Source organism: Giraffa tippelskirchi, chromosome 5 (genome assembly GCF_054371585.1).
Source record: "Giraffa tippelskirchi isolate mGirTip1 chromosome 5, T2T-mGirTip1v1.2.pri, whole genome shotgun sequence".
NCBI lineage: Eukaryota > Metazoa > Chordata > Mammalia > Artiodactyla > Giraffidae > Giraffa > Giraffa tippelskirchi.
Window position 1 is genome coordinate 180,148,481 of NC_137279.1, and position 71,922 is coordinate 180,220,402.

Genomic DNA, 71,922 nt, shown 5'->3' on the forward strand with positions numbered 1-71,922 from the left:
GAAATATCCCTGCAGGAAACATTTTTTTAAATTTAGGATGGGGGTCAGGCTGCAAAGCACTTTATCTTTTAATTTGTGATTTTTTAAAAAAATATTTTTTTTATTTGGCTGTGTTGGATTGTGGTATATGGACTCAGTAGTTGTGGCACACGGCCTTAGTTACCCTGAGGCATGAGGGATCTTAGTCCTTGACCTGGGATTGAACCCACGTCCCCTGCATTGGAAGGCAGTTTCTTAACCCCTGGACCACTGGGGAAACACCTAATTTGTGACTTTTTTTCCTTAATATTTATTTGGCTGTGCTGGGTCTCAGTTGGGCATGTGGCATCTAGTTCCCTGGCCAGGGAATGAAGCTGAGCCCTCTGCATTGGGAATGGAGTGTCCTAGCCACTGGCCCACCAGGGAAGTCCCCCTAATTTGTGATTTAAGATAAAATTTTTATGGCTGCACCATGTGGCTTGTAGGATCTTAGTTCCCTGATTAAACCTAGGGTCCTGACAGTGGAGGCATGGAGTCCCAAACACTGAACTGTCAGGGAATTTCCGGCACTTTGGATGGTACCAAAAATGTAGTGTTTGTCTTTGAACCAACTTTCTTCTCTTACTTTAGAAACAGATGCTTCAGGCCTTTCATGACACTTTCCTCCTCCTGTCCTAAATGTTGAAGCATCCTCTAGAATTCCAAAAAGTTCAAATTTTCTGGATGCTCCATTTTGAATGATCAGTCCACTCTAACGGCTTCTCCCTACCTTTCTTTCTTTAAAAAAAAAATTTTAATTGGGTCGTTGTCCAGATTTTCCCTGTACCTTTTTGCACTTCTCCTTTTCAGCCATGTTTCATGCCCATCCCACCCCACGTACTGTTCTCAGTTTCCTAAAGGTAAGGTGAGGCAACGTAGATGTTGCCCAGGCTATATCTGCCCTAGGATAGAGCATACACATACACAGGTGGTGACAGTTAGGTGGCAGACTGTGGACTTTCAGAAGGACAGTTCAGTTCAGTTCAGTTCAGTTCAGTCGCTCAGTCGTGTCTGACTCTTTGCGACCCCATGAATTGCAGCATGCCAGGCCTCTCTGTCCATCACCAACTCCCGGAGTCTACCCAAACCCATGTCCATCGAGTCAGTGATGCCATCCAACCATCTCATCCTCTGTCGTCCCCTTCTCCTCCTGCCCCCAATCCTACCCAGCATTAAGGTCTTTTCCAATGAGTCAACACCTCACATGAGGTGGCCAAAGTACTGAGTTTCAGCTTCAACATCAGACCTTCCAATGAACACCCAGGATTGATCTCCTTTAGGATGGACTGACTGGATCTCCTTGCAGGGCAGGCAGCAATTATTATCCTCCAAGTAATTTGTCTCCCTAGTATCTCATTCCTGCATTTTAGACAGGCTCTTCCAGACTGAACCTATCCCAGTATTTTAAGAAATACTTTTATTTATTTTTCAGACTGAACCTATCCCAGTATTTTAAGAAATACTTTTATTTATTTTTGGCTGTACTGAGTCTTTGTTGCTGTGCGGGCTTTTCTGTAATAAGGGTGAGCAGGGACGACTCCCTAGTTGCCGTTCTGGGGCTTCGCACTCTGGTGACTTCTCCTGTTGCAGAACACTGGCTCCGGGTGCATGGCCTTCAGCTGTTGTGGCATGTGGGCTCTAGGGCACAGGCTCAATAGTTGAGGTGCACAGGCTTAGTTGCTCCATAGCATGTATGATCTTCACATACCAGTGATCGAGCCTGTGTCTCCTGCATTGGCAGGTGGATTCTCTACCACTGAGCCACCAAGAAATCTGCATTTTTGCCTTTTAAACTAAATTTTTTCTTTTTTTTACTCCAAATAGTCTGTAAGCAGTGGAGTATATTGAAGATGGGCTTCTGAATCCTCCACCTCTAGATATACACATATATTTTAAGTGAGAGACTGCCTTTCCTCTTGAGCTGTCTTTCTGAAGAGGTTGAGCTGCTTCCCATCTGGCCTCATACAAAGCAGAGAGGGGTCAGGATTAATACCTGGGCCTGACTACAAATAGCTTTTCTGACTCCCTTTTGCCACCTTTTCTTTCTTTATTTTCCTGCAGTGCTCCCATTAGAGGATTTTGGTGGTGCTAGAATCTGCCTGCCAATGCAGGAGACGCAAGAGACACAGGTTCGATCCCTGGGTCCGGAAGATCACCTGAAGTAAGAAATGGCACCCCACTCCAGTATTCCATGGACAGAAGAGCCTGGGGGGCCACAGTTCGTGGGGGTCGCAAAGAGCTGGACATGACTGAGCACATTGTTTCTTAAAAATACTTATTAACTCTTGATCATAGACTTCAATTTCCCAATTTTTACTTGAACTTAATCTCTCCAATTAGGATTTAAAGTTACAGGTTATCTTTAAGGAACTATTCTTCGTATAGTTTTAGAGTTCCAAAGATCATTAGGGAGACCTAGGTCCAAAAAAATAGCCTAGAGAAATTTAAAAATATGTTCTCATTCTCCTTTGGTGAGGCTGGCAGAATTAGAATTACAATGAATGGAAATAGTATGATTTTTTTTTTTCCCCTCACTTCTCCCTTCTCCTCATTTGTTTAGGACTACAGGCTCCATTCTGATTTAGGAGTCAGAAGGAAATTCCTGCTCAGTATTTCAGTGATAATTCTCCCCATGGTCTATAGGATCCCTGTTCTCTTTGTTTCTATAGCAACAATCCTGTGTTGCTTGGTTAGAAGCAATTTTCTACTGCTGTGGTGAAGCCCCATTTTTTCATTCCTTGCTCCCCTGTTGCCCCGGTAACCAGCCTCTCCCTCTTCTGGTCTCTCAGTAGTAAATTCTACTTCCCCCTCCTTCTTCCCTTTCTCTCTCACAACAGTCACCTGGTCATGACTCAGGCAGTGCTTTACCATCTGTAAGTGGGCCTCCTCTGTCATGGTCAGATTGTCATCATGGTATTAGCCTCCCTTTTGCTTTATTTGCATCATTTCTCTGGCCTTCCTTCTTTCTGGTGGTTGTCAAGGTAACTGTACCCTCGGAAAATCTCCAGGCAAAGGCTCTACAGTTAACAACCATCATGTGAGAGTGTCTGCCAATATGTAGCCACACATCTCGATTTTAAAACCAGCCCCCGGCAGGTACCACAAATTGGAGAGAACAAGGCTTTTGATCAAAGCAGGCTGGAATGAGAAAAGGAGGTACAGGGGACCCTGGGACATGTGACTACAAGGTTGAAGCTGGGTTTGCAAGAATAGCCATTATGCCAGCAGTGATCCAAGTGATTGAGAAATGTATTTATTGGCAGTCATTCTAGACAGGTCTATCATATGCTGTAACCATCCAGGGGTGATTCCTCTGGCCCAAGGGTGACGTGACCTGAGAGCTAGGCAGAAGCAAGCAGTAATTTCAGGGAGAAAGCAATTAGAACTCTTGAACTTGCTAACAAGGTGTGAGTAGAATAGGTATTTAGGCACGTTCACACATTACTGGAAATTTCTCTACCCTTAGGCTGCTGCTCTTACCTCTTTAGTGAGGCAGATGGGGTGTTACTATTATAATAACACAAAGTGTTCAACAAATGGTGGTTATTATGTGCCAGGGCATTGTAGCAGGCACTTTTCAGACATTACTTCATTTTCTCCCTATGGCAACCCTGAGAGGTATTTAATGATGAGAAAACTAAGGCTAAGCTAATTGTGTGAAGTCACTCAGCTGATAAATGGCAGAGTTGGAATTCAAATCCATGTTCATCTGACCAGGTGCCCAGGATCCAGATTCCCGGACCAGGGATCCAACCCCTGCATCCTGAAGTGGAAGTGTGGAATCTTAACCCCTGAACCACCAGGGAATCCCCCCAAAGCCCTTTCTTAAAAGTTGTGGAGTCTCCAGAATTTTGGTCCTCTCTGGACCTTATTTTTCCCCATCCCTACTTCAATCTGAGGGTTGTTACTATATCCTTTCTGCCTTCCTTATTTTTCCTCTTTGTATATGGTAGGTTGTTTACTTGCTTATTTTTTTCTGTTTCACCCCATCTTTTGCATCCTTTCACCAAAGAGATGAAAAATTTTGTTTTGCCTTCTGAATGTGTCTGAGTTTGAGCTGTTGGATGAAAACATAACAGCAGCCGTCTTTTCCTGAGAACTGGGAAGATCTGATCCTAGAGAAGGTCACACCTCTGAGCTCACTGGCTGTAGCACTAGGTAGGCAAGCCATTCTCTCCATTAACAAATCATTGGGTGTCTTTTCGGTATCAGGTACTATACTGGATCCCTGGATCAGGAAGATCCCTTGGAGGATGGCATGACAACCCACTCCAGTATTCTTGCCTAGAGAATCCCATGGACAGAGAAGCCTGGCGGGCTGCAGTTCTTAGGGTTGCAAAGAGTCGGACACTTCTGAATCGACTTAGCACGCACACAGGCACCCACTGTACTGGAGATACAGTAATGTCCCAGGCAGAATCTGTTTCTTGTCTTTACAGAACCAACAGTCTGGAAAGAAAGTCAGACAATAGAGGTCAAAACATAATTTCATACTATAATTAGGGCTATGAAGAAAAAGAAGTGGGTGCAAGTTGAAAAAAGAATAATAGGTATAAATCTATTTTAGATACGACTGATACGTTGGACTCCGGGAGTTGGTGATGGACAGGGAGGCCTGGCGTGCTGCGGGTCATGGGGTCACAAAAAGCCGGACACGACTGAGCGACTGAACTGAACTGAACTGATATGTTCCCACTTAAGAGAGAAGGTAGTTGAGATTTTCACACTAGCTAGTTGATGGCAGTCCACAGCAGGCGCTTCTGAGCTTGGGGACCTTAGTCCCTTGTCTCCTTCCTTCTGCCCTTTCACGGCAGAGCCCGAAATCCGCGCAGGCGCACTGACGGTTGCCATGGGGACAGCTGATCCGGCGCAAGCGCAGACGTCTCCAAGATGGCGGCGGCGGCGGCTGCAAGAGCTGTGTCTGTGGGCCCTGGGCTCCGGGGCCTGCGGCGGACACTACCTCTCGTAGTGATTCTCGGGGCCACGGGCACCGGAAAATCCACCCTGGCGTTACAGCTCGGCCAGCGGCTCGGTGGCGAGATCGTCAGCGCTGACTCGATGCAGGTATGACAGTGCGGCTGTCGCCGGCCTGGGGAACCGGAGGCCGCGTGCGGGCCTCTGGCCGAGTACGTATCTTGTCCCTTGGTGGAAGTGGGTGAACTCCGAAGCTTGCGGGGCGGAGGGGGCAGAGGAAGGGCACCCATAATTAGTAGGCGCCCACCATACCCTAGACATGGTGCCAACATCTCATTTACTGCTGACAACTTTACTATCTGGTGTGGGTTCTATTATTTTCCTTTTACGGATGAGGGAGTTCCCCTCGGGAGGCGAATCGACCACCGCCGTGTCACAAAGCGAATATGTGGAGGCGATGGTATTTGAACCTACAAGGTTGACATATAGGCGTCCAATACCTCCCTTTTGACTGAAAATTATTCCAGGGCCTTTGCTGTTTAGAATTCCCAGCGAAACCAGGATAAATCATTTACCATCTATGATTGTCTGCGGGAATGGATCACCGTGGATAGTCTTGAGACCCGGATTCTCCTCCCTAATCTGCCATCGGCCACGTGACCTAAAGAAGGTCGTGATTTGTGCTTCGATTGAGGGTGGGTGACATTTGGGGCAAATCTCTGATGGAGGAATTACAAGTTAAGAGTTTTTACAGAGTAAATGAGATGCTTGCTGTGAAATGCCTGCTGCTGAACCTCAGCAAGGAGGGGCAGTCCTTCTCCCCACTGTACCCCATAAACTTCTGGGGCATGGTCTCCACCCTCATTAGTTCATTTGGGGTGACACGACCATCAGCACAGATCAGGTGATTGGGATAATTTAACAAATATTTGTTTGTAACCTCTACTTTGTGCTGACTTTGAGAGACAGTCTTGAGCTCAAATCCCAGCCTTGCCTTTTCTAAGATATGCAACCTCAGCTTGACCTCTCCATGTCTTTGTTTCTTTTGTAAAATAGGAAGAATAAAATTAGTAACACAATTTTATTGTGATGGTTAAACAGATTAAATATGTAAAACACTTAATATGAGGCAGGTAGTAAGTGCTAAAAATATGGTAGATGCTATTTTCTGCAAGGCCCTTTTGGAGAGACAAAACTGCAGTCCTTGTCCTTAAGGAGTTTTACTCCAGCTAAACATGAAACAGAGAAAGCTAATACATGTTTGAACTGAGATTTTCATGATGCTTTACAAGGTACAGGCGTGGGAGGTGGAGAGGAGAGCCTACAAATTTTAGATCTTGCATCCATGGGGAAGGTCTAGCAGGTGTGTGGAGAATGCAGCAGGTATGATCCATGTTAGGAATCTTACACTCAGAGGTTTTCTCTGCCTGGTGGAACCCTTTCCCCTCCATAAGTGTGTGTCTTTTACTCTCTTTGTTTAGGTCTTTGCTTAGATGTCACCTTATTGAAGCCTTCTCTGACCATCCTACTTAAAACAACACACTGTTGCTCCCTGTTCCCCCTCTTCCTCATATACCACACTTGTCAGGAAAGTGTTCTCAATAGAACATCTTAATTTTACATCTGTTTTTAAGTAAATCGGCAGGTCCTGGCAATAAGGGTTGGTGATTGCTCTGTAATAGCTGTTAGCCATTTTTCAGAAATGTTTTTTTACTCATATCTGTGTGCCACAAGGTTGAACTTGCTAGAGGTCTTGCTCAAGGTAAAATAGGCCACATCAGTTAGACACTTGGTGTCTTGTACAGTGCTGATGATATGGTAGATCTTTAACATATGATGAAATATTTGTTGGCCTGTCTTATCCAAATCACACATCTTGATCCATTTAGATTCTTCCTGTGGTTGTAAGTAACTAGAATATGAGAATTAAATTTCTTTCATCCTGGGGATGCCATGAGGATTAATTAATGCATGAAAAACATTTTGAAGATAACTGAGCTTTCTGAACTGGCTATGAAAGAGTTAGTCGCTCAGTCATGATTCTTTGTGACGCCATAAGCTGTAGCCCACCAGGCTCCTCTGTCCAGGAATTCTCCAGGCAGGAATGCTGGAGTGGGTAGCCATCCCCTTCTCCAGGGGATCTTCCTGACCCAGGGATTGAACCCAAGTCTCCTGCATTGCAGGCAGATTCTTTACGGTCTGAACCACCAGGGAAGGTTGTGTTTAATTTTGATTATACCTGGGATATTTATAACATTTCCTCTCATACTCGTTGGAAAACTTTGACCTTTGATTTTTACTTTTCGGTTCAATTAATGAAATAAAGTATCTCTGCCCCTTTCACTGTGGGTATACATAGTTCTTCATTTCTCCGATTGCATACCATGCCCCTGATAGGGTAGTGCTACTCTGCTTGCTTTTTAACCAATAGAAAGGGATAAGGGTTTTTAGTGACTTGAGGTTGACTCAGAAAATTTTTGGCAAACTTGTAAGCAAGTGATACTGTTTTTTTTAAAGTTAATTTATTTTTAGTTGTACTAGGTCTTCATTGCCTCCCGAGGCCTTCCTCTAGGTGCTTCGAGAAGGGGCTGCTCTTTGTTATTGTGCACTGGCGTCTCATTGCCGTGGTTTCTCCTATTGCAGAGCACAGGCTCTAGGCACGTAGGCTTCAGTAGTTGCAGCATGCAGTTTCAGTAGTTGTGGCTCGCAGTCCCCAGAGCACACAGGCTAGTTGTGGCGCTTGGACTTGGTAGCTGCGGCTCTGGGGCTTAGTTGCTCTGGGGCATGTGGAATCTTCCTGGACCAGGGATTGAACCCGTGTTCTCTGCATTGGCAGGTAGATTCTTATCCACTGTGCCACCAGGAAAGTCCCAATGAATGATATTCTTAATGTTGGAGTTAACCAGCTTGTTTTCTTCTTTAATTTTATTTTTTATTAACCAGCTTCTTGAAAGAACAGTTTCAGTTAAATCCACAAACAGAATCATAAGTTAAATTTGTCTAGCACTTTTTATAAAATGCTTCTATATATGCTTTTTTGTCCTCACAATAACCTTGTAAGGTAGATACAATTATCACTTCACAGGTAAAGACACACAGGTCTTACAGTAAGTAGCAGACCTGGAGTTGGACGTAGGTCTCTACTTTCCATGCTCAGTTCCTTATCTATACACAAAATTGTCATCCCTTTTAGATGAGGCAGGAGCTGTGGGAGTCAGTCATTAGAGAGTACTTCTTAACTTGTGTGAAACTCATCCTTCACAGGAGTATGTTACATTTTGGTCAAGATATAAAATGTATTTTAGATTCATATTGTGAATCGTAGTGTGAATTCATAATGATATCTCAAGTTGAGTGTTGAACTAAGTGGTGGCCACGTGATGCATTGCTTAGGGGGTTAAAACTTACTGCAGCTGAGATATAATTTAATATGAATAATTTGATGGTACCAAAGGCAGAGAATGTTTACTGTAACAGAGGAGAAATGAAGGACTTGTAGAGAGCCTAGAATGAGCAGTAAACTTACAGCCACACAGACTAAAGGGTGACCAAATGGAAAGTGCGGTAATTAGTTTTTGCAAGTTTCCAGATTGACCTTTCTAAACCAGCATTTGAATTTTAATAATCTTTGAAGTATACCAGTAACTCAGAAAGGATTGTAAAACACTGTCTTAAATCTCAAATTGTCTTGCACTTCATACTTCTTGTATCATCCTTTTGTCCTACCTTAATTGTAGGGTCATCCCAAGGTAATCCCAGCAGGGCAGTTCCCATCCAAGGAAAGTACTTGTTTTTGTAAACATTGAAGAAGTAAGTGCTCTAGGTATTGAGGTAGCTTCTTTGAGATAAAACCACGGGGTATTAAGGGTCGTGTGTCTAGGGTGATAAGATTGTTACAGAATGTGTTAGATAATGACTTGCTTTTATAGCCAGGTAACACCTGAGGTCCTGCCTTGCCTCTTGCCTCTTATTCTTGCATCAGTGGTTTGTTGAGTAGGAAGTCAGAACTAACTCTCTGAGGGATTACTTGCTTAGGGACTTCTGGGCTCAACTGTGGACTTTTCATGGTAGGTCTGACAAAAATGAAAAACAACCTTTGTGCTTAATTTTCTGAGTTTTCCAAACTCCAGTTTCACAAATTGTGGAAGCATACATATTCTCAGCTAGAAGTAAAAGTCTAAATTCAAAGAAGGACAGGTAATACAATCCCTGTTTTCCAGGATGGAGACACAGGTGCAGAAAGATTAAAGAGCAGAGCAGAGATCACACTGCAAGATGCTCGCACACCTGGGAACTGGATCTGGCTCTCTAACGCATGTGGTGTCTGATAGGTTGCGGGAAGATGATACTCAGGGTCTTCTTTTCAGTCTTTTTCTTGGCATGTAAATTTAAGGTACAATGCTTTGCCTTCAGTGACTGGCTGAAACATTGTACTGAGAAATTTGAAGGCACTTGCCAAAAGATGTACAATGGCTGCCTGGAAATACAGACTGCCAACTATATGCCAAGAGAAAATAAACAAAGTGTTCTATTTGGGTTTATAGAGGGGAAGTATCTCTAATGCCTTATTAGTTCTGCAAGTCCTGTGGAGAAGCAGTAGTCATACATAGGAGCACAGTTCCCTTGTGTTTGCGTAAACCTCCAAGAGGAGAAGCAGGTTATTTTTGGCAGTCTGACTAGTAAGCAGGCTATGTGTCATCTAATAAATGTGGAGTTCTGCGTTCTTTGTCTGCTTTGGGACATAATTTAGGAGCAGTGTTTTTTTGTTTTTTGTTTTTTTAAACCGAAGGACTGCTTGTCTGATAGTGCTCAAGGGAAATCTGGCTTGCATGGGGGAGGGATATGAAAGAAGAGATGGGATAGTGGGTTACAGTGGCTTACTATGACATGAAAGTGAAAGCTGCAAAAACCTGTTAACTGAGAGGAATGAGGGCTCTCCAGAGGCTACTTGCCACAACTGACAGAGGCAGTCTTTTAAAGGACTAAGCATGAGAGTGGACCAGAGGAAATACCCAAAATTTTGGCTCATCTAAAAAAATATATATTAATTTCCAGGTCCCTGGGTTCACCTTCATTGTGAGTGAATTTGGTTTTCCTTTGGCTACCGTATTAAGCGTGGGTGGGTTGTACACATATATTCAGTTGTTGTTTTTTTTTGCAGCTGTGGGAAGAACTTTAGAGTTAAATCTGCCATGTTATATAAGGAAAGAGAAGTGGCTCCTGGCTAAATGGGAAGACGTAAGAGAGCACATCCGGGTTGCAGTCTCAGATTTGTGAGGATGAGGTGCTGCCCTGATGCTTCTGTGCTGGGGGCAGGCTGCTGAAACAGCCCTGCTTCACGAAGGAGAATATATATGAGGGGTGTAAGTTATTTGGGGTACACAAGAATTCACCTGTGTGCTCTGTGTGTACTCTAGTATGGCTTAACCAAATTGGTTGTGGTTTCTTGTGTAGTTTGTTGGATCCTTTAGATAACTGGAATCAGACCAGGTTCCCTTTTTCAGTTTACCCAGAGCTTCTGAGCTGGAACTTCACCACTGCTCCTTCCTCATTATGGCAGCCAAAGTTCAAGCTCTTACCACTGTGCTGCAAATAATAATTATACTGAAAATGATAACAACAATAAAATATATGTCAGGTAGTGTTTTAAAAGTTTGTCGTATATTATCTCATTTAGTATGCTCACCGCAACCTTAGGTGATAGACACTATTATCTCACCCCTAAAAATTACTTCTTGAACCCTCATCTCTCTGCTATTCTGTGTTTTTTTTCTCCACCTCTTCCTATCTATTTATCCATTCATCTTCCATCCCATTCTTTTCCTCTGTACCACTGCATACATTTTATCAGGCAGAGAAGGAAAAAGAATATTCCTGATGAAAGAAAAGCATGAGCAAAGTAAAGGTAGGGTGAAAATGCATGGTATGTTTTCAAGGTATGACCAGCAACTATCATTGGCATAGACACTAGAAGGATAGGAGTAAGAGAAACTAAAAATACAGACCCTGAGGCCCTTGAGAGGCGTGCCATGAGGTTTGGGGTTTTCAATGTGGGAGTGATAGTAAATCTGTTTCAGAAGGTAACTCTGATGCCTGGGTGGAGAATGGGTTGGAGAGGGGTAAACAGTTTAGGATTCTATTACATTAGCCTGGGTAAGAGGGGCTGGAGTTGGGTTGTGGCTGGGGAAAAGGGGTAATCATTTTGATGTTTTGGAGACAGAACCAATAGGATTTTGGTTACTGAACTGGAAGCATTGTAAGGAAAAAAGATGGAGAACAAAGCCTTTTTGTGTTTGGAACAAAGAAAACATGCTTGTTTAAAAAAATCCCCAAAAAATCCAAATAATATATAAAAGTTCAAAGGAAATATCACCATAATCTTAGTGTCCAAAAATAACCATTTTGATATTTTGGTGCACATCCTTCTAGACCTTTTGTTTGTGTATTCGTACACGTATGTATATGTATTTTTTCCAGTTTACAAATTTTATAAAATACATGTAACAAAATTTATCATCTTAACCATTTTTAACTGTACAATTCTGTGGTGTTAAATGTATTCATGATGTTGTATAACCACTCTCCATTTCCATAACTCTTTTCATCTTGCAAAACTGAAACTCTAAACAAGGCCCTACTGTATAGCACAGAGAACTATATTCAATATCTGATTATGAACCATAAAGGAAAAGAATATAAAAAAAGAATGTGTGTATATGGATAACTGAATCCCTTTGCTATACATCATAAATTAACGCAACATTGTAAATCAACTATACTTCAATAAAAAACAATGATTAAAAAATAAAGAAAATTAGGTATTTCAAATAAAAAAAAAAATCTAAAACTCTGTACTCATTAAGTAGTAACTCCCCATTCCTCCTTCCTCCCAGCCTGGGCAACCACCATCCTGTATTCTGATTTTGACTACTCTTACATAACTTATATAAGCAGAATCATATGATATTTGTCTTTTGTGTGACTTGCTTATTTCACTTAGCCTAATGTCCTCAAGTTCATTCATGTGATACTTGTTAACATAAGTTGACTCTTACATTTCATGCTGCTCTGTATCTTGCTCATCCCCCCCTTAACAATGTGTTACAGTTATCTTTATGTGTTAATGTATATAACTTTGTATCAGTGGTCTCAATCTGGGACCCTCCCACCCCCACCCCAGGGGACACTTGACAATCTCTGGAGACATTTTCGGTTGTAACAAATGGAAAGGTGGGTTCCTGGCATCTAGTGGGCAGAGGCCAGGAATGCTGCAGAACATCCTACCATACGTAAAACAGCCCCTCCCAACAAGGATTTACCTGGCCCCAAATGTCAATATAGTGTACTGAGGTTGAGAAACCCTGTCCTACATTATTGTTAGCTTTTAAATTTTGAAGTAATTATAGATTTACACAGGGGTGTCAAAAATAGTCCATGTCTAACTCTGCGATCCCATGGACTGGAGCACGCCATGCTTCCCCGTCCTTCACCATCTCCCGGAGCTTGCTCAAACTCATGTCCATTGAGTCGGTGATGCCATCCAACTTTCTCCTCCTCTGTCATCCCCTTCTCCTCCTGCCTTCAGTCTTTCCCAGCATCAGGGTCTTTTCTAATGAGTCGGCTCTTCGCATCACATGGCCAAAATACTGGAGCTTCAGCTTCAGCATTAGTCCTTCCAATGAATGTTCAGGCTTGATTTCCTTTAGGATTGACTGGTTGGATCTCCTTGCTGTCCAAGGGACTCCCAAGAGTCTTCTTCAACACCACAGTTCAAAAGCATCAATTCTTCAGTGCTCAGCCTTCTTTATGGTCCAACTCTCACACCTATACATGACAATTGGAAAAACCATAGCTTTGACTATATGGACTTTTGTTGGCAAAGTAATGTCTCTGCTTTTTAATATGCCGTCTAGGTTGATCATAGCTTTTCTTCCAAGGAGCAAGCATCTTTAATTTCATGGCTGCAGTCACCATCTGCAGTGATTTTGGAGCCCAAGAAAATGAAGTCTATCACTTTCTGTTGTTGTCCCATCTATTTGCCATGAAGTGATGGGACTGGATGCCATGATCTTCGTTTTTTGAATGTTGGGTTTTAAGCCAGCTTTTTCACTTTCTTCTTTCACCTTCATCAACAGGCTCTTTAGTTCCTCTTTGTTTTCTGCCATAATCCGGTACTGAGTTATTTATTTTATTGTTCAGACTGTTTCAGCTTTGATTATTGGGTGCTCTTTCATGTTGATGCTTGCATCCTTTGGCATGTCCCGTATTTGTTTGTTTAGCACTTCCTTACTTTCTGGCACTGCAAGATGCTTTCATCTTAGGTTTGTCCTGTTTCAGTTGTAGAATCAGCCATTTTTCCAAGGAGCCTTGGTTCCTTTTACTGGTGAATGGTATTCAGATACAAAGTACTGGGTGCTAATTGTGCTTATTGCTACTAGGAAATCATTGCTTCTAGTCCCTTCAATGGGAAGAGCTAGGCAACATATGTATATACCCTGATTCATGCATACCCAAATATCTATGTTTATTTCTGTATCTATCTGTGTAGATGTTAAAATAAACTTGAGTTTATACTGATATCTCTGACTATTCCACCACAGGTTTTATTCTGATCTTTCCTTCTTGTTGTTTGTGACTTCTTCCTCAGACTAATAAACCTGGCTCTCCTTGTCTACAAATATTTTCTTTTTTTGTACAACCTATAAAATAGTTTAACTAGTTAATCCTGTGAGAAACAAATTTACCAACGAGAGTATAATGTTTGTGTATAAATCATTTTGCCATTTTAGCCATATAGTATCTAGCAATAACATTGTTTTACAAAGTTATTTAGGCCAACTCCCTTTCTCCCCCTTCAGTGAGATTATGTCATACATCTGTAATATAATTAGATTCATTTATTGCAGACTGCATTCTGTCCTGGTTCCTCAGTCATTCTGGTTATTATTATTTTTAAGTTTGCATACAGTAGAGTGCATTCATTTTTGTGTACAGTTCTTTGGGTTTTACAAATGGAGAGAGTCAGGTATCTGCCATCACATATCATACTGAACCACTTTCATCACTCTAAATATTGCCTTGTGTGTCCTCTTTGTAGTCACCTCCTCTGCCTACACTAATTTTTGGCAACCACTGATCTGTTTTCCATCCCTGTGTTTTGCCTTTTCCAGAAGGTCATATACGTGGAGTCATAGAGTATTCAGCCTTTGAGGTCTGACCTTTTTTTTTTTTTTTTGGCCACGCGGTAGCATGTGGGATCTCAGTTTCCCAACCAGGGGTCAGACCCAGGCCCTCTGCAGTGGAAGTGTGGAGTCTTAACCACTGGACCACCAGGGAAGCCCCACGGTCTGACTTTTTCACTTAGCAAAATACATTTAAAATTCTTCCATGTAGTTGCATGAGTCTGTTTCTCTTTATTGTTGAGTATTATTCCATTGTATATTATATGTCCTTTCATCTATGAAACACCATCTGAATTTCCAGTTTAAAGAAAGCTATTATAAATATAGCTAATGATTTAACTTTACAGGACTGGTTAACTAAGAAAATAGTTTCCTAAAATAGTTTAGGAAACTACTAAACTGTTTTCCAAAATGACTGTACCATTTTGCATTCCTACCAGCAGTGAATGAAAATTTTTGTTTCTTTGTATTATTTTGGCATTTGGTATTGTTGTTGCTTTTAATTTTAACAATTCCAAGAGGTGTGTACTGGAATCTCATTGTGGTTAATTTAAGTTCCCCTAACAGTTAATGATGTTGAACATCTTTTCATATGTTTATATGCTCTCTGTATATCTTTGGTGAAATGTCTATCTGATCTCTTTTTGGGAGGGGCTTTCTTATTGTTGAATTTTAGGAGGTTTTTAAAAAAGTATTTTGGGTACAAATCCTTTGTAATAGAATGTTCTTTGCAAATATTTTCTTCTAGTCTGTATCTTATTTTTTCATTCTCTTTAGTGTCTTTCACAGAACAAAGTTTTACATCTTCATTAAGTCCAATGTATCTACTTTTTCTTTTATGGATTATGTCTTTGGTGTCATATCTTAAAAACTCACTGCAGGGAGTTTGCAGCAGTCCAGTAGTTAGGACTCAGTGCTTTCACTGCCATGGCCCCAGGCTCAGTCCCTGGTCTGTGAACCAAGAGCCCATAAGCAGGGGACCCTACCAAAAAGAGAGAAAGCAAGAACAAAAAAACAAAACACTAACTCATTGTCAAATCCATAGACATGCTGATTTTTCTCCTATTCTTTAAAAAAGAAGTTTATATATACAACACACACACACATACATATACAAACACACGTGAGTTTTATAGCTTTTCATTTTACATTTAGACCTGTGATCTACTTTGAGTGAATTTTTATATGCGATATGTATGGATGTCCAGTTGAACCAGATCTGATATTGAAAGACTATTCTTTCTCCACTGAATTGCCTTTGCACCTTTGTCAAAGACCAGTTGACTATTTTTGTGAGTCTGCTTCTGGGGCCTCTGTTCTGTTCCATTGATCTGTATGTCTGTTCTTTTGCCAGTATCACTTTGTGTTTAGTTACTGTACCTTTATAATAGGTTGTGAGATTAGATAGTGTAATCTGTACAACTTTCTACATTATTGTTTTTGATCTCTGTGTAGTATTCCATTTCATAGATGTATCATAATTTACTTAACCGTGTTTCTTCTGGAGGACATTTAGTAAGTTTAATTTTGGGGGTTTTTGGGTTTTTTTTTGCTTAATAAATGGTCCGTCTAGTCAAGACTATGGTTTTTCCAGTGATCATGTATGAATGTGACAGTTGGACTATAAAGAAAGTTGAGCGCTGAAGAATTGATGCTTTTGAAGTGTGGTGTTGGAGAAGACTCTTGAGAGTCCCTTGGACTGCAAGGAGATCCAACCAGTCCATCCTAAAGGAGATCAGTCCTGGGTGTTCATTGGAAGGACTGATGTTGAAACTGAAATTCCAGTACTTTGGCCACCTGATGCAAAGGGTTGACTCATTGGAAAAGACCCTGATGCTGGGAAAGATTGAGGGCAGGAGAAGGGGATGACAGAGGATGAGATGGTTGGATGGCATCATCGACTTGATAGACATGGGTTTGGGTGGACTCAGGAAGCTGGTGATGGACGGGGAGGCCTGGCGTGCTGCGGTTCATGGGGTCGCAAAGAAGCGGACACGACTGAACAACTGAACTGAACTGAAATGATGCTGAGATGTTCATCTTTGCACACACCTCTCTTCCTATTTGTGTGATTCTCTCTTCAGGGTAAATTTCTGGAACGGGATTGCCAGATGAGAGGGCGCACGTGTTACTTTCTTCTTCCAGTTTTGTAAGAGCTTTATTAGAGGATATACTTAAATTTTTCTTATTGAGATTAAATTAATGTCATATTAACCATTTTAAAATGAAAAATTCAGGGACTTTCCTGGTGGTCCAGTGGTTAAGACACCACATTTCCACTGCAGAGGACACTGGTTTCATCCCTGGTTGGGGAACTAAGATCCTGCATGCCTTGAGGTGCAGCAAAAAAAAAAAAAAAAGAACAATTTATTGGCACTTAATACATTCGCAGTGTACCTCTATCTAGTTCTGAAACACTTCCATCACCCTGAAAGAAAACCCTATAACCATTAAGCCGTTACTTTTGAGTTTCCCTTTCCCTCCAGCACCTGGGAGCCACCAGTCTGCTTTTAGTTCCTATAGATTTTATCTCTTTTGGATATTTCATATAAATGGGATCATATAACACATGACCTTTTATGTCTGACTTCTTTCACTTTGATTGTAGCATGTATTGGTGCTTCGTTTCTTTTTATGGTTGAATAGATATTCCATTGTATGGATAGATCACAGTTTGTCCATCTATTGACGGACATTAGCACTTTCAGGCTATTGTGAATAGTGCTGTTGTGAACATAGGTTTACATGTTATTTGAATATCTGTTTTAAATTATTTTGGGAATATACCTAGGAGTGGAGTAGAATTGCTGGGTAATATGGTAATTCTGTAGCTTTTTGAGGAATTGCCAAACTGTTTTACACAGTGGCTATATCATTTTGCATTCCCACTATCAGTGTATGAAGACAGCAATTTCTCCACATCTTCTCCAACACTTACTTACGTTAAAAAAAATTGTAGCCACCCTGGTGGATCTAAAAGTAGTATCTCATTGTGGTTTGGATTTACACTTCCCTAGTGACTGTTGGACATCTTTTCGTGTGTTCTTTGGCTATTCATGTATCTTCTTTGGAGAAATGTCTGTTCAGGTCTTTTGCTCATTTTTAAATTGGGCCTGTTGTTTTTTGTTTGAGTTGCATACATTACATTTTTTCTCTTGTTGCTTATCAATTTTTTAAAATTTTTAATTGGAGGATAGATAATTGCTTTACAATATTGTGTTGGCTTTTGCCATAAAACAGTGTGAATCAGCCATGAGTATACAAACATTGCCAGACTGCTTTCAAAAAAGTTTACCTGTGGTATGTCTATTTCCCCTTACCCTTGCAATTCTGTGTTACCCACCTTTTTCATTGTTGTCAGTCTGATAGACAAGAAATAGATTTCATTTAAATTTCATTTTGAGATAAATTATCTTTTCAAGGGTGCCTTGACCATTTGTGTTTTTCTTTTTTGAATTTCCTGTTCAATATCTCTTGTGCTTACTTCTATATAGCGGTTTTCATTTTTGTGTTTATTGATTCGTTCAGTCCAGTCTCATGAATTGGAACTATTTTTTCAGTTGGTCGTTTGTCTTTTGACTTTTATGATTTTTTGTTTTTTTGCCATATTAAGGCTTTTAATTTGTATATTCTTGTACACTTTTTAGGAGTACAAGTTAGCTTTAACATCTTCTAGAAAGAGTTCGTGACTGAAGTTTATAATCCGTTGAGCTGTTGGAATTTACAGATGTGAATGAAAGATGTTGATTCTCTAGTATAAATGAGGATACATCCAGGGCCTCCTTGCCTTCACTCTGCATGTTCCTCTCCTCTTGGAGTCTCATGTAGATGCAGATTAAACGTGGGATCCTGCATTGTCCAGGCTTACTTAGGTCTGCATACCTTTGGTTAGCTATTTTCCTTTCTCTCTCTTTTTTCCACATCTTGCTGCCTAGCACAATACTTGGAACACCTTCAGCTGTTCTTTGAAATCACCCAGAGAGCATTAAAAAAAATACTGATGCATAGGCTTATAGTAGTCAATAAATACCTGTTGATTCAGATTACATGATTTGCCTAACTTTTCAGGTGCCAGTTCTCTCCTAACTTACAGTCCTAGTTTTTACTCTCAGGTCTTCATTTAGCTAATTTATTTTACCCTGGTTGTTGTTGTTCAGTTGCTAAGTCGTGTGTGACTCTTTGCTACCCCATGGAATGTAGCCTGTCAGGTTCCTCTTTCCATGGGATTTCCCAGGCAAGAATACTGAAGTGGGTTGCCATTTCCTTCTCCAGGGGATCTTCCCAGACCAGAGATTGAACCCCAGTCTCCTGCATTGTTGGCAGGCAGATTCTTTTTTTTTTAATTTTTTTAATTTATTTATTGGATGTGATCGAACTTCGTTGCTGCGAGGGCTTCTTTTCTCTATTTGCAGAGAGTGGGGGATACGCTCCAGTTGTGGTGCGAGGGCTCCTCACTGCAGCAGCCTCTCTTGTTGTGGAGGACAGGCTCTAGGGCATGTGGACTCAGTAGCTGCGGCTCCCAGGCTTCAGAGCCCTGGCTTAGTAGTTGTGGTGCATGGGTTTAGTTGCTCTGAGGCATGTGGGATCATCCCGGACCAAGAATCGAACTCATGTCCCCTGCATTGGCAGGCAGATTCTTTACCATTAAGCCACCAGGGAAGCCCCGGCAGGCAGATTCTTTACCACTGAGTCATCAGAGAAGCCCATTTAGCCTGGTAGGCAGTTTTATTTACTGGGAAAACTGGGTTTTAGTCCCAGCTTTGCCACTAACCACTGTAAATATAACCTTGGAAAGTTCCCACTGCTCTCTAGGCTTTAATTTCCTCTTGGATATGTTAGAGAGAGGAAACTGATTGGATCAGATCAGGGATCGGCAAACTGTTTAAGTCAAGATAGTAAATATTTTACGCTTTGTGGGCCATACAGTATCTATTTGTCACAGTGTCTGAAACCCCTTTCAGCTCTGGTGTTTTGCAGTTCTGTTCTTTCAAACCCTAGTCAGGGATCTTACCACAAAAAGCCAAGGAAAATATAGATACCGAGTATTTTGTGTACTGCTTACCGTCTATCTGGCACAGTTCTAAACACTTTGTATATATTAACTCTAATCTTCAGAATGACCCAGCGAGGAGTGTAGGTGCTGTTTTTATCCCCATTTTATAGAGGCAGACTTGAGGCAAAGAGAAATTAGAGACTAAACCTGCCAAATGAAGGCTACAACTGGATAGTAGAACCGGGTTTGAACCTGGATTTTCTGGATCCATTTTGCTATGCTCCTCTCCCTGCCTTAGACATACACCTCCAAATAATGGAGCACCTCAGCTGTTATTCTCCACCCCAAGAAAGAGTATCAGCGAAGCCATCAAGAGTGGGCCAATCTTGAGGCTGTAAAGATGACCACGGAATAGAAGCTTTATCATTAACTTTGTTTTCTTCTCTTAAACCAGCCCTTTTGTTTCTGTCTTAGCATTGTAGTCATATGGCATTGTCTGTGTGTATATTTCTAGCTTTCTATCACACTTGCTCTTTCTTCATGTACTTACTTCTGGCTGTGCTGGGTCTTCGTTACTTCCTCTAGTTGCGGTGAGTGGGGGCTACTCTCTCTGGTTGTGGTGCACAGGCTTCTCTTCGGGGTGTCTTCTCTTGTTGCGGAGCATGGGCTTTAGGCATGTGGTCTTCAGCAGTTGCGGCACACAGGCTCTAGAACTTGGGCTCAGTAGTTGCGGCGCACGGGCTTAGCTGCTCCGCAATATGTGGATCATCTTCCCGGATCAGGGATCGAACTGGTGTTCCCTGCATTGCTAGGTGGATTCCCAACCACTGGACTACCAGGGAAGCCTTGTTATGTTTCCTCCTGAAACTTTGAAGGGGTTCAGTGTATGGGAACTGTTTTCTCCTCAGCTTCTCAAATTTAATTTCACCTCAGTAGAAATTCATTACTTCTGGCAAGCAAACAGATGAGGGTCAAATGAGGATAAAAATTCTACTGAAAAGAGGCAGCAGAGGGGACTTCCCTGGCAGTCTGGTGCTTAAGACTGTGCTTCCGCTGCAGTTTGATCTCTGTTTGAGGAACTAAGATCGCACATGCCATGTGTCATGGTTCCCCTCCCCCCAAAAAAGCAGCAGAAATAGCTTGGGTTATAGGCAAAGCACCCTGCTTTAGTCCTACTTCCCCTGCCATCAGTTATATGGCCAGGGTTGCTCTCTGAGCCTCAGTATTCTCAATACAAAAGTCCAGGTGATTAGACTGGTTATGTTATCTCTGAATTTCCTTATATCCGTGCTTCATCAGTGTTTTCAGGTGGACTTCTAAGCACCCACTGCAAAGGCTCTGCATTGCAAAATTTCTCATATTTTCACTTAAAAGTATGTGCTAATTTTGCATTCTCTGTTCTAATCTCTCTGTATTTATTAAATTTCAAAATGTTTCAGATGCTTGTTGCCACCAAGTAAGATTGATTAGACATTGTATTAAAAAGCAGAGATAGCACTTTGCCGACAAAGGTCTATATAGTCAAAGCTATGGTTTTTCTAGTAGTCATGTATAGATGTAAGAATTAGACCATAAAGAAGGCTGAGCACCAAAGAATTGACCCTTTTGAACTGTGATGTTGGAGAAAACTCTTGAGAGTCCCGTGGACTGCAAGGAGATCAAACCAATCAATCCTAAAGGAAATCAAGCCTGAATATTCATTGGAAGGACTGGTGCTGAAGCTGAAACTTCAGTACTTTGGCCATATGATACAAAGAGCCGACTCATTGGAAAAGAACCTGATGCTGGGAAAGATTGAGGGCAAGAGGAGAAGGGGGCAGCAGAGGATGAGATGGTTGGATGGCATCACTGACTCAATGGACATGAGTTTGAGCAAGCTCCGAGAGGTAGTGAAGGACAGGGAAGCCTGGCGTGCTGCAGTTCATGGGGTCTCAAAGATTCAGACACGACTTAGTGACTGAATAACAACAACAACAGCAAAGATAGATTCTCTGAAAGAATACATCACATACATATTATGTATGCACTTTTAATTTGATAACCATAGCCTTATGTGATTCTAATCCCTTTTCCTTTGAAGAGAGATCTCTATAGGAAAGTAAAAGCCATCACTGGCACTATAAATTTCAAACCACATCTGTTACCAGACTGACTAAACCTGTCAAGGTACTGGTTCTCCTGCTTTCTGGGCATCTTAATCTGTCTGATTTATTCAGCATGTCTGCAGTTGGATCTCTGCTAAACAAACCTAAAAGAAGTAGTTGCCTGCCATGATGTTCCTGCAGCTAATTCATTGTTTCTAATCTAGTAAAGTGTAAATTATTTTAAAAGTTATCATTTTATTAAAAAAGAAAAGTTAGCAAAGAGACTGACCTTTTGTCTACTCTTCAGCATCTCTTCAGTTGAATAACCAAATTCAAATTACTTTAATTAAAAAAGAAAATCAACTTTCTATTGAGTGTCAACCTCTTAAAAAAATTTTGTTTTCCATTCACCCTCCTGTGCCAAAACTTTTCTTGAAACTTGGGCTATTAGATCTAGAAGTGTTGCTAAATGTGAGGAACTTGAGGTTCCAGGAATAAAAACTGACTTTCCAAATTCACAAAGCTGATTTGTGTGAAGCAGAGATTAGCAACATAGTAGGAAAAGAACACTGACTGTGAAGTAAGAAGACATGGATTCATAGTTTGTCTCTCCCACTAAATAGCTGGGTGACTTTGGGCAGATTGCCTAATGTGTCTACATTTCTATTTCCTCACTGGTGAAATGAGGCAACATAACTTCATAGAGAATGAAACTCTTAGCATAAAATCTAGCACTCTATACCTCCAGCCTGGAGTATCTATTGAATATATTCCACGTATTAGACACTGTGCTAGATGTTGGAACTAGAGATAAAACTACAAGTTCTTCCCTCAGAACTTGTAGTCTAGTGGAGGAGATCAAGATACTTCTCATGTACAAGAAGTTCTGTGATAGAGGTAATGTGGGAACATGGAGGACAGGCACAGATTGGGGAGAATTGGAAAGAGATCTCAAAGCAGGCTTTCATCAGAGGTGATGCTAAAGAGTTTGAGGATTCATGAGACCATGTTTTCATTTTAGAAAAATCACTGGCTACAGTGTGTACTAAATTGGAAGGGTTATACCCTAAAGGAAGGAAGATCAGTTAGGAAGCTGATGAAACAGTTCAGTTGAAAAATCATGAAGCCTTCAATTGATAATGGCAGTGGGCAGTGTGATGGTAAGCTTTGAGATAATTTTAGGAACTCATGTGGATAGAAGTTGAGGGAGATTGGAAATGTGGGAGAGAGAGAGATACTAGGATCATTTCAATTTTACTTTGATTAAGTGGTTCACTCAGGTATGGGTGGAAAGGTAAGGAGGTCAGTTTTGGACATAGCAGGTTTCAGGCACCTGCTTGGGGTGGTGATAAAGATGATGATAGCTTTGTATTGCTGTTTCCTATAGGGCAGGCCTAGTCCATGTGCTTTACTGTATCATTTATTTAATTTTTACAATAATCCTTTGATGTTAGATTTAAGATTATCCTTGCTTTATAAATGGGGATTCCCTGATGGCTCAGCTAGTAAAGAATTCGTCTGCAATGCAGGAGACCCTGGTTCGAGGAGAAGGGATAAGCTACCCACTCCAGTATTCTTGGGCTACCCTGGTGGCTCAGATGGTAAAGAATCCGCCTGCTATTCAGGAAGCCCTGGTTTGTTCCCAGGGTTGGGGAGATCCCTGGAGAAGGGAACGGCTACCCACTCCAGTATTCTGACCTGCAGAATTCTATGGACTGTATAGCCCATGGGGTTGCAAAGAGTTGGACACGATTGAGTGACTTTCACTTACTTTATAAATAAGGAATGTGAGGCACAGAGAGGTTAAATATCTTGCCCAAGGTTACATAGCTAGTAAGTTGTGAAGCCATGATTTAAATCCTGGCAATCAGACTCTAGAGTCCTTACTGTTAATGACTTCAATACTATATTTGATAGCTCTCACTGATGATGGAAATGTCTGTGAGGGAGTTAAATGTACATCATGAGAGAGAACTAGATTGTAGATAGGATTTTGGGAGTTAAAAACACACAGAAAAAAATTGGTTATAGAGGCCTTGGGGGTCACCCAGAGAAAGTTATTAGTATGGAAATGGCAGATAGATGCTGTAAAGACTGCCATTTCTCAATATTGTTCCCATGACATGCTTAGTAGCTCAGTTGTGTCTGACTCTCTGTGACCCTATGGACTATAGCCTGCCAGCCTCCTCTGTGGGATTTTCCCGGCAAGAATACTGCTGGGTTGCCATTTCTGTCTCCAGGGGATCTTCCCAACCCAGGGATTGAACCCAAGTCTCCTGCATTTCCTGTATTGCAGGTGGATTCTTTACCCTTGAGCCACTGGGGGAGCCCCCTTTTCCCATGACAGACATTGCTAATAGATCGGTGGAAGGTCCTGTGAATAGGAAGAAAACCTGGAAAAGATGGTGCCATTTGAAGTCCCAAAGGAGAATGATTTATGAAGGAGTGCTCAGGTGTATCAGATTTTTGTATTTTCCATTATGTGTTTTGAGAGCTTAGTAGAAAAAATGTTATATTTGGTAGTCAGGGTTCCTTAGTGATCTGAGTGAGGAAGATATCCACGGAGCAATGGGGATTAGCCAGCAGAGAAGATGGATGGATAGTTATTATAGATTGATGCATAATCCAAGATTGTGGTTTTCAAGGTGGGTATAATCCCTAGAGGCAAGAAAATGCCTTCAGAGAAAGTGAAGAAAGGACTTCAGGATATAATTTGGATTAGGAAGTAAATGAAGTCAAAAGGGGGAAGATAACTTGAGAGGATGGAACCAAACTGGTTGGAGGGCAGTGTTTCCCTTTGCTTGTAGACAACTGTGTTGGTGCATCATAGCCAGCTAGCCCTCGGACAGAGCTCCAGGATCTGCCCAGTGCCTATTCTGGTTAGCACACTCTAGGGCCACCCAACAGCATGACAGCCCCAAAAGATTGGAGCTTAAAGGAGGGGGACCTTAGGCTGTACAGATTTTGGGAGGAGTATCTCCAAGGTGAAATTTCTCTGAATCCAGTTTCTCAACTTTGAGACTCTTGACATTTTGTGGGCTGGGTAGTTCTCTGTTGTAGGGGCAGGGGGCTATCTTGTGTATTGAAGGGTGTTTGGCAGCATCCCTGGCCTCTACCCACTAGATGGCACCCCCACCGCCAATTTGTGACAACTAAAAATGTTTTTAGGTGTTGCCAGACATTCCCAGTTGAACGGTTCTATGAAGACCTACAAGACCTTCTAGAACTAACACCCCCAAAAGATGTCCTTTTCATTATAGGGGACTGGAATGCAAGAGTAGGAAGTCAAGAAACACCTGGAGTAACAGGCAAATTTGGCCTTGGAGTACAGAATGAAGCAGGGCAAAGGCTAATAGAGTTCTGCCAAGAGAATGCACTGGTCATAGCAAACACCCTCTTCCAACAACACAAGAGAAGACTCTACACGTGGACATCACCAGATGGTCAGCACCAAAATCAGATTGATTATATTCTTTGCAGCCAAAGATGGAGAAGCTCTATACAGTCAGCAAAAACAAGATGGGGAGTTGACTGTGGCTCAGATCATGAACTCCTTATTGCCAAATTCAGACTGAAATTGAAGAAAGTAGGGAAAACCACTAGGCCATTCAGGTATGACTTAAATCAAATCCCTTACAATTATGCAGTGGAAGTGAGAAATAGATTTAAGGGACTAGATCTGATAGAGTGCCTGATGAACCATGGTTGGAGGTTCGAGACATTGTGCTGGAGACAGGGATCAAGACCATCCCCAAGGAAAAGAAATGCAAAAGAGCAAAATGGCTGTCTGAGGAGGCCTTACAAATAGCTGTGAAAAGAGAAGCGAAAAGCAAAGGAGAAAAGGAAAGTTATACCCATTTGAATGTAGAATTCCAAAGAATAGCAAGGAGAGATTGAGGACAAGTACCTTTTCTAAGTCTTTGCACACCTAACATCTTGCAAATTATCTGGCGCATTGTACACTCTCAGTAAATGTCTACTGAGATAAGCCAGTTTTATTGATAATTGGATAAATAGGTTAAACCTGCAGTTTCTTAGAGTATTTCAATTATCAGGCCTCAAAAAGAGGCCAGAGTTCCCTTAGTATTGTCAAAATCTGATTTGTGTGGAGAAGCATTTTATCCCATCATTTCTTTTATTTATTTTTATTTAAAAATTAAAAAAAAATATCCAGTCATTTCTGTGAGGACAGATCACAGGTGTCCTCTGGGAGAATGGGAAATGGAACAGAGTGACGTGCTGGCTTTAAAAGAGAACACAGATCCCTTTAGCTCTTCTAGCACCTGGAGCTGACCGTGCTGTAGGTAGTTTCAGAGTTTCACTGAAACTATAGGTAAAGCTGAGAAATAGGCAGAATGTCAGGCAATCAGCTGCAGACCTAACCTATTCTGGTGGAATGATGCTTTCTAGGCAGGTAATAAAATTATAAGCCCAGTTGTGGCATTTACAATAATGTGAACCAAATGTGACATTTATAAAACTGATTGGTTTCCAGATTTGTTTACATGTTTATCCGTAATGCAAATATGTAAAATGTTGCTCTGTTTTACTTTTTGGCCTAGCAATATGATTTTAATTGATAAATAATGTACACCATAAAACACATAATTCATAACTGCATAGTTCAATAAATTATCAACAAGTGAAAATACCTGTGTAACCACAACTCAGTTCAGGAAATAGAACATTACCAGCTCTCTCAATAATTTTGAAGAATGCTGTATGATTCAGCAATTCTACTTCTGGGTTATATATTCAAAAGAATTGAAAAATTCAACAAATATTTGAAAATTTTATCTTATTGCTAATATTCGTTAGTTTCTCATTGTGTCTAAATTCTATCGAGCCTTTTTAAAGTTATTGGAAAAATATACACAACAAAGAAGTTACCATTTTACCATTTCAGTGGCCCTAAGCACATTCAGATTGTTCTGCAGCCGTCATCATTCACCATCTCCAGGACTTTTTTCCTCTTCCCAGATTAAAATTCTGTACCCATTATACATTGACTTCCCATTCCTCGCTCCCCCAGCCCCTGGCAGAATGACAGGGACCATTCTGGCAACCACCATTCTACTTTCTGTCTCAGAATTTGACGATATATGTCATATAGTAATATGATATATGTCATATAATAAGTGGAATCATATAGTATTTGTCCTTTTGTACCAGCTTATTTCACTTGACGTAATGTCTTTGGGGTTCGCCAATGTTGGTGCTAGTGGTAAAAAACCTGCCTGCCAAGGCAGGAGACATAAGAGATGCAAGTTTGGTCTCTGGGTCGGGAAGATCCCCTAGAGGAGGGCATGGCAACCCACTTCAGTATTCTTGCCTGGAGAATCCCATGGACAGAGGAGCCTGGCGGGCTACAGTCTGTAAGGTTATGAAGAGTCGGATATGATGAAGTGACTTTGGACACATGTTATAACAAGTGTCAGAGTTTCCTTTCTTTTTAAGTCTGAATAATCTTCCCTTGTAAATATAGGACACATCTTGTTTATCCATTTATCTGTGATGGACACTTGGGTTGCTTTCACCTTTTGGCTGTTGTGAAAAATGCTGCTGTAAACATGGGTGTGTGTGTATATATATATGTATCTGTTCAACTCCCTGCTTTCAGTTCTCTTGAGTACATACCTAAAAGTGAAATTGCTGAATCAGGTATTTCCCTGGTGGCTCAGACAGTAAAGAATCTACTTGCAATGCAGGAGACCCAGGTTGATCCCAGGGTTGGGAAGATCCCCTGGAGAAGGGAATGGCTGCCTACTCCAGTATTCTTGCCTGGAGAATTCCTGGAAGAAGAGCCTGATGGGCTGCCATCCACGAGGTTGCAAAGAGTAAGACACGACTAAGCGACTGTCACTTTCACTTTTTTATAGTATTTCTACTTTTCACTTTTTGAGGAACCACCTTACTGTTTTCCGTGGCTGCGTCATTTTATAGTCCCACCAGCATTGTACAGGGATTCTAATTTCTTTACAACTTCACCAACTTTTTTTTTTTAAATAATAACCATCCTAATAAAGTGCATCCAGGTTTTTTTAAAGAGTCTTTTTGTTATGGAAATTTCCTGATATAAAAAAATAGAGCAAGTAGTAGTTGAACTCCCATATCTGTCACTTTTGCTCAATAATTGTGAAAACTTGGCCAGTCTTGTTCCAATGATAATCTCTTTCTCCTCCATTGTTGGAACTCAGACACCAGTCATCATAAACTTTAATTAATTAATTTAAAAATTGAAGTAGTATAGTTGATTTATAATAAATAAACTTCCTTTTTCTCTATGAAAGGTAAAATAAAGCATAAAACAATATTATTAATATAAATAATGTTTGTGAATTTTACTTGGGTCATAGCCATGTATTTGATTCAATGATCCATATCTCTTGTGCCTTATTAACAAATATGTTCTCAGTATCATTCTTGCTTTTGTACAGTGCAGATATAGATATACTTAACCTATGCTTTTCATCTACTCTTGCCTTCTTGCTTGTTAACAATTTTATTCATGAGTAAAATTTTGCAATACGCAGTTACTGTGATCACAAGCTGCATAGTCATTTGTAAACACAACTTTAACAGCATATCAGTAACTGCCAAAAGTCATATTAGAATGGAAAAGAGTGAAGCAACATCATTATAGACATAACTTTGCTGTTGTTTATTGCCAAGTTGTGTCTGACTCTTTTGCAACCCCATGGACTATAACCCACCAGACTCCTCTGTCCATGGGATTTCCCAGGCAGGAATACTGTAATGGGTTGCCATTTCTTTCTCCAGGGGATCTTCCCGACTCAAGGGTCAAACCCACATCTCCTGCATCGCAGGCAAATTCTTTACTGCTGAGCCACCAGGGAAGCCCTAAACATTACCTTGAATCACTTCTAATATTCTTTTATTGAGGTATGTATATTCTCATGCAAGGAGATCCGACCAGTCTACCCTAAAGGAAGTCAGTCCTGAATATTCATTGGAAGGACTGATGTTGAAGCTGAAACTCTCAATACTTTGGCCACCTGATGCGAAGAGCTGACTCATTTGAAAAACTCCTGATGCTGGGAAAGATTGAAGGCGGGAGGAGAAGGGGACAACAGAGGATGAGACAGTTGGATGGCATCACCGACTCAGTGGACATGAGTTTGAGTAAACTCCGGAGTTGGTGATGGACAGGGAGGCCTGGCATGTTGCAGTTCATGGGGTTGCAGAGTCGGACACGACTGAGTGACTGACCAGATATATTCTCATACAACATATATATTAGTTTCAGATAAACAATGTAATAATTTGATGTTTGTGTATATTGTGAAATGATCACCATGACAAATGTAGTTAACATCTGTCACCATTCATATTTAGATTTTTTTCTTGGGATGAACCTTTAAGATTTACTGTTGTGTGTATGTGTTAGTCGCTTAGTCATGTCCAACTGTTTGTGACCCTATGGACTGTAGCCTCCAGGCTCCTCTGTCTATGGAATTCTCCTGGCAAGAATACTGGAGTGGGTTTCCATTTCCTTCTCCAGAGGATCTTTCTGACCCAGGGATCTAGCCTGGGTCTCCTGCATTGGCAGGCAGATTCTTTACCATCTGAGCCACCAGGGAAGCCAAAATTTACTCTTGACAAGTTGTTAATATGGAGTAGTAGTTATTATTAACTATGCTGTACATTACATCCTCATGACTTACTTATTTTATAACTGGAAGTTTGTATTTTTTGACTGTCTTCACCCATTTTGCCCACCCCATACCCCTGCCTCTGGCAACCACTAATCCTGTATCTATGCAGCTTCAATTTCTCTCTTTTTTTTTAAAGACATATGCTTTCATTTGCAGTACTTCAATATACTGTATACCTTGGTGTATTATATACTGCTATGTAGAAACACCATATTATTCAGCAAAAAATATAATAAAAATTTTATATTTTTATACTATAAAAGTGTATTATACCTAAAAGTTAACAGTAATTCTTTTATCAGATACCTTGTTTGTAACACCCATATCTTTATGCTCAGTTTCTTTTAATCTGATGGTACAGGAGACAAAGGATTACTAACAAGTTGCTCAAAGATGACAATTTACATTGCTAACCAAGATTCAGTTACAGTTTTTAGTTTGTTAACTCTGTGAGCAAGAACTCTTGGTTATTTAAAACCATTCTTCCTGATATTTGTTGGCTTTTGTATATATACCATAAATAGTACAGTAGGTGGCCACTGCCTTCAACAAATAAGGTGAGTTTAATTCTGGGATTGACTTATGTTTATGTGTTTGTTAAAATAGGCCATTTTAAGGGGCTCCAGAAAATATACCTAAAAGCAGAATATAGGATGAAAATGTATCTACAAATTTATCTACATATCTGATAGAATGTGCTGGTAGAGACTGTGTTTACATTTTGGCTTTTTTGGAGGTGAGGGCTGGTAATTATACATTTGCAGCTGTGCATTTCCTTAATGTTAATCGCAGTGTTAAAAATGAGAATCTACTTATAGGTCAGAAGTCCTGTACTGGCAAAATCAAGTTGTGTAAATTCGTTAACATTGGGTCATTTGAAATCTAAACTACAGCAGAGCCAACTAAAGGCTGTGGGAAAAGGAGAAGAACACACAATTATTCATTCTTTTTCCCTCCTATAGTTTTCTTATCTTGCACAGCAGATCCCAGTATATGCTGCTGCTGCTACTGCTGCTGCTAAGTCGCCTCAGTCGTGTCCGACTCTGTGCGACCCCATAGACGGCAGCCCACCAGGCTCCGCCATCCCTGGGATTCTCCAGGCAAGAACACTGGAGTGGGTTGCCATTTCCTTCTCCAGTGCATGAAAGGGAAAAGTGAAAGTGAAGTTGCTCAGTCGCGTCTGACTCTTAGCGACCCCATGGACTGTAGCCTACCAGGCTCCTCCGTCCATGGGATTCTCCAGGCAAGAGTACTGGAGTGGGGCGCCATTGCCTTCTCCCAGTATATGCTACTGCACTTTATAACTTTTGAAGGAAGTCTTTTCAAGATACAAAGAAAAGAGCTCCCTACAATTTAAGATTCCATCAGTGTTCAGGTGTAAGAATGTAGTTCTGTTGTCAGGCACAGATAAACGGGTTAAAGGCAGAGCTAGTTCTTTCTCTGTGGCTCTGTTTATATGTTTTCTTGTGCTGTTTTACTGATTAACCATTTGCTTTTTGTTTGAAGATAGTTTATATCCTTGTTCTTTAAATAACCTCAGTTGCTAAGAGCAGAGCACAGAGGCTTCAGAGTGATAGTGACACTGAAGTTATTGTCCATTCTCCTGTTGTTGCCGTAGGTATATAGATGGTAATGATATAATGACCCTTATATGGAGTTTACATAGTTCAGGTGGTAAAGAATCCACCTGCAATGCAGGAGACCCCGATTTAATTCCTGGGTCGGGAAGTTCCCTTGGAGGAGGAATAGGCTACCCACTCCAGGATTCTTGGGCTTCCCTGGTGGCTCAAATGGTAAAGAATCCGCCCGCAATGTGGGAGACCTCGGTTTGATCCCTGGGTTGAGATGATCCCCTGGAGAAGGGCATGGCTACCCACTCCAGTATTTTTGCCTGTTCCCCATGGACAGATGAGCCTGGAGGGCTACAGTCCATAGGGTTACAAAGGGTCGGACACAACTGAGCAACTAAGTAGGTATTAACTCATTTAATTTACACAACAACCATATGAGATAGATATTATTATCCTCATTTTAGTGCTAAAGCATTAAGGCACACAGATTTGTAAACTGACTGCTTCACGTACAGATAACTAGTAAGTGGCAGAGTTAGGAATTGATCTGAGGCAGCCTGGCGCCAAGGTCCTTCCTCCTAACCGTTATACTTTATTGTTGTACTTACTTGACACCCATTTAAGTAAAGGGAAATGTGAGATAAAAAACGTTCTTAACATCTTTGTGGGCTCTATGGAACTTATTATTTGTTCATTCAGTGCTCCCTGTAGAATCAGTGGTTACAGAGAGAACATTTAATCTAAAGCATTCATCCCTATTTTCAAACTAGTATTTTTAGATCTGTTCTCCATCTGAGACCTTGCATTTAGAAAAAGTACACTTGAACTTTTTAGTTGAATTGGCAGATCAAGAGCTTACAGACAGGATATTGCCTCTGAGTATTTAGACTGTATTTGCTGACCCCCCAAAGCAGTAATTTGGCACAGTGTTTCTGCTAAGAGTTCAGCAGTATTAGGGGTTTTGACTTCAAAGTGTGTATATATGTGTTTTATATATATCTTTGTAGATAGACCACTTCTCCACAAATGGAGCCAATCTTACACAAATTCTAAAAACCTTTCAGAGCCATTTAAATCCAAAATATATCTAAGCATTTGAAGTAGAACTATGTGCAACACAACATGTTACCTTTCTGGAGACTTGTGATAAGTAGAGTAAATAAAGCAACCTGCCCACTTTTAAAGGCTTGAAGTTCAGGCCAGAGAACCTCCAGTTAATCTTGCAGAGTCAGTTCTTAAAGGGCACCTATTTACATATACTTTTTATCTTTAAGTCTGAGTTAGTAACCACTATTGGATAAAAAAAAAACCCAGTGTTCTAATTTCTTCTGTGTCTTTTGTCTTGGATTATGTGGATCTGCCTGTGCTCTGGTTAGAACACATTTCCTCTGGTGATTTGGGTCAGTCAAGTGTTTGGCTGCAGCGAGCAATAGATCATCATTTCTGCCCATGAGGTGTGCGTCTTTTATGGAGTAGAGGACTTTCTCACGCTAATTTTCTTTCTCCTAGGTTTATGAAGGTCTCGACATCATCACTAATAAGGTATCTGCCCAAGAGCAGAGGCTGTGCCAGCACCACATGATCAGCTTTGTGGATCCTCTCGTGACGAATTACACAGTGGTGGACTTCAGGAACAAAGCAACTGCTCTGATATCCTTTGGGGAGACAGCAGCTAGGCTTGGTGGCTGCATATCAGCCCAAGCCAAGAAAGAACTTTTCTTTGTAGTGACAATTTCTCCTGAGCAGAGATACCCAAGACAACAGTAGCAACCCCATCAGAACTCTTTGGATTGAAAGATACAGTGTCCGTGCTGCTGAATCTTGTCCTCAGACTGCAGGGTCAGCATCACTTAGGAGCTTATAGAAGTGCTGAATTTGGGCCTCATTCTAGACCTACTGAATCAGAATCTGCATTTAACTAGAGTCCCAAGTGATTCATAGGCGTATTAAAATTTGGCAAGTGCTGTTTTAGTGGAGAGAGCACTGACTTAGGAACCAGAAAATCTGTGTCCTAGTTTTAGAACTGCCTATTTTGACCACATAAATGTCATTTCATTGGGTAAAGCATTTATCCACTGAGCTTGTTTCCCATCCTTTAAATGGGGATAAGAAATTAATCTAGAAATATGATGGGATTATAGTAGGAAAAAATAATTCTGGTAACACTGAAGAAGTTTTGGAAAAAAAGAATAACATGAGAGAGCTGCCCTTATAGTTTAATGTCCAAACTGCTTTTACTGTCTGGACTACTATATATTAAAACATATTGAAAAGTCATAATAATTGTCATAGCATGAAAATTATATAATACTAGACAAATTTGTAGCACAGATAAGAAAAGCCAGATACAACTTGAAGTTGTATGTATGTATGTATGTATTTTATGATCAAAGTGGCATTTCAAAACAATGTGGAAATAATGAAGTAGTTAATTTTTCCTGGGACAGTTAATTTTTTTTTTTTAAGTGAAATCAGGTCCTTACTATATGTGACATAAGTTCCAGATGGATTTCAGAGTTAAATAAATGTCTTTTTTTTTTTTAATGAAACTTTAAAACAAATGAGATAACATGTAATTGAGTAGTTATGTGATATTAGAGTAGGGAAGGACTTTGTAGATACAGTGTTTTTTTTTAAGGATTTTTTAATTCAATTTTTTCTTTTTTACTGTGTTAAATGTACATAAAATTTACTATTTATAAGTGTACAGTTCAGTGGTCTTAAGTATATTCACATTGAGCAGCTGTCACTACCATCTATGCCCATAATAGTCTTTTTTTTTTTTTTTTTAAGGAAAATAGCTAGATTTGGATATATTCTTGTATTACCAGTACAAGAGTTTGTATTGGTAAGAATACTGGCTTCCCTGATGGCTAAGACAGTAAAGAATCTGCTTGCAATGCAGGAGACCCAGGATCGAGCCCTGGGTTGGGAAGATCCCCTGGAGAAGGAAATGGCAACCCACTTCAGTATTCTTGCCTAGAGAATTCCATGAACAGAGGAACCTGGAGGGCTATAGTCCATGGATCACAAAGAGTTGGACATGACTGAGTGACTTACATTAGCCACTAGCCATTGGTAAGAGTGTATTTCAACTATTTCAGTTCCTAGGTTTCTATCCTAAAGAAACCTTGCCACAAGTATACCAGGAGATAAGTGGTAGATCTCATTTTAACAACATTATTGCTCTTAACAGCAAAAACATATAAATACCCAAGTTCCTACTTAGAGAAGAATATATAAAATGTGCCTTGTTCATTTAAGTACTTTTTCAGCAGTGAAAATGATGAAGTTGTAGTTCCATGAATTATGGAAGAAGAATATTTTTTTTTTATCATAGAAGGCACTGTGTATATCCAGTTACCCTTAGTGGTTTATTATTCAATTTTAAGACCTCAGAAAATTTTAAGAAGGATGAGGATTTCAAAATGCTTGCAGAAATATTACAGAAATAAAAGTACAACTGAAGGTTAAGTCAGAGATAAATATTAAGCTCAAAGGAATTTTCCAAGAAACTGAAAGCTGAGAAATTAACATGTCATAGAGACAAAACTTGTAGCCATAAAATTAGTTTTTTGGAAAAATGTAATTTTTCATTAGGCATTTATAACAGTTTCTTGATATCTTATTTTCTGTTTATCTTAAGTATGAATGTGCACAAATACTTATGTTGCTTTATTTTTCTAAATGTAAATCTATGTTTCCAAATCTGGCTCTGTGTCTGTGCTTACAAAAGTTGACAAGTCATTCATACTAGTCATTCTTGGTGAACACCTCTCTCTTCCCAGGATTATTTAAGCATCTTGGGGCTTATTTTGTCAGAATATCTGCAGGAAGACTTCTCATCTTCAGCCAGTCATTCTTACTGCTGATGTGCCTGTGATTGCATGGCCCATTCTAATATCTGATACCTAACTCCCTACCTGATCATCTTGAGAATTAAGGACTTTACTCCCCAACTCCAATCTGCCTGTAAAGGATCTGCCTGCAGTGCAGCAAACTCGGGTTTGATCCCTTAGTTGGGAAACTGCTGTTGCTGCTGTTGCTAAGTCGCTTCAGTCATGTCCGACTCTCTGAGACCCCACGGACAGAAGCCCACCAGGCTCCTCTGTCCACGGAATTCTCTAGGCAAGAATACTGGAGTGGGTTGCCATTTCCTTCTCCATGGAGGAAGAATCTTATACTTAATTAAAGAGGGAACATAGAATTTGTTTCTCTTTTTTAAAAATGGACGTATTTCTTATAATCCTTAACTGGTAACATCTTTCTCCCCACCCTACCTCAACCTCTTATAGAGGGTTTCTGATAGAAAAGAGGTCATCTATCTCTGTGCCCACAGAGTGGCTGGCAAGGGGAAGAAGTATATAAATGAGTCTTTATCTGGGTTGAAAGTCTCTTTTATCAGTTACCCTCAGAAGCACAGTTCCTCTTAAAGTAGATATTATCTGTTTAACAGAGATTCTAAAGAGAAGAATTCCAAGTAGCAGGGGTATGAGAACAATAATGACTAAAGTAAATTGAGTGCTTACTCAGTATAAAAAAGTATTTCAGGCATTGTCTTAGGGGTTTTTTTTTTTTTTTTTTTTGTCTTAGGGGTTTTATTTGCATTGTCACATGTAATTCTCATAAGAACTCATGAGAATTTTACAGGTGAGAAAGCTGAAGCTTAGACAACTTGAATGACTTGCCGAGTGTTGAAGCTGGTAATTGAAATCTATTTGTCTTTACAGCCTGTGCTTCCCAGGTCATCTGGTAGAGTTTCAAGTGTGAAATATACACTACTACCCCAGAATGGTGAAGACTGACTGAGTCTAAGAACCACGGCTTAGAGAAACCAGCTCATAATTTGCCTTAGAAGGCAAAGTCACATAATGGATGTCATTTTCGTGGCTTCCTGAGCAGCTGACACTTGGTTCTGTGAGAGTTCTTTAGGCTTGTGCTTGTTAAGCTGATTTGGAACACTAAGCAAGCTTTGAATTTGAGCAAGGCTTAGAAAGTTCTAGAACTGGAAGGAATTACCATCGTGCATCTGTCTCTGGTTTATGCAAGTCCCTCTGGAACTGATGGGAAATGATTCTGAAAACTCATGAGAAACAGTGACGACTAGTATCAAAAATATGACGAATGTGGTTTCTTACTAATTCTCTACTTCCAAGTGAGTCAGCATTTTCTTCCTGATATTAAATATTTTGACATCTTTCTTAACGTTCACATTGAAGATATATTTGCCCGAGATAAAATTCCTATTGTCGTGGGAGGAACCAATTATTATATCGAATCTCTGCTCTGGAAAGTTCTCGTCAATGGTAAGGTATGTGTAGTTCCCTTGTAGTTCAATGAGGAAATGGGTTCTTCTTTCTTGCCAGCTGATTTTAGTGGGAGGAAAGTTGATGCTTGCCTATTTCTTATACTAAGCAACTGTACTTATTTTCCTACTTAATATTCTGAAGCAAGTGCCATCTCCATATGTCAAGTGTGCTCCTCTAGGCTGACCTAAGGGCAGGGGCTGTATGTGGGGAAAAATGCTTCTCTGTGGATTCATTAGCATCGCCATGTAAGTTAACAGTACCTTAGTTTGATTCAGCATTTCCCGGCTGTAACAATCTGTATGTCAGGGAGATACCTAACATCAACCTTTTTACAGAGGTGCTATTGCATAGGGTGGGACTTTGCAAGCTATTCAGTATAATGTGCTGGAAATTCTGGTCCATTCTTGGGTCACACTTGTTGAGAAGCTAGACTCCTGGATGTGTTAATATAGATATGTTAGCCAGGGTAGCTTGTACTTCTGACAAGGAAGCAGTGTACCTGAGTACTTCCAAGACAGTAGATCTTCTTTCCTCTTTATTTGCTGTGGCCTCATAGCACTACTGTGGTGTATTGGAGTTTTCTGTTTATAATCTCTCACCATATGGCAAGACCTTCTGATTGATCTCAATTCTGTGTTCCTAACACTTAACCAAAGTGCCTGCCACATACAGTGTCTCAGTGTTTGTTGAATTGTTGAATTAAATTTACCTCTAAACCTTCGTTTGATAGCCCCAGGAGATGGGCACTGAGAAAGTGATTGACCGAAAAAGCGAGCTTGAAAAGGAGGATGGCCATGTTCTCCACAAACGCCTAAGCCAGGTTGACCCGGAAATGGCTGCCAAGCTGCACCCACATGACAAGCGCAAAGTGGCCAGGTAAGAAAGCTGGGGCCACTGACCCCAAGTCCCTTTGGAGGTAGAGGGCAGTCAGTTCTTCACGGGGTGCCTGGGTGGCGAGACGGGTTTGGTAGTAGCCTCCAGTGGAGGTTGCTGTGTTCTAGCACAGCGGTTAGGAGGCCCTGAGGTATTGCCTCAGTACGATTCCCTCAACTGATAGTCACACCCTACTTTGTTTTACATTTAAAATTAGTAATACAATACACTTGTTCCCTAAGGCCTGTGTAATCTTGCTTCATTTTCTATCTGACCTTTGCTTGTATAACAGTTTTCATATAAATTTTTTCTGGCATGCAGCAGTGGCTGAGTTCTGCCCCAGCACACTGCCCATTGGGAGGCAGGTTTTATTTTTGTTTTTTTCCATAACTTGATTTATTTTTTTTGGAGGTGAGTTTTATAAATTGTCTTATATTGATCAGCTCACCTTAACACATAGAGACTTCCTTGAAGGGAAGAGAGAGATGATCTTAGTTCATTAACCATGTTTTCTTAGGTTATTTTGAAATTGAAGCCTCGTGTGATGGGTGTGTTTTTCTCCCTCCCTCCCTAGTATTAGATGGTTTATTTTTCCCTCCATAAATATGCATCTTCATTGGCTCCATATTCTGTTCACTTCTGACCACAGCTTCATTTTATCAGTCATTATACCTACTTTTTTCCTTCCAGTTTTCTTGATATATAATTGACATACAGCACTGTATAAGTTTAAAGTGTACAGCGTAATGATTATTTTTACATACATCATTACATTATTACCACGATAAGTTTAATGTACTTACATAGATAGAAAATAAAAGAGAAAAAATGTTTTTCTTGTTATTAGAACTCTTAGACCGCCCTCTTAACTTTCATTTATAGCTTATAACAGTGTTAGTTTTATTTATCATGTTGTATATTACATACCTAGTACTTGTTTATCTGTAACTGGAAGCTTGTATCTTTTGACTAACTTCATTCAGTTTGCCTTTCTCCCACCCCAGCCTCTGGTAACCATACATCTGATTTCTTTTTCTTTTGTTTTGAAGTATAATTGATCTGAAACACTGTGTTGATTCCTGGTGCACATCATAGTGATTTGATATTTCTATACATTATAGTATGATCACCACTTAGGTGTACTTTTATGCAGTGCTGGAGGTGACACCATATCTGACAGAGTAGAGGCTCTAATGAGGACCTACTATATGGATGTTTATACACTTTTAAGTATTGTAGCAACATTTGGTATTGATAGGGGTTATGAAATAGTCCACTCAAATAAGCGTTCTAGATCAGTGTTTCTTAAGCCTTCTCTATTGTCCACTCTGCCCTTGAAGCTTTTTTAGAAAATTTTTTCTCTTGTTGTAACTCCATCCCTCCCCTCCTTGAAATTTTGATACTAAAGAATAAGATTTTGGTTATGATTAACCTTTGGAAGGCTGCACATGATTATAATATCTAAGTGTTTTTTGCCCCCTTGAGGTCAGTATCACCCTGTTGATAATGCATATTCTAGATAAATGAAGTATGTATTTTCCAGTATTCAAACATTTTATTGCAAACATTTTAATAGAAATCTTCCAAAATTTTTTTGGAAAACTCAGGGATACTAGATGAACATTCATTTTTATGTTGTTTTATGGTATGATTATCTGTTCCTTTTATTAATCAATTCTTAGCATTTCTCTTTGTTTTGCTACTTCTAATGAGTTGAGAATATATTTTAGTAAGAGCAATAGGTTCTGAGCAGGAGTTCTCGAGTCTCTAAAAGAAGATCCATCTTTCTTTTTGTTTGAGGCTGTATATTCTAACCTCCAGATAAGTAAGATATCTATTACTACTTTTTTCCCACCGTAAGTCCTCTTTTGAGAGACCGGTGATGGGGAAAGATGAGGGGTTTCTACTCTTGTGTTAGGGTTTCAGGAAGTAGAATTGGATCAGGAAGGGACAGATCACGTTCAGGCTGATAAGTTGCAATCACCCAGAGTAGGTAGAGTGTAGATTTGAGAGTTAAATTACCTAGTGCTGCGTAACATAGTAGATACTAACAGAGTAGATGGTGGCTTAAGTATGTGAATTCTTTCTTCAGTGATCTTTGTGGGTGTAGTAGAGTACAGAATTAGTCTGAAGCATTCTTCATTAATTTTAGACATATTTAAAAAGAAAGTTGATGAGCTGGATATACAGCATGCTTTTGTACTGTGGGAAAGGCATTCCAGCGAGACTAGACTTGTTGGCTTATAACAGAGTGTCCCAGCAAGCTTTTTACTGCTTACTTGGAAGTGAGTATGTGCTATTCTGTTTGTGTAGAAGAAACCTGTTGTTTCTGAACCTAAAGATTTCAGAGAATTTTATGTATGTTTAGAAGGGTAGTTTTATTTCTTTTAAGTTTTCTTTATAACTCTTTTCTGAGTAGCTATAGGACTGCCGTATAACCCCAGACCTTCATGTGTTCGGGGGCTTAAATGGTGAAAATGACAATGAGGCATTCTATAATGAATAACCTCTCCTGTGTTTTACTTGAGAATTAATATTTCCTAATGGTTTTTATGGATGTGCCTGCTCTACTCTTTCAAATGACTTAGGAGCCTGCAAGTGTTTGAGGAAACGGGAATCTCTCATAGTGAATTTCTTCATCGTCAACATGAGGAGGAAGGCGGTGGTCCCCTTGGAGGCCCTCTGAAGTTCCCTAACCCATGCATCCTCTGGCTTCATGCGGAACAGACAGGTAAAAGTCCTTTAGTATCCCAGAGTCCACCTGAGATAAAGCTTATAGTAATACATTGCTGTATATAAAATGTTTAGAGTAAGTCAACTATACCTCAATAAAATGTTGTTTTGAAAAAACAGGTTCTTAGTGGCATATGAATGGCTCATAATAAGTGCTAAGCAAGTGTTTGCTATTAATTTTATTGTCATTATCAAAGGCACAGTGTCATTTCCCTGGGTACCAGTCTGGAAAGCAGGTAAAGATATTGCTGGCATTAGTATAAGATACCAAGGATGAGATAAGATGGGATGGGAAAGGGGCTGCTATCCAGAGAAGATCCAAAGGAGAAAGAGAAAGCTCCTGTGGAAGGAGATCTGACTCTCTGAATTGGCTAGTGCTTTCTCCTTATATAATAAGATGATGTGCCTCATTCTTGCTGTTTTTATTGAATTGCAGAGTTTGTGACTGAATATAATTATGAATTATTAAATAATCTTTGGACTCTGAACTTTTTCTTCCATTTGAACAAATTCTCTTCTTTGTGGCAGCTTATGCATTCATCATGTATAGTACGCACCTTCGACAGGCTTGCTGGTTGATGAGTTAATTTGATTCAAGTTCTAGATGAGCGCTTGGATAAGAGGGTGGATAACATGCTTGCTGCTGGGCTCTTGGATGAACTAAGAGATTTTCACAAACGCTATAATGAGAAGAAAGTTGCAGAAAATAGGTGAGAATTTGGCTGTTACTTCCACGTACTCTTCATCCCTTGCTTATGGTCAAAAGACCATAAACACAATACTGGCTTTGGATCTACTTGTTTATTAGCCTTCGTCCTTGGCATTGGCTCGGCTTGTGGGAAGGAGGGTTGGTGTACTTGTTACAGGTGCAGTTTTCTAATCTCACAAACATTCCCAGGAGTTAATTTTCAACGGAAGTAACCTGGGAGCTGATTGAGGGGTGTAGAGGAAGGATTTCAGAGAGGTGGTGACGGCTCAGGATCTCAGTTTCTCCATCTGTGAGATGAAATGGTTCAGATAGATCATCTCCAGGGCCCTCTAGCTCTCAGATGCAATGGCTTATCCACTGATGCTCTCTTGTTCCCAGCCAGGACTATCAACATGGTATCTTCCAATCAATTGGCTTCAAGGAATTTCACGAGTACCTGATCACGGAAGGAAAATGCACACCAGAGATTAGAAACCAGCTCCTAAAGAAAGGTGTGAATTCTCCATCTAACCTAGCCTTGGACATCCTTGGGTGATAGAATGTCCAGCTGGTATGGTCTGAGAAAGAACTGAGGCTGAAAGAGTCCCAAATGGCCTTCAGCTCAGAATGGAGATTTTCACGTACCAAGTATCCACCAGTGTGCTGACGTGGCTAGTTTTCTCTGATGCCAGGCTGGCTGGACCTTCCTTGCGGCAGAGTGAGAAGTGCTTAGAGGTTCTTATATCTGCTTTGTCTTTCAGGTATTGAGGCTCTGAAACAAGTGACTAAGAGATATGCCCGGAAGCAAAACCGATGGGTTAAAAACCGTTTTTTGAGCAGTAAGTCTCCTTGTTTTTCCTTATGCTCTGGGTCTGCTTTCAGTAGAACGTCGGCATTCTCAGCTCACCCAGAAAGTAAACTTTAGTTTCTGGATCTGACCTGGGGGCTGTTGCATAAGTGATTATCCAGGGGTATTTTATTTTGATACCTCAGGAAACCGTTCTTCCCGAGGAAGAATCTACCTTATGCCTTGAACACCTGAGTACTGGCTGCAAGCTAGTTAAGAGCAAATGAGCAATATTTTCTTAGCAGAGTTGGTGTTTGGGGTTGATCTTAGCTTCAAATTTTATATCTGAAGAACAATTAGATGTTGTAGGAAGACTTTCCTAATTAAAATGGTTTTGGGGCCAGATGAGTAGTATAAAAAGACAAAGCCTTTACCAATTCTCCTAGCATTACTTTTGTGTTCAGATACGTGGTGCTTTAGGCTGCTGCACCTCTTAACTTCAGTTGAATAGTGCTTTTAAGGAAAAGGGAAGGAAATTCTCATTCATTGGACCCTGCACTATATCCTTAGCACTAAATTGGGTGCAATACATTTATTACTGGGACTTTAAGGTGGGCATTTTTCTTTTCTTTCTGATGATAAGTAAATAGAGGCTTAGAGAAGTTAAATAACTTGCTCAAAATCCCCTTGCTAATAAGCAGTAGAGTACTGAATGCAGGCCTGACTCCAAAGTCCACACTCAGCTGTACATCCACCGCACTTGTTTCCTTCAGCTATACCTTTAGCTGGGTAGCATTAGTATTGGGCCTTGGGTCAGGAACGGTGTGGTCATGAGCTAAAAGATTAAAGGAGATTAAGCATAAATGAAACCCTGTTTTTATCTTTTGGGCACTTTTAAAATATGCTTTTGAGTCATCTCCTGTTCACCTCGGCCGTTGAATTTCTGCTTTCAGTTAGTTACAGAGAAGTACAGCCAAGGCCTGCCCCCCTCCCCAGTGCCTCTGGACAGGAGCGCCTCGGTCCGTGTTGTTTGGCCGCTGGATCTCTCTCTCAGTTCTTGTTCTCTGCCAGTGTTCTCCATGCAGTTCTTCTACTTACCTTGCTTTCTCTGCACGTCCTTCTAGATAGAAGTCTTTTTGTCAGTCGAAACTGAAGTTCACTACTACAGATTTCTAATACAGCCTCTTTTCTCACCAGGCCTAACAATTAGTCTGTAACAAAAGATGGGGTTTTTTGGGGTAATGATTTGAAACTTCTTCCTGTGGTAAAGCCGCAATAACCCCCCATCTCTGAGTCACACGGGGTTGATGGCACAGTGCATTGTATGCTCGTTCCTCATTCGTGTGTGTGCCCGCACAGCCCTGGTGCTGGAGTGAAAGGCACAGCTGCCCTGTAAATCAGGAACCGAGTGTGATTGGCCAGGGGCTGGGCTGCCGGGATACGGTTCTGGCACAAAGCCAGAGGGACTTCCCCACCCCAGCTTGGCCTTGGACCTGAGCCAGAAATAGCAGCTGGGAGCCGAGAACTTGTTGAAAGGTGCTGAGACAGGGCACAGAAGCCCAACAAAGGACTTAGAAGGGAAAGGAAAATATAGGGTGGCCTGGAAACAGGTGCAGAGCTTGGCCAAGGCCAGGTGTGCTGTGGAGGCTGCCTGCACCACCCCCAGTCTCACCTTCCCGTGTGGCGGCAGGTGCAGCCCTGTCCAGTTTATGAAGAATCTTATTTGTGGTTGGCACAGTCAAAAGGCCAGCACCTGCCAGCCGTTGGCATTCCGAGGACTTTGATGTTTTGTCCATGGGGTGATGCTCTTGTCCATGGGGTGATGCTCTTTACCTTTAGGCAACTGGCTTAACCTAGATGTGGAAGACAATTAAGTATGTCCGCAGACTGGGGAAGCCACCAGCAGAGACTAAACATGGTTGGCTCAGTTGGATGAAATGCCTGTAGCTGTACATTTGGCTACCTCCAGTCTTACCTCCATTCAGAAGTAATTCGCCATAGCGTATTTCTTGAATACTTCTCTAGATCTGTTTCTTAGAAACAGGACTCAACTACTTCAGTTCCAAGGCTTTTTTCTTCTTTTCAGATTCAGCAGCTTCCTGGCTGATACCCTGCTGTTACCAGCCCATGATTATCAGTATGGTATTAATGAGTTTTGTGAGTGCTAGACTGCTGAAGGGAGATACACAAACCTGAGATTAGTGTCTGTTTCTAAAGAAAGCTGTGAACTCTCTTACCACAGAGTGACATCACCATCAGATGATATGGACCTTAGAACAGGTGTTTACTTCAAGCTGCTAATTTCCCCCTATAACATGCTGCCTTTTATATTGTAGCCCATACAGTGGCCCCTGGGGCTGTTACTGAGTGTTGTTTTCCTGAGTGATATGGAAGATCCACACCTGAGACTCTAGATTATATAGCTAGACGTGTTGGCTCCAGACCCATCAACCTTCTGGGTCTTCCTTGGACTGTGTGTAGTCATTTGGTTTGTGTTACTGATTAAAAGGAATGGCATGGTCCGAAAGTTTATTTCTTTGGGCCCATATCTTTCCCTTGAGGATTTTGGAGTCCTGGGAGTAGAATAGATTGGGTCTTGGAAGCTGACCTCTCACAACTTTTCTTTGTCATCATTAGGACCTGGTACCAGTGTCCCCCCAGTATATGGCTTAGAAGTATCTGATGTCTCGAAGTGGGAGGAGTCTGTTCTTGAACCTGCGCTTGAAATTGTGCGAAGTTTCATCCAGGTGATTATTAATCATGGTCCCGTCTATTGTCTGATTTTCAGAGAGCTTTGTGTAGCTGACACCTTTGTTGCTATGCTGGGGAATGAAGCATTCTTTTCCATGGAATAGAACAGAAGGGCTGGCTGCTTTTAGATCCCTGGAGGCTGCGTTTCTACTTTCACTTTCAGAAAGGTTGTTGTTAAAATCTGTTCACAGCCCACCTGCTCTCTGGGATGAAAAAAGGAATCTTGGGAAAATCTCACTACCCTTAATATCAGAGAATAATACCCAGATCTCTTTGAACAAATGCTTCTTCCTCATCCCTGCCTTGTTCTTTCAGGGCCACAAACCTGCAGCCACTCCAGTAAAGATGCCAAGCAATGAAACTGAGAACAAGAGAAGTTATCACATGTGTGAGCTCTGTGATCGAATCATCATTGGGGACCGGGAATGGGCAGGTAAGAGTCTGGGGTAGAACACAGAGGAATCTGTAAGGGCGGGTCACACTGACTTCATGAAATTTAAGGGCTTTGGTAGCTTGAATACTGGAGTCTGCTTGTTTGTAAAAAGATGGCCAGATTCCTCTAATAGCCTGTGTTCAGATTTCATGGAGGCCTTCTCAAACGAGAGAGTTGTCTCTGCATTCTGAATTTCAAAGGAAGATCGTATGCCCTCTAGCTTTGGCTGCTGCTGCTAAGTCACTTCAGTCATGTCTGACTCTGTGCGACCCCATCGACGGCAGCCCACCAGGGTCCCCTGTCCCTGGGATTCTCTAGGCAAGAACACTGGAGTGGGTTGTCATTTCCTTCTCCAATGCGTGAAAGTGAAATAGCTCAGTCGTGTCCGACTCATAGCGACCCCGTGGACTGCAGCCTACCAGGCTCCTCCATCCATGGCAAGAGTACTGGAATGGGGTGCCATTGCCTTCTCTGCTAGCTTTGGCTAGAGCAGATATTTTATACTGAGAGGTTGGCAGTTAACTTTCCAGAGCTCCTTTGACTTTTGTAATCCTGCCTTAACAGGAGTTTCATGGCCTCTCATGTTTAGACCTCAGTGAGGGTGAGGTAGGATTTTAAGGGAAGCCAGGCAACTCACCCAAGAGACCAAAGGGGCAGAAGCAGCTGGGAAGGGACAGGAAGTGCAGTTACTCCTTCTGAGTACATTCTTCAAAAGTGGTATCTCCAGTAATTTTTAAGGTAATGTATTGAAATGCTATTGGTCACATGAACAGTGATGAAAAGTGTTAAGGGGAACTGTGTGGAAGCCAGACTTTCAGATACTCAGAAAGACAGTGGTGAAAGGGTACTCTTCTTTATAAGGCGCTTCCAACCAACCCAGGATTGGCCTGCCCCAAGGTTCTAGTTCCTTGTTTCAGAATCTAGGTCTGTCTTTGCCACAGTCAGTCACATTGCACTTCTCTGTTGGATTTCTACAGTCATCCAGCAAACCCCAAAAGGGCCTTAGCTGCCAAGCCTTGGATTTACGTGGTATTCAGAAACTTGTTTAAAGCTCACTCCTTTTACGCACAAGTAGGACTTGTATTTTACCCAGTGACTGGAATCCTCCTGTTCAGAGGACTGCTTTGCATGGTTGGGATTCTCACAGAAGTAGATTTTTCTCCCCATACCAACCAATAGAACTGTGAGTTCTATTAACTGTTAACTCTGGCAAAATGAACTGCATTGTCAGAGTCTGGGGACGGCTGTGATTGCTCAGGCAGCAGAAGAAGCCCCGATTATCGTGGTTCATAATGATGAAAGGGGAAGAGAGAGAGAGTGCCCGATTGTTTTTCCTAAAGGAAACTTCGTGGTTCGATTTGTCGAATGTCCTTCAGGGATTGCCATAGAGAAGCAACATTTGTGAGCCTTTGTGAGTAGAGCTTGTGTGAGCCTTCTATAGTGCCATCTGTCAAGCCCTTGCTCCCATCTCCTGCTGCCATGGGGAGTCAGTCCAGAGGTCATTTTTTGCCTTAGGCTCTAGCTGGAGACAAAAGCTGACTTTTTCCCTCAAGTAAATTTTTCCTTGACTTCTAACCTCTTCCTTTCCTACTTTGCTTCTAAATCCCTAAAAATTATGTTTTGAGTAAGTGTAAAAGAGAGTTTAATCTCGTTGTCTGTCTTTTTAGGTATTTCCAAATAAGATTTCCTTGAAAAAGAGCAGGCTAGTAAAAAGGAACTTCTTTGAGTTACTAGCTGAGAACTGCCTTTGGGGTGAGAGGTCAGAAATTGATATCAGCTGAGAGTAGCTTTTTACTGCTTCTGTGACCCCTTGAGAGGGACCATCAGAAAAGAACACTCGCTGTGCTCTCTTTGTGCCTTGTGTGCTGGAGAATGTGAGTGTCTGGGTTAGTCATTCAAATGGCTTATCTGACGCAGGCAGAGGGTTGTCACACCAGGAGGGGCATCCTGAGTGAGCTAGTAAGAAGTGAGAAGACAGCTCAGGGTACTGTAGGCCTGTAATACAGACAAGGATTTGGATTTGTAACTTTTGAGCCACGTGAGTTGAAATGTATCTGTAACAGGCAGCCCTGTATGGGAAAATCGAATCTAGAGCCCTATTCTGGTAATTTGGATCTCTTTTTGAGCTATAGCTAAGCCAAAGAGCTTACCTGCTGTGTGACCTTGGACAAGATGTAAGACCTCCATGAACTTCAGTCTCCTGTATAAAATGAGCTGAATAATACTGTCCCGCAAGATTGTTGTGCAGATTAGTGATAGAAAGCACCCAGCAGATAGATGTGGTTGGTGCTATAGCTCACTCTAGTTTGCTAGCTAGCTGGGCATATGACTTATTCTTCTTTTAAACATGCTAAGCAGCTATACCAATACATGTGTTGATCCTGTTATTGTTAGAGACAAGGATTGTATGGTTAATTTTGTATGCTACCAGAATTAATTAATTGTAGAAAATCCTAATTTTTTTGTTTGTTTTGTCTTAGCACATATGAAATCCAAATCCCACTTGCACCAACTGAAGAAAAGAAGAAGGTTGGACTCAGATGCCGTCACCACCGTAGAAAGTCAGAGTGTTTCCCTAGACCATGACAGAGAGCCTAAAGAAAAGGGATCCCTTGGGCAGAATGATAAAGAGCTGAAAGCCAGCATTTAAGGGACTTGTCCAGTGACCTTTGCAAAGGTGGCAAGAGTCCAGTTCTTTCATTCAGTGCTGTGGTTTTAAAGTCTCATGTTCTCTGCCGTGGAAACAGTAGGTCTTGTTAGCTCCTTGTGTGGCTGATGTGTCTGGTCTGGTAATGATGAGTTTGGGAAAGGAGGTTTTTTTTTTTTCTTTTAATCTTAAAGGTTCTATTTTTAAAAGAGGCACAGATTGCACTTTTTTACATTTGATCTTCTTGGTGATAACTACTGGGATTCACTGTATCCCTTTAAAAAAAGTTTTATGTCCTTGACTCTGGCTGGAAATACCTTATTTCCAGACACTTTTATAGCTGACTGAGTTATTGTGAGCCACAATTGCGGAGTTCTGGATGGGAGTGAATGGCAGGAAAGGATCAGCCCCAGTGAGATAACTAAGTGAACCAAACCAGTTTCAGGAATTCCATGAAGAAGTAGAGAATCAGACTGAGGTGGTTGGGACTTAAAGTCTGAAGACTTTGACATTTTTTGAGCTCCTCCTGTGTGATAATCACTGGTATATTCCTATTGAGTTAGGAATCCATTTTTATTAAAAGTTAAAGAAAAAGTTTTTAGGAGCCTCTCTAGTGCTTAAAAAGATGTGTATGTGATGTCTAACTTATATATGGTGTGCTTTGTTCTCAACATGAGAGCTTTTTCTCAAAGTCAGCATTCTTAATATGCTATTTGTTTATTTACCAGATGTTTATTGAGCACTTAATTGTATTCCTGGAAAACATCCGGAAGGGGTCTTCTTGTTTGTTCGTTTGTTTGGCATGCTGGATCCTAGTTCCCCAAACAGGGATCAGTCCCGTGCCCCCTGCAGTGAAAGTGTTAACCACTGGACCACCAGGGAAGTCCCAGGAGGACTTTTTTTAAATTGGAGATTTGTTATTTCCAGTTGAAGCTCTCTTACTGAAGTGAACTGAGCTACCAGCCATATATGAATGTAATATAAAATTAAGCATTTTTAAGTTCACAGTTCAGCAGCATTTATGTTGTGCAGCCAGAACTTTTTCATCATCCCAAACAAACTCTGTCCCTATTAAGCAGTAACTACCCACTTAAGCAGTATTATATTTGTTTAGAATCTAGAATCCACCTGCAATTTGGGAGACCTGGATTCGATCCCTGGGTTGGGAAGATCCCCTGGAGGGAGGGCATGGCAACCCCCTCCAGTATTCTTGGCTGGAGAATCACCATGGACAGAGGAGCCTGTTGGGCTATAGTCCTTGGGGTCGCAAAGAGACATGACGGAGCGACTTGGCATGCACACACACACTATATGAGAGGCCCTGAGTAGGCTAGAGGGACACAGAGACAAAATGAAATGTGATTCTTGCTTTCACGGAGCTTGAAATATTGTTATCTATACAGAAACAACAAATTTAGGTAAGAGAATATCAAAAACCATAAAGGCTGTGTAGAATTTCACTTGGAGGGAAGAGAGAAGAGGGATCATGGAAGAAGGAGCGTTTCTACCAGACCTTAAAAAGCAGTTCTTGGTTAATGTATTGTGATCTATCCAAAAGTTTTATTTTTTAGATTTTTTTTTATATAGTTCGAAAATCAAAATGATATCAAAAGAAATATTCATTGAGAAATCATTCAACCAGCACATATTTTAGAACTCACTCTGAGCCAGGTGCTGTGCTAGACTCTGGGAGTTCAGTGATTAAAAAAACCCACATTGGTCAAATAGTTACAGAATTACAGCTATGATAAGGGCTGTAAAGAAAGGACCCTCTCTGTGAGTACAGGTAATCTGCAGCCCTGCCCCTCCTTGGTGTGTGTGTGTGTGTCTGTGTGTCTGTGTGTGTCTGCGAGTACAGGTAACCCACATTGGTCAAATAGTTACAGAATTACAGCTATGATAAGGGCTGTAAAGAAAGGACCATCTCTGTGAGTACAGGTAAGTGTGTGTGTGTGTGTGTGTGTGTGTGCGTGTCTGTGAGTACAGGTAACCCACACTGGTCAAATAGTTACAGAATTACAGCTATGATAAGGGCTGTAAAGAAAGGACCCTCTCTGTGAGTACAGGTAATCTGCAGCTCTGCCCCTCCTTGGTGTGTGTGTGTGTGTGTGTGTCTGTGTCTGTGTGTGTGTCTGTGAGTACAGGTAATCTGCAGCCCTGCCCCTCCTTGGTGTGTGTGTGTGTGTGTGTGTGTGTGTGTGTGTGTGCGCGTGCATGCGTAGGTGTGTACTGAGGTACATGATGTGGCACAGCACGAGTCTGGAGCAAAGCCTGCACATAGTAGCCCGTGATCTGGAAAGCCGCATTTCGCAACTTCAGTGCCTTCTTCCCCTGACCCCTCACCCCATCTGTGGGATGCCCTGGATCCCTTGAGTTTTATTGATCCTTACGCACATTACCTGATTTGCATCTCAAGAATAAATGTATTTTTTGGTTAAAGAAGAAATTGTCATTGAATCCACGTCATCATATTCTCTATATTAAATGTGGTGTAATTTTCCCAATCAGGGTATTAACTACTTCAGGAGCTGATGAGGTGGGAGGTGGCATCTTCCCTCTGGAAGTGGAGATGAATCCTTACTATGACCCAAGCAGCACCATGCAGTGTATATACATTAGCTTCTCATACAACCCTGGGAGAGAGAGACTGTTTTTGTATATGTTCCCCAGTGGGAAAACGGGCTCAGCAAAGGCACCTAAGCCAGTACATGGCAAAGCTGGAATTGAGGTGAGGCCACAGAATTCAGGGTTCAAGCTGCTGAGCCCTGTGTTAAGCTGGCAGATTTTAAAGAGGAACCGTAGTCTCTGAAATGCTCTTCACTCAAGTTGCTAAGTATGTTTTAAACGTTAAAAAAATTTAAATGGAGAAGCAGGAAAAACTAGTTTTAATAATCCTTCCTTAAAAAGCATTTAATCCATTCATCTGAAATACCTGGAACTACAACTTCTCGTTGAACTAACCATCCCTATCTCTGTGGCAGCTGGCAATCAGGGATTTCTTGAAAGAGAAAAATCCAGACACCCAGTATTTATGAAACACTTCAGTCTCAAGCATTGTGGTTGTGCCCACTATCCCTATTCTTGTTGTTTAGTTGTTTCAGTTGTGTCCGACTCTATGTGACCCCGTGGTCTGTAGCCCACCAGGCTCCTCTATCCATGGGATTCTCCAGGCAAGAATACTGAAGTGCGTTGCCATTTCCTTCTCCAAGGGATCTTCCCAACCTAGGGTTTGAAGCTGCGTCTCTTGCATTAGCAGGCAGATTCTCTGCCGTGTTCTTAAAAACTGTCAATTCAGCAACATAAAATTCCTATACCCGCAGCAGAGGGCCTGGGGAAAGAAGAATCCTCGCTAGCTCTCTGTCCTCACTAGGAATCTACTTGGTGTCCTGGTCTGAGGCACTGCTTTGAGGTCAGTTGCCCCTTTCTGCCTGCTGCCTCGTGAATGACTTTGCTGTTGTGTGTAGGGAAGGAAGCAGTTCTGACTAGTGATTGTCATACATGTAGAGGTGAGAGGGTCCTTAGCACCTTCTTGTACAGGTGGGGAAACTGAGGCCCCAAACATGGATGTTTCATAGTTACAGAGCAAGTTGTGACAGCCAGCACAAAGCTCAGGTCTCCTCTCTGACTCAGCTGCCCAGTCTCATACCAGCTCTCATTTGAGAGCAGGAAGGGACCACCTTTGGGCATCTTGTTCAGCCTAGAGTGAGGATGAGAAGTGCCCCAGTTAACCCCCAGACAAGCAGAGCCTTTCGGTGCAGGTACCTAGAGTCTCTCGCCCGTGGCAGTGCTGTCTAAATGGCTGTGGCAGTTCCAGCTCTCAGCAGGCTATTTAGGGCCATCTACCTCTGTTAGTGAAAACCTTTCCCCTCAGTTTGTTTTGTTTAATTTTTGGAGGATAATTACTTCACAGTATTGCGGTGGCCTCTGCCATTCATGGACATGAATTGGCCTCCCCTCAGTTTTGAGAGAGAGTCGACAGATAAAGTAGAAATCTTGATGAGACTTCAGACACTTCTTGTAGTTCAGACAGTGCTGTTTTAAGTAGGCAGGAAATATTTTGACTGGAAAGAGGTGGATTCTTAGTCTTGAAAATATTTTGAGTTTAGCAAGAAAACATTTCATCTATAGCCTAGGTTTGTGGTTTGAACCTTTGTATTGACAATTCTCAGTAATTATTTATATTCTTAGCCTCAGTTCCACATTCTACAAAGATTTTTCTGCTTAAAACACTTAGCACGACATTTAAAAAAGAAAAAACTAGAAAGAAGGCTTTTACAAATTCAGCAACCTGTCTGTATATCCACAGCATCTAGAAAGTTCAGTATTTGTTGAATTAATAGTGTGAAAGCCTCGAAGTTAGTGGGTTTCTACATAAGTAATCTGTTTTTTAATTGTTAAATAGCCTTTAAGTGGGATGAAGAAGTGTTGGGATAGTAGCCACAGAAAGGAATTGCATTATTTGACTATCACCTACTTGGGTGGTTAGGGCTGTTTTCTGAAAGGCTGGCTAACAGGTCATTTGTAAAGCTGTCTTGAATACATACAAAGGCCTCTGCATGGTTGTATTAGTTAGGGTAAAAGGCTAAGCTGCTGTGACAGAGACTCAACAATACAGTGCCTTAAAGAACAAAGAAGTTTGTTTCCTTCTCACGTAACAACTCTGAGGGGAGTTAACATTTCCGAAGTGAGCGGTCCAGGTCAGTGGGGCAGCTCCGCTGCAAGCGGTCATTCAGGGACACAGATTCCATCTATATCATGTTGCCTCTCCACCATCTGGGGGGCATTGTCAGCACTGCCTGGTTAAAGTTGGGTCGTCTCTGGTTCCAGTCAGTGGGAAGGGGACGAAGCGTGGAGGAAGGCTGGGACCCTGCAACGGCACACATGATTTTGCTCACTTTGCTTTGGCAAGAACTTAGTCATGAGGCCATATCTACCTGCAAAGAAGGCTGAGAAATGAGTCAAGCCATGTGCCAAGAAAGAATAGGGGAACAGATTTTGGTGGGCAACTTGCAGTCTACACTAAATTAGTCTTGTGGAAAAAGCACTGGTTTAACTAATTAGCTCTGATAGCTTGCGGGGGGCACATCTCTTATTTCCCCATCTGTGAAATCAGCCAGTGATAGGAGCTGACCTCTGAAACATTTCAAAAAGTAAAGCTTGAGAAGTTCTTGGCTGCTGAGATTTTAAAATGAGTATTACAGTGTTACAGTGAACATGAGGCTGAGTGAGCCTTAGGGCCGATCGTTAATGCCCTAAAGGTGGTAGAGAGGGAAGTCAGAAGGTATTTTGATGGCATTGCAGGATACCTGAGTTAAGGGCTGTAACCGTTTACCTCCAGACTTTCTGATGTGAAAAAAAAGAAAGAAACTGCTATTTGTACCTGCAGCTGAAGGCTCGCCTGTCTAATATGCTGTTGATGTGACCCAGGGAAAGTTTTGCTCAAGTAGCCTGAGTTTCCTTATTTATAAAACCGTGTTACATTCCAGGGGATGTTGTAAGGATTAAATGAGGTCCTTTTGAAAGTAGCATAGTGTTTGGTGCTGCAGTGCCCAATAAGTGGTAGGCATAAATTGGATTTATTTGCTTCGTTGGGGAAAAAATAGTTAATGCTACTTACGTGGTGATTTATGGTATGTTGTCAGTTCCCAAAAGTTACCAGGGCAAGCTTATATTTAAAACTGACTGGCCTGATGTTCCATTGTGCCAATGGCCAGGAATGGTGCCTCAGGCTTATCTGTCACCCAGCTAGGTTACAGCTGTTAGTCGTTATTGTTGTTGTTGTTTTTAATGCATATGATTTCTTCATGGGTCAGCTTGTTTGCATGAGCAGTCTCATTCACCTGAAATGCCCTTTCCTCTGCTCTTCACTTTGTAAACTTCTGCACATACTTCCAGGCCCAGATGTGATGCCCTCTCCTTAGACAAAGCTTCCTTGGCTCCTCTAGGGAGGCTTAGTTTTTCCTTCCTTCATGTTCCCATAGCAGTTTATACATAATATTAGCATGTACTCTTATATGGTACTACACACCAGGCATGTTCTAAGTAGTTTGCACGTAATAGCTCATTTAGTCCTTACAACAGCCCTATGATAAGGTGGTATCATCATTGTTGTTATTACCTCTGTTTTTCAGTTGAGGAAACCAAGTAGAAAAGTAATTTTCTGGAGGCCAAACTGGGATGTGAAACCAGTGGGTAGCTCCAAAATCTTGTATTCTTATCCACCATGTTCTTTTACCTCCTCATTATGCTACCGCACATGTCCCCCATAACTGTCTGTTGCTCTCATTGGAGATTAAGTCCTGCCATGGTGTGAGTCCTATCTTAAGGCGAATGTGAGACACACAGTGGGTCAGTGGGTACCCAGTAGGTATTAAGGCTGGTTTAGACAAGACACAACTGCATGTCTAAATGTAAACATGGCTACTCTTTTTTTGTAATTGCACTGGGTCTTTGTTGCTGTGTGAAGGGACTACTCATTGGGTCTTTGTTGCTGCATGAGGGGGCTACTCTTGAGTTTCAGTGCAAGAGCTTCTCATTGCGGTGACTTGTCTTGTTGCATGGGCTCTAGTGTGCACAAATGCAATAATTAACAGCTCATGGGCTTAGTTATCCCTTGGTATATAGGATCTTAGTTCCTAGACCAGGGATCAAACCTGTGTACCCTGCATTGCAGGGCGGATTCTTAATCACTGGACCACCAGGGAAGTCCCTGAACATGGCTGCTCTTCATTAAGTGCTTCACCATGTGCCAGGTTTTTTGTGTTAAGTACATGTATACTTTGGGGCTTCCCAGGTGACTCATCAGGTAAAGAATCCGCTTGCAATACGGAAGACACAGGAGACAGGGGTTTGATCCTTGGGTCGGAAAGATACCCTGGAGGAGGGCATGACCACCTACTCCAATATTCTTGCCTGGAGGATCCCATGGATGGAGGAGACCCACAGAGTACGGTCCACAGGGTCTCAAAGAGTTGGACACGACTGAAGTGACTAAGCACCCATGCCAGTGCATACTTCGTAATGATTTCTTTAAACAAATGAACAGGGTAATGTATTGTCCCTATTGTATAACCAGACCTACACGTACAGAGAGCATCATGATGGCCAGCACAGAGTAGACGTGCAAATACTTGCTGAGGACTAAAGAGAAAGTTCTGTGAGGATAAGGATTTTTGTCCACTGTTAACTGCTTCATCCCTGGCACCTACAAGGGGCCTGCTGCTTGAAAGGCACTCAGTAAACATTTCTTGAGCTAGGATATGAAATCAGTTTGGGCTGACTTAAAACCTATGCTCTAGCCATTATGTTGTACTTCTTCAAAGGCATTCCTTTAGGGCTTTATAAATGTACAAATTATTTATATCCCATCTAGATAAAGAAGGAAGGTGATGGAGGTGATGGAATTCCAGTTGAGCTATTTGAAATCCTAAAAGATGATGCTGTTAAAGTGCTGCACTTAATAGGCCAGTAAATTTGGAAAACTCAGCAGTGGTCACAGGACTGGAAGAGGTCAGTTTTCATTCCAGTGCCAAAGAAAGGCAATGCCAAAGAATGTTCAAACTACCACACGTTTGCACTCATCTCACACACTAGCAAAGTAATGCTCAAAATTCTCCTTGTGAGGCTTCAACAGTGTGTGAACCCAGAACTTCCAGATGTACAAGCTGGATTTAGAAAAGGCAGAAGAACCAGAAATCAAATTGCCAACATCTGTTGAATCATAGAAAAAGTGAGAGAGTTCCAGAAGAACATCTGCTTCATTGACTACACTAAATCCTTTGACTGTGGGGATCACAACAAACTGGAAGATTCTTTAAAGAGATGGGAATACCAGACCACCTGACCTGCCTCCTGAGAAATCTGTATGCACAACAAGAAGCAACAGTACCGGACATGGAACAACGGACTAGTTCTAAATAGGGAAAGGAGTATGTTAAGGCTGTATATTGTCACCCTGCTTATTTAACTTGTATGCAGAGTATATCATGCGAAATGCTGGGCTGGATGAAGCACAAGCTGGAATCAAGATTGCTGGGAGAAATATCAACAACTTCAGATATGCAGATGACACCACCCTTATGGCAAAAAGCGAAGAGGAACTGAAGATGCTCTTGATGGAAGTGAAAGAGGCGAGTGAAAAAGCTGGCTTAAAACTCAGCATTCAAAATATGAAGATCATGGCATCCGGTCCCATCACTTCATGGCAAATAGATGGGGAAACATTGGAAACAGTAAGAGACTTTATTTTTTTGGGCTCCAAAATCACTGCAGATGGTGACTGCAGCCATGAAATTAAAAGATGCTTGCTCCTTGGAAGAAAAGCTATGACCAACCTAGACAGCATGTTAAAAAGCAGAGACATTACTTTGCCAACAAAGTTCCGTCTATAGCTATGGTTTTTCTGGTAGTCATGTATGGATGTGAGAGTTGTACCATGAATAAAGCTGAACACTGAAGAATTGATGCTTTTGAACTGTGGTGTTGGAGGAGACTCTTGAGAGTCCCTTGGACTGCACGGAGATCAAACTAGTCAATCCTAAAGGAAATCAGTCCTGAATATTCATTGAAGTACTAATGCTGAAGCTGAAGTTCCAATACTTTGTCCACGCGATGTGAAGAACTGACTCCTTGGAAAAAACCCTGAAAGATTGAAGACTGAGCAAGATTGAAGGCTGGAGGAGAAGGGGACGACAGAGGATGAGATGGTTGGATGGCATCACTGACTCCATGGACATGTTTGAGCAAGCTCCAGGAGTTGGTGATGGACAGGGAAGCCTGGAGTGCTGCAGTCCATGGGATCGCAAAGAGTCAGACATGACTGAACTGAACTGAATTGATATATAAGAAGGAATCAAGACAAGAAAAAGCAAAAAAAAAAAAAAAAGATTCCTGAAAAGTAACCCTTCTACTAAGATGTTTGTGTTAGGTAAGACTTAACCGTTACAAATGCAACAGGTCAGACTCAAACTACCTTTAGCAAGAAAGTGATTTTTATGATAGAGTTACTGAGGTGTTTCATCAAATTCAAGCACAGAGAAGCATCAAGGCCGCAGGTACCACCAGTGCCACTACTCTGGTGCTGTGGAGTTCCCCTCGCTTCAGTCCCTGCAAACAGGCTTTCTCTGTGGTGGGAGACGGGACTGCCGTCGCAACTAAGCTTTACATCTTGCAGCTTTTACATCTGAGAGACTCTGCTGATGCTTTCTCTGGTTCTAAGTTCAAAAGCGCTGAAACATCTACACTCATCAGGATGGATTCTATTAAAAAAGGAAATCGTAAGTGTTGAGGAGGATGTAGAGAGATTGAAACCCTTGTGCACTGTTTGTAGGAATGTCAGATGGTACAGCTGCTATAGATGACAGTTTGGTGTTCCTAAAAATTTTAAAAGAGAATTGCCATCTGATCCAGTAATTTCATTTCTGGGTATATACCCAAAAGAACTGAAAGGAGAGTCTTAAGGTTTTTGTACACTCACACTCATAGCATTATTCACAGTAGCCAAAAGGTTGAAATAACCCCCACGTGTTCATCGATAGATGAACAGATAACCAAAATGTGGCATATACATACAGTGGAATATTATTCAGCCTTAAGGAAGGGAATTCTGACACATGTTGCAGCCTGGATGAACCTTAAGGGTATTATGGTAAATGAAATAAACCAGTCAAAAAAAAAATTGTACAACTCCACTTACATGAGGTATCTGAAGTAGTCAAATCCATAGAGACAGAAAATAAAAAGGAGGTTACCAGGGCCTGGGGCAAGGAGGAAATGGGGAGTTGCTTAATGGGTATAGTTTCAATTCTGCAAGATGGAAAAAAGCTTTGGAGATTGGCTGCACAACAATATGAAATGCTTAACACTACTGAACTGTACACTTAAAAATGGTTAAGATTGTAAATTTTATGTTATGTATATTTTACCACAATTAAAAAAAAAAAGGTCCCAGGAAAGGGGTTCATTAACTCAGCTTGGATCTGGTGCTTACCCTGCAGCCCATCAGCCAGGGTAGGACGGAGTCTTGAAAGAACTGGGCAGTTCCCATGGAAACCAAGTAGGTGGAAGTGGAGTCATTTCCAGAGATAGAGCATGGGGGTTGCTGTGAGGGAAGGTAACTGGACGTGCAAGCAGTGAATATCCACTGTGGAGAAACTGCCTTCTAGTCAGCAAGATGCTTGTTTTTCTAAGCAGCAGGGGTGATTATGCTATGTCCAAACCACTGGGCTATCACTTGCATTTATCTTCACCATCAGTCATATGTCACAGTCACTCCTTACAGAAATATAGCTCACTATGGTTTAACAGAGTTACATATCTCAGTCTTTGCCAAAAATCTTTGAAGTAGTTTCTACAAATGAAACAAACACACTGTTCAAGTGATTTAATGTAGGGGTGGTGTCAGCTGTGAGGGACTAAAAGCCAATTTGAAATCATTTAGGTATAAAGAAGGATTTACTGGCTCATGGAACCTGTGGACAAGTTGAACAGCCACGCCCCTCCGGAAAGGCTAGTCAGGTGCCTGTGGTATCAGGAACAAGCGCCGCCAGGGACTTGGGCACCACCAGTGCGGTCGGCCCCCCCTTTCCCTTCTCTGTGTGCTGACTTCTCTCCTCCACACCCACCAGTTTTCTTCAAATGATTGCTGGAAGCTTCTACACCTCACATCAGACGTGGGCCTGAGCCCCAAGTTCAGAAATCCTAAGGAGGGACTCTGAGTGGAGCTGAATTCTGTTGTCCACCTCCCACTCCAGATTAATCAAGAGAACTGGTCACCTGAGAACATGGCAGCTCATTGTAGAGCCACATGACTGGCATGGGGCTTGAGGAGAAAACAGTTTTCAGAAAGATTGATGCTAAGTAGAACAATAGGTGTCCACAGCAGTGACACTGAGCAAGTTAAGTGGCAGATGAGAGAAGCTCAGGTCATCTGACTGCAGTCCTCAGTGGTGCACATGCATGGACACACACGCACACACATACTGCTGGATGCTTTTCATGCAGATGAAGGCCCTCTGTGTGCAAGCCCCCCCCCCCCACGCACACGGCCCTCTGTGCAAGGCACGCATGTGCACACACACACACACTGCTGAATGCTTTTCATGCAGAAGGAAGGCCCTCTGTGTGCAAGGCCCCTAGGACAGTGCATCTCGTGTGAGGCTGGGGTCAGCCTTTGAGTCACCAGATTTGGAGTAATGAGCCATCTGAAAGTGAGACTAGAAAGAGAACCGTTTAGGCCTATATTTTTGGTCTGAGCTTCCTTGTTGTTTATGAAGGGGATAGAGGGATACGGATCATTGTATAAATGTTATTTGTGGATTCAGAAATATATCTGTGTCCTGCTAGATCTGCATAGTGAGGTAGAGTTGCATGAAATCCAGTGAGTTCTTGATGGCAGATAGAAGTGCCAGTCCACCTCCTTAGATGTTCACAATCAGAACCCTGACGTGCTTTTTAGACACTGCCTTCTTGATGACACTTGTGCCTTTCAGTTGTTCTAAATGTGAGCACATAAAGAGAGCAGGGAATTCAGTGATCATCTGATGCAATTTTCAAACTTGCTTTGAATGTGAATCCTTTTTTTTTTTCTTTCTCTAAAGAAAACATCACCTGAACTCCAATATATATAATATAGATAGGAGCAGAGTGGCTTGGGGTCTGGGTGGGTCACAGAGGACTCTGGACTCGCTGATTCAGTCCCTTCTCCTATAGAATGCACTTTGAGAATCACTGATTCTAGAGCAGCCAATTTATTTCACCGATGAAAAAATTGAGGCTCAGAGAGGCTAAGTGGGTCCCTGAAAACAGCACAAAGGGCCGCAGAGCTGTGCCTGGAAGCCTGATCTCCTGGCTTCAGAGTTGTATTCTTTCTACTATACGACACTGCTTCTAGCTATTTGGAATGAGCACTCCAACAAAGTAGTTGTGTTTTTCTTCAGGCACATGATAACGTGAATTGGGCTAACATGAAGGCAAGTGGAAAACTTTGGGAGCCTAATCCAATAAACAGATAAAAGCTTTATGGTTAGCAACATCTGTTCAAATTGTCCAACAGACTTAATGGGTGCTTACTATTCCCCATTTTAGGTACTACAGATGTATCAGTGAACAGGACAATTCCTGTCTTCAAAGAAGTTCAAGTCGTCCAGGCTGTTTCTGTGGATGTGATAAATGCTGTCTGTAATAGGGATGATTGTACCTGACCCAGTTCAGAGGAGCCTGGGGAGACTTTCTGAAGAAATGACATCTAAGCAAACACCAGAAAAAGTGACAGGAGTGAGTCAGATAGGGGAATTTAGGAGAAAGGCTGGCTGTAGGATTTAGGTCATAGAGGGCCCTGTAAACCATTAACCCCAAGATAACAACCTCAATGGGTTTACTGGAGAAATCACTGAATTGGTTGGAGGCAGCCTAGAGGCAATAGAGGCAGGGGGATGGTTCTAGTATCAGTATTTATCAGGTAGAATTGACAGGACTTGATGATTGGTTAAATGCTGGTGGTGAGGCAGTAAAAAGGGTCCTTTGGCCAATATGGAGAGTACTGGAGGAAGAGAATGCCTGAGGATTGGCTGGAGGCATCGGAAGAGTTCCCTTTGGAACTTGTTGAGATTGACCTGCCTGCAGAGAATCCTAATGGGAGGTACTGTATGGAACTAGATATTCAAATGGAGCCTGGAGAGAATTTGTGTTGAGGGAGGTGTTACTAGTTAAGGTGGGACAGTCAGGGAAGACCCTCTGAGGGATGACAACACCTGAGTGTGGAATGCTGTGGGCCATGCATAATTCTAATTGCCACTGGAAAGAGTTGAAGAGGTCTTTTTGGTTTGTCTTTTGTTGTTTCGCCTGTTTGATTTTAGCAGTGGAAGAATATAATCTGATTTGCAAGTTAAAAGGTCAATTTGGCTGCTGTGTGGAACATGGACAATAAGGATAGGGAATGTGGAAGCAGGAAAAAGATGTTCTGGCTGGAAGCCTGGAGTTCAGAAGTTCTGGGTGGGTTGATGGTTAATGTTACCTGCCTCCCTGCCTTGGGACATTCCCCTCCCCAGTTTATCTAATCCCATTCATGATTAGATGTGATCATGAAAATTAGAGATCACATTTACATAGCTATCTTTCTGTGGAAAAAGGAATCAGAGTCCAGCCCACTGTGAGATAAGAAACCCTGCCCTGGGTTCTAGCTGAGTAGACAAGTGTAGGACCTGAGGCTGAGCCAATCAGATTCCTCCTCCCGAGGATTTCAAATTACAACTCAATCTTTGCTGGGTACATTAAACATGGAAATGTAATGTTTGAGCACATATACAAAATAAATATTGGTTGTATGAATGGGTGCATGGCAAAAAAGATCTTCAGAGAAAGAGGAAAAAAAGCAGATGTGCCAGGGAGGCCCAGACAGGAGAGAGTGCTTACTGCAGGCTTCCCACCCACTTCCTGGTTTCTGACCCTCCCCTGGCCTCAGGGGCTTCCTGGGGTTCCTGGACACCTCCATTTCCTTTTGGAAACTCCCAGTTTTTCTTCCATGAATTTCTTTAAAGGGCAGGTTAAGGAGCCCGGCTCCAGGGTGTGCACCCTATTATTGCTGCTGTCCAGATGGCCAGGATGCTCTTCTCACCTGCAACTGGTGGGCCCTTGTTCCCCACGGCCTCACCAACTTCGGGCTTCCTTACTTCTCTTTTTTTCCCCTAGTTTTATAGTCCTATAATGTTATCATAAGGCAATTGAATTTGCATTCACTCATTTCACGAGTGAAAGTGTCACTCAGTCATGTCCAAATCTTTGTGACCCCATGAACTGTAGCCCACCAGGCCCCTCTGTCCAGGGGATTCACTAGGCAGGAATACTGGAGTCGGCTGCCATTTCCTTCTCCAGGGGATCTTTGGACCCCAGGGATCAAACCTGGGTCTTCTGCAATCCAGACGAATTCTTTACAAGCTGGCATTATTCTGAGATGACTTTGTATTCATCTTGTTTACAGTTTAAGCCCTCCCTGAGTGAAATCCGGTTTCACACATACTTAATTTAGTTATCTGAAAAATAAGTATGTTTTTGGTTTCGTGTTATTATTTTTATTGGTAAACGTATTTCCCCACATATTCTTTCTTTCCTTTTTATATTCTTCAGAAGATAAAACACAAATCAAGCCAGTCATCAAGCATCTGTGGACTCCCCACTGATGTCAGCCCTGGGGATATAAACTGAGGCTGTCAGGGCTCCCCTGCCCCTCTTGCACCCGCTGTGGAAGCTGGTTTCGCTGGCCCTCCTCTCCTCTAGGGCCACAAGTCCTCCCTGAATGATCTCAGTGATCTCATCTGCTCCCAGGCCTCAGCTCCCACTTGTTTCACAGGAAGAGCAGGCTTGGTGTTTGCTATGTTTTTATGATATGTGACTTGCACCCTATGCACTTTGTATTCAGAGTTTGAATGTTTGGTTTAACTCATGGGAAACTCCACCAAGTTATTTTTGTTCCTGTCAGAAGCATCTTGGTTCTGTACCCAGACACCCCGAGGTGAACCGGCTCGGGCATTATGCAGCATCTTCAAATTGACCAGTGGACCCAGTAGAGCTCACACAGTTGTGGCTCAACAGAGCTCACCTACTTGGACTTTTGCCCTGTGGGCTGCCCTGCAAGGACCTGGCAGCTGTGAGGCTGCCTGTGCCACCAGAGGTGACACACTGGGCACCTCTTGGGAAGAGTCAAGTTTGCCTCTGCCACCCAGTCCAAAGAGGGATATGAGGACTTTGGGGGAAAATGGATATATGTATATGAATGGCTCAGCCCCCTGGCTGTCCACCTAAAACCATCACAACATTGTTAATCAGCAATTGTTGTTGTTTAGTCACTGAACTCTTTGGGAGCCCCTTGGAGGGGAGCACGGTCAGTGTCAAGAGACTGCCCGGCGGCTGGGTCAGGCTGTGCTAGGACAGTCAAGCCAATATCAGTCACCATCCATGGCGCTCTGCATCCGCACTGCCGTCACCCGTGCTGAGGAACACAATCCCCGTTCTGCTCCTCACTTGCCGGTGAAGTCCTCTTAACAGCTGCCTGCTGTTGCCCTGGAATCAATCACTCAGCAGGAGATTGGGGCCCACCCATGCCATGCCCCAAATGAGCCATTTCCTGTGTACACTCACTTTCCACAACAGCTCTGGAACCTTATAAACCTCATAAAATGAAAAGGGTGAGATCCTGTCACTGAATATCAGAGGTGTAGGAAAGTCTTCAGAACAGACACTGAAGCTGTGACCTATTTCCCATGGCTACACCCCAAGCCAGACTGAGCCCCTACCTAGGAGCAAGCACTGAATTGGATTCATCACTATCCCTAACACATGGGTGGTGCTTGGTAGACATTTATGTTGAAAGAATGAATGAAAATCACAGCTTAGTGAGGAAGACAGACACACAAGCACATCATTATAATACAACCCAAGCACTGAGATAAAAGACAATGGAAGAGGAAAGGGGTCCAGAGACATAGTGATTTCCTGAGGCTCTACCAGGACTGGTGCCCAGGTTTCTCATGCTTCCTGCTCCGGGGCACCACTAGGGCAGGTGGATGCTCTGGGGGATGTCAGCCTGCCTGTGCTGTCGGCTCCGGGAGCTAGCTGCAGCTGATGGGCTCTGGGTGCATGACCCAGACTAGGGAATGGGTTCTTCCTTCCCTGCTTTTGCTGTTGGGCTTCAGAGATGCCAGTCCATTTCTGAGCTCATCTGCCCCGAGAACTGAGAGCTGGTCACGTTTGGCCGTGTGTTTAAGGAAGTAGAAAGTAAGGCCCAGAGAGGGAGAGAAGCTTGCTCTCCTCTCCATGTTTCCCCACCACATACACACCAATATTTATTTATTTATTTGGCTGCATTGGGTCTTAATTGTGGCATGCGGGATCTTCGTTCAGTCATGCAGGATCTTTCACTGAAGTGCACAGACTCAGTAGTTGTGGCGTGTGGGATTAGTTGCCCAACTGCATGTGGGATCTTAGTTCCTCAACCAGGGACCAAACCCACATCACCTGCATCGCAAGGTGATTCTTAACCACTGGACCACCAGGGAAGTCCCCTGCCCCATGGCTTTAAAGATCCTGACCTTGTTCCCTTGAGGCCTGGCTGCCCCCTACCCTTGGGTTCCTTGAGACATCTCTGAAGACTTGTATTAAATTCTCTTTTACTCAGCTTGCCTGAGCAGTTTTTGTTCTGTGCAACCAAGAGTCTTGGCTAACATTTACCTCATTGATGTCACCATCGCGCTCTCAGTAAACATTTCCACACCTCCCACCCTGCCCCACACTTTGGTCTGAGAGCTTTACATGTAATAACTTGTTAAATCCTCATAACATTTCTTTGAGATAGGTAGAACTATCGTCTCTCATTCTCAGATGTGGAAACTGAGGCACAGAGGGTAAGTAACTTGCCATGGTCACACAGCTAGGAGGTGGTGGAGCTGGGATTCATTCACATCCAGACAGAGCCCATGCCCAACACTACAGTTTTACCATGTTTTGTTGAGCTGAAGTTTGTATTTTTAGACATCTTTAATGCATTCTCTGGGAGGAATTTCGTTCTAAATGCTAAACACCACCAGGAGCCCTGAGTGAGTCCTAAATGAAGCTGGGTGGGGCCGAGAGCCCAGACCGCTCTGTCTGCCTCTCGCTTTGCCGGGCCTGGCAGAGGAAGCGCGGGAAGGAGCTGCCAGGCCAGGCCAGGGCTTGGCGGCAAAGCTGCTTGTGCGCGGGAGGCCAGAGCCGCGCCCTGGCACCTGGCAGGCAGCCCGGCCCCACCGTTGAGAAAATACCTGGAACAAAGGAGTCCTCCCGCCACGACTGGCCGCCTCTCCTGTGCCTTCAGCAGCGCCGAGGCTGAGGAATCTGACCTCCGGGCCAGGCCAGGCCGGGTCCTTACATGGCCTCAAGAGGCCCAGCCGGGAACACCCGCCTGGCTGCCTGGGGTGGGCGTCCCGGGGGGAGCACTTCCTCTCACCCCATTTCCACCCAGGGGCTCTTCGGGGCTGCCTGGACTTCCGGTTACTGCCACTCTCCCCCCAGATGTCTTCACAGGGCAGGTGGTTCACAGCTCTAGGGCCTGGTGTCCCCCGAGCCAGGAGGGCCATCTCATAACCATGGCTGCTCAGCGGAGCAGACTGGACAGATGAGAGCCCCTGGTGAAGAACCAGTGGCCCCACGGAGGAATGTGGACAGAGTCGCCACGGCACTTGGGAGTAAATCTGAACTAGGGGCCCAGGAGAGTGAAAGGTAGAAAAGACTCTGGACAACCCCCTCAGGGCAGTGGCGTGGTTCTTGGTGGACATATCTTGAGCAAAGCTGGAAGCTCCTCAGAGGGGAGGTCCAGCCTCCTAAGGGGGTAGCCAGCCCATGGCCCATTCCTTCTCCTTTCTCCCTTCCTTCCTGTGAACAAGATTTCAGGAGCATGAATCTGGGCAAGAGACCACCTCACCGCAGCTCTTTCATTCAAATAACCCCGGAGCCCCAGGTCCAACTCCCAGCCCCAGCCAGCAGCGCGCCTTTCCCCACCCCTGTGCTCTAGTGACCACTGTCATCCGGGCCACTGCAAGCCCGTGTGGTGCTTCTGATGGTTCAGAAAAGGAAGCTGCTTTCTCCAGGTGGACACAGCCTTCCTCCAGGGCCCCCAGCTGTGCCAAGTGGAGCAGGGTGAGGAGCTGGACTTCAACCCCCACTTGCTTCTCGTTTCTGTGAGTGTGTGCAGACCCAGGCTGTGGTGTCATGCAGTGCAACAAGGCCTGGGAGGAAAATCCCCGACCGTGACCCTCGGCCCCTGATTCCCAGGCCGAACCCTGTTCCCCTGACCTGGACATTCCTTGGGCTGGATGAAGGAAGGCCATTCCAGAGGTGGTCCCTCTTCACAGGCCCGAACCAACTCTAGACAGCAGAGCAAGGACTCAAGAGGGGTTCCCTAGAAAAAGCTCCCAACACCACTGAGAGAAGCCTACTCCTCAGGCAGCACCTTCTGGCCCCAGAGTAGCCCCTGGAGGAGGCGCTCCCAGCTCCGTTGGTGGCCTCAAGGCTTCTCTGGGGGCAGGATGCTAACCAGGACATGCTTTTAGTCCCAGTGTGTGGGTCTCTATGGAAGATCAGGCAGAGGTGGCGTGAAGCCAGCACTCTCTGGCCCGGCTTTCTGGTCACTGTGCTTACTGCTCCGTGCCCGGACCCAGAAGCCTGGAGGCTCGGGGGCTGGCCAGCCTGTTTCTGCTCATTTCAGGCCCCGTAGTTCATCACAGAGCCCAGGGCATGGTGCCCTGACCCACTGCAGAGCCAGCTCAGAGCGTGTCCTGCACAGATGAATGAGAGAATCATCCAGAGAAAGAAGCCCTCATGAGGCCACTGCGGCTGCCAGGGCTTGGGATCCCAGGACCGCGGCCCCACCCCTCACTGCAGCAGGACTTCCTGAGCTTCAAGTCCTTTTCTACGGAACAGCATCAATGACACCTGCCTCCCTTGGCTGCTGCACAGCTTCCTATAATAAGAACAGCAGTAGTAACAATAATATAGCCACCACTTCTTGAGCACTTCCTCTGTGTTAGAGCTTTGCATGAATCCTCACAACAGTGCAGGAAGGAGATGCTCTCCCCATTTTACAAAGAACTTGGTAATGACTTAGTGAAGAGGAGCCTTGCTCAGGAAATGCAGCTGAATCCCTTGAGTATGCAGGGCAGTGTGGGTTGTGTGGGGTCGCTGGTGTCTGTGGAGTTCACAGCTGGGGAAGGAGCCCCCACCATGGTCCAGAATCTATGCTCTCACCCTGTCTTCCCCAGCTCACCTAAGTCTAGGACCAAAGTCAAAACTGCCAGGAGGCTGGAGTCCTGTGCTCTGGTCCCCCTTGAGCTCCTAACTGGCCCTGCCACCTGGGTTGGCCACTATCCCTCCTTCACCCAGTTTATCCTATTGTAACATGAGAAACGGGGGTCAGATGCCTGAGACCAAGATCTCTCACCACAAAGAAAGGCTGGAAGTTCAGGCAAATATGGAGCCTGTGTCTGGATGTCTGGCTTCTCTCTGCCTCCTGGTGGACACAAGCAGCCTAGCACCCGGGGGAAACACGTGCTATACACTTCAGTCGTGTTCCATTCTTTGTGACCCCATAAACAGGTATGACCTAAATCAAATCCCTTACTATTATACAGTGGAAGTGAAAAATAGATTCAAGGGATTAGATCTGATAGACAGAGTGCCTGAAGAACTATGGACGGAGGTTCGTGACATTGTACAGGAGACAGGGATCAAGACCATCCCCAAGAAAAAGAAATGCAAAAAAGCAAAATGACTGTCTGAGGCGGCCTTACATATAGCTGTGAAAAGAAGTGAAGTGAAAAGCAAGGAGAAAAGGAAAGATATACCCATTTGAATGCAGAGTTCCAAAGAATAGCAAGGAGAGATAAGAAAGCCTTCCTCAGTGATCAGTGCAAAGAAATAGAGGAAAACAATAGAATGGGAAAGACTAGAGATCTCTTCAAGAAAATTAGAGATACCAAGGGAACATTTCATGAAAAGATGGGCTCAATAAAGGACAGAAATGGTAGGGACCTAACAGAAGCAGAAGATAATAAGAAGAGGTGGCAAGAATACACAGAAAAACTATACAAAAAAGATCTTAATGACCCAGATAACTATGATAATGTGATCACTCACCTAGAGCCAGACATCCTGGAGTGTGAAGTCAAGTGGGCCTTAGGAAGCATCACTACGAACAAAGCTAGTGGAGGTGATGAAATTCCAGTTGAGCTATTTCAAATCCTGAAAGATGATGCTGTGAAAGTGCTGCACTCAATATGCCAGCAAATTTGGAAAACTCAGCAGTGGCCACAGGACTGGGAAAGTCAGTTTTCATTCCAATCCGAAAGAAAAGCAATGCCAAAACATGTTCAAACTACCGCACAATTGCACTCATCTCACATGCTAGTAAAGCTCAAAATTCTCCAAGCCAAGCTTCAACAGTACCTGAACCGTGAAATTCCAGATGTTCAAGCTGGTTTTAGAAAAGGCAGAGGAACCAAAATCAAATTGCCAACATCCTTTGGATCATTGGAAAAGCAAGAGAGTTCCAGAAAAACATCTATTTCTGCTTTATTGATTATGCCAAAGCCTTTGCGTGGATCACAACAAACTGTGGAAAATTCTTAAAGAGATGAGAATACCAGACCACCTGATCTGCCTCCTGAGAAATCCGTATGCAGGTCAGGAAGCAACAGTTAGAACTGGACATGGAACAACAGACTGGTTCCAAATCAGGAAAGGAGTACGTCAAGGCTGTATATTGTCACCGTGCTTATTTAACTTATATGCAGAGCATATCACGAGAAACGCTGGGCTGGAGGAAGCACAAGCTGGAATCAAGATTGCTGGGACAAATATCAATAACCTCAGATATGCAGATGATACCCCCCTTATGGGAGAAAGCGAAGAACTAAAGAGCCTCTTGATGAAGGTGAAAGAGGAGAGTGAAAAAGTTGGCTTAAAGCTCAACATTCAGAAAACTAAGATCATGGCATCTGGTCCCATCACTTCATGGCAAATAGATGGGGAAACAGTGGAAATAGTGACAGACTTTATTTTGGGGGGCTCCAAAATCACTGCAAATGGTGACAACAGCCATTAAATTAAAAGCCGCTTACTCCTTGGAAGAAAAGTTATGACCAACCTAGATAGCCTATTAAAAAGCAGAGATATTACTTTGCCAACGAAAGTCCGTCTAGTCAAGGCTATGGTTTTTCCAGTGGTCATGTATGGATGTGAGAGCTGGACTGTAAAGAAAGCTGAGCACTGAAGAATTGATGCTTTTGAAGTGTGGTGTTGGAGAAGACTCTTGAGAGTCCCTTGGACTGCAAGGAGATCCAACCTGTCAATCCTGAAGGAAATCAGTCCTGAATATTCATGGGAAGGACTGATGCTGAAGGTGAAACTCCAATACTTTGGCCACCTAATGTTAAGAGCTGACTGATTGGAAAAGACCCTGATGCTGGGAAAGATTGAAGGCAGGAGGAGAAGGGAACGACAGAGGATGAGATGGTTGGATGGCATCATCGATGCGATGGACATGAGCTTGAGTAAGCTCCGGGAGTTGGTGATGGACAGGGAGGCCTGGCGTGCTGAAGTCCATTGGGTCGCAAAAAGTCAGACACAACCGAGCGACTAAACTGAACTGAACTGAATGAAGGAGATGTAAGAGATACCAATTTGATCCCTAGGTTGGGAAGATCCCCTGGAGAAGGAAATGGCAATCCACTCCAGTATTCACGCCTGGAAAATCCCATGGACAGGGGAACCTGACAGGCTACAGTCCATGGTGTTTCAAAGAGTTGGACACGACTGAAGTGTCTTAGCACATGCCCTACAAGTAATCCACTTTATTACCTTTTTTGTATCCTTTTCAGGTGAATAAATACAATCAAATATGGATATGCATTCTTATTCATTCACACCCCTCTTTTACTCAAGAGAGGACATACCATACTGTGCATCTTACCTTTTTCACTTAAAAAAATGTTTTGGGGACTTCTCTGGTGGCCTGGTGGCTAAGACTCTGTGCTCCCCCTGCAGCGGCCCTGGGTTTGATCCCTGATCAGGGAACTAGATCCTGCATGCTGCAACCAAGATCTAGTATGGCCAAATAAATAAATAAATAATTTTAAAATATAAATTATATTTAAAAATGTGTTCTGTATTTAATCAGTCCATAGAGAGCTTTCTTCTGTGAGCTTCCTAGTACATGATGGGGTGTAGCAGAGTTTATCAGCCAGTTCCTTCCTTATTACACTTGGGCTGTTTCCAGACCCTGGCTATCACAAACAAGACTGTAATGAATGATCTTACCTACCCAGGGCTGATGATTAGGCAAGAGTGTCAAGGGCACAGCAAGAGTGTCAAGAGCACAGCAAGGGCAGGGCTGAATCAATTGTTAAAATATTGAAATGCTTGTGTGGTGCCTGGTAAATAATACCACTGCACCTGTAACAATCAATATACTTACAAAACTCTACTTAAACTGTTCAGTTCAAGCTGTGGTTGTAGGCTGACAGGACCTCCTGGTTTGTTAACAATGTCAGGAACAGCTGGGAGGATGGCCCATGCTGCAGCGGGACCCTGTGGCTGCATTGAGTATTCTTTACAGAACATTTTGTATTTTAGAACATTTGCCAGTTTATCATTCTCATCTAATTATCTAGCTCCTACTGCTTGTATATATTTTAGTTTTCACTGAGCTTTCACTGGTTCATTTTCATTCTTGTTCAGTAAGATGCAAGCAGTGCTTTGATATCTGTAAATTTAAGACTTAGAGTAAAATGTTAAAAACAAACACCAAAATGAAGAAACAAGAAATGTTGGATGTTTCTGAACATTTCTTTTAAATAGTTTAAATGTGAATCTTCCTTTCCCTGGAGGAAAAAGAGACAACAACCATAATCCATCACAGCCTGGGGGAGCTTTTTATTACTGTGTCCAAATCTACAGAGACTGGAGAATTTATTAATATGCAAGAAGCAGTACAAAATCAGACAAATTATTTGCATTTCTAGAATAAAAATATTGATAGTTTTGTGCTTCGGATTATTATGGACTGGGTGCATGTGCTAAGTCACTTCAATCATGTCTAACTCTTTGCGAACCCATGGACTGGAGCCTGCCAGGCTTCTTGGTCCATTGGATTCTCCAGGCATTAATACTGGAGTGGGTTGCCATTTCCTTCTCCAGGGGATCTTCCCATCCCAGGGATCCAATCAGCATCTCTTACATTTCCTGCATTGGCAGGCAGGTTCTTTACCACTAGCGCCACCTGGGAAGTCTGGGTAATTCAGGTCAATCTTATTTTTGAGGAAAAGTTGGACATAATCACTTAAAAATCATTCTACCTAACACCTGAGCAGGTTTAAATGAGTCCATTGGGAATTCCATGGTGGTCTGATGATTCGGAATCCATGCTGCCACTGAAAAGGGCATGGGTTTGATCCCTGGTTTTGGAAGTAAGATCCCACAAGCAGCTTGGCCACAAAAAAAAAAAGAAAAAGAAAGAAAGCACCTCAACTCCATACCATCACAATCCCTGAAATTGTACTAAGGGCATCCTAGATTGCAAATTTCTCCAGATGTTTGGCAAAAGCAAAAAAGTAAGTCCCCTCTGGACTTAGTCTCTGGAGGAAGATAACACTACTCTCAGCCTGAAATTGCTTCTATAAGGAATGTTCCAAATACAGTGACGACCCAATACATGCACATATGTAAACACAAACACACAGCAAGCACACAAGAAGTTAACATGAATAAAATCAGTAGAACAATAGATTAAAAAAAAACAACAGACCTCAGAGGTTTCAGATATTGGAGCTATAGACAGATCTTTCAAGTGTTCTTCTTTTGGGCTATTATTTTTTTTTTTTTTATTTTGGCTGCAATGTGAGGCATAAAGGATTTTAGTTTCCCAACCAGGGACTGGGGCTTCCGTGGTGGCACTGTGGTAAAGATCCCACTGGAGAATGCAGGAGACTTAAGAGATGTGCGTTTGATCCCTGGGTCGGGATTCCCTGGAGTAGGAAATGGCAATCCACTCCAGTATTCTTGCCTGGAGAATCCCACAGACAGAGGAGTCTGAGCACACAATCAGGGATTGAATCCCTACCCCCTTCAGTGGAAGCACAGAGCCCTAACCACTGGACTGCCAGAGAAGTTGCCCAGTATTTGTCTTTCTCCGTGTGACTTATTTCACTTAGCATAATGCCCTCCAAATCCACCCACATTGTTGCAAATGGCAAAATTTTGTTCTTTTTCATGCCTCAGTAGTATTCCATTGTATATATGTACCACATCTTCTTTATCCATTCATCTGTTGATGACCTTTTAGATTGCTTCCATACCTAAGCAATTATAAATGAAGCTACTATGAACATTGGGGTGCATGTGTGTTTTCAAATTAGTTCTTCTGTTTTTTTTTTCAAATATGTACCCAGGATAGAATTGCTATTTTTAGTTTTTGAGAAGCCTCCATGCTGGTTTAAAGAGCAATATTGCATAGGAACCTGGAATGTTATGTCCATGAATCAGGGCAAATTGGAAGTGGTCAAACATTAGATGACAAGAGTGAACATCGACATTCTAGGAATCAGTGAACTAAGATGGACCGGAATGGGTGAATTTAACTCAGATGACCATTATATCTACTACTGTGGGCAGGAATCCCTTAGAAGAAATGGAGTAGCCATCATAGTCAACAAAAAAGTCTGAAATGCAGTACTTGGGTGCAATCTCAAAAATGACAGAATGATCTCTGTTCGTTTCTAAGGCAAACCATTCAATATCACGGTAATTCAAGTCTATGCCCAGACCAGTAATGCTGAAGAAGCTGAAGTTGAACGGTTCTATGAAGACCTACAAGACCTTCTAGAACTAACACCCCCAAAAGATGTCCTTTTCATTATAGGGGACTGGAATGCAAAAGTAGGAAGTCAAGAAACACCTGGAGTAACAGGCAAATTTGGCCTTGGAGTACAGAATGAAGCAGGGCAAAGGCTAATAGAGTTCTGCCAAGAGAATGCACTGGTCATAGCAAACACCCTCTTCCAACAACACAAGAGAAGACTCTACACATGGACATCACCAAATGGTCAACACCAAAATCAGATTGATTATATTCTTTGCAGCCAAAGATAGAGAAGCTCTATACAGTCAGCAAAAACAAGACTGGGAGCTGACTGTGGCTCGGATCATGAACTCCTTATTGCCAAATTTAGACTGAAATTGAAGAAAGTGGAGAAAACCACTAGACCATTCAGGTATGACCTAAATCAAATCCCTTATAATTATATAGTAGAAGTGAGAAATAGATTTAAAGGACTAGATCTGATAGAATGCCTGATGAACTATGGATGGAGGTTCATGACATTTTTGTACAGGAGACAGGAATCAAGACCATTCCCTAGAAAAAGAAATGCAAAAAAGCAAAATGGCTGGCTGAGGAGGCCTTACAAATAGCTGTCAAAAGAAGTGAAGTGAAAAGCAAAGGAGAAAAGGAAAGACATACCCATTTGAATACAGAATTCCCAAGAATAGCAAGGAGGGATAAGAAGGCCTTCCTCAGCAATCAATGCAAAGAAATAGAGGAAAGCAATAGAATGAGAAAGACTAGAGATCTCTTCAAGATAATTAGAGATACCGAGGGAACATTTCATGCATAGATGGGCTCAATAAAGGACAGAAATGGTAGGGACCTAACAGAAGCAGAAGATATTAAGAAGAGATGGCAAGAAT

General features: G+C 42.4%; 1 protein-coding gene and 1 long non-coding RNA gene across 6 annotated transcripts; both read left to right on the forward strand.

Moving 5' to 3' along the window:
- The first annotated feature begins 4,893 nt into the window (after nucleotides 1-4,893).
- On the forward strand, nucleotides 4,894-49,105 carry TRIT1 (tRNA isopentenyltransferase 1). Of its 5 annotated transcripts, none has more exons than XM_081494013.1 (11): nucleotides 4,894-5,082; nucleotides 31,948-32,090; nucleotides 35,651-35,744; nucleotides 36,478-36,623; nucleotides 39,209-39,351; nucleotides 39,952-40,063; nucleotides 40,441-40,553; nucleotides 40,803-40,880; nucleotides 43,466-43,575; nucleotides 43,895-44,012; nucleotides 46,493-49,105. In XM_081494013.1, exons 1-11 carry the CDS (start codon nucleotides 4,909-4,911, stop codon nucleotides 46,660-46,662), a joined length of 1,401 nt encoding a protein of 466 aa, XP_081350139.1. In that variant the 5' UTR covers nucleotides 4,894-4,908; the 3' UTR covers nucleotides 46,663-49,105. The 5 variants fall into 5 exon arrangements, with proteins under 5 accessions (XP_081350139.1, XP_081350138.1, XP_081350140.1 ...); XM_081494012.1 differs by having other exon boundaries at nucleotides 31,948-32,088; nucleotides 35,651-35,749; XM_081494014.1 differs by having other exon boundaries at nucleotides 31,948-32,088; nucleotides 35,651-35,749; nucleotides 39,958-40,063.
- Nucleotides 22,474-25,010, forward strand: LOC145507449 (uncharacterized). Its single transcript, XR_014054871.1, has 2 exons — nucleotides 22,474-22,533; nucleotides 23,488-25,010. It is a non-coding gene; the product is annotated as an uncharacterized LOC145507449 (long non-coding RNA).
- Nucleotides 49,106-71,922: the final 22,817 nt, after the last annotated feature.

Coding starts and splice junctions, on each gene's coding strand:
- TRIT1 (XM_081494012.1), top strand. CDS start 4,909: ATGGCGGCGGCGGCGGCTGCAAGAGCTGTGTCTGTGGGCCCTGGGCTC. Junction 35,750..36,477: donor AAGTTCTCGTCAATGGTAAG/GTATGTGTAGTT, acceptor TTCGTTTGATAG/CCCCAGGAGATGGGCACTGA. Junction 40,881..43,465: donor TAAAAACCGTTTTTTGAGCA/GTAAGTCTCCTT, acceptor TGTCATCATTAG/GACCTGGTACCAGTGTCCCC.